General features: G+C 33.5%; 3 protein-coding genes and 3 long non-coding RNA genes across 7 annotated transcripts; all 6 read left to right on the top strand.

Annotated features, from left to right (window-relative positions):
* Nucleotides 1–50,154: 50,154 nt before the first annotated feature.
* LOC122520371 lies at nucleotides 50,155–51,681 on the top strand. The gene is made up of 2 exons (XR_006304518.1): nucleotides 50,155–50,292; nucleotides 51,597–51,681. It is a non-coding gene; the product is annotated as an uncharacterized LOC122520371 (long non-coding RNA).
* Nucleotides 51,682–55,578: 3,897 nt separating this feature from the next.
* LOC122520364 (hybrid PKS-NRPS synthetase pytA-like) lies at nucleotides 55,579–56,236 on the top strand. The gene is made up of 2 exons (XM_043640458.1): nucleotides 55,579–56,010; nucleotides 56,096–56,236. The coding sequence occupies exons 1-2, from the start codon at nucleotides 55,792–55,794 to the stop codon at nucleotides 56,234–56,236; spliced, it is 360 nt and encodes a 119-aa protein (XP_043496393.1). The 5' UTR covers nucleotides 55,579–55,791.
* Nucleotides 56,237–56,479: 243 nt separating this feature from the next.
* On the top strand, nucleotides 56,480–56,822 carry LOC122520370. Its single transcript, XR_006304517.1, has 2 exons — nucleotides 56,480–56,671; nucleotides 56,784–56,822. It is a non-coding gene; the product is annotated as an uncharacterized LOC122520370 (long non-coding RNA).
* Nucleotides 56,823–56,887: 65 nt separating this feature from the next.
* Nucleotides 56,888–57,682, top strand: LOC122520369 (fatty acid synthase-like). Its single transcript, XM_043640462.1, has 3 exons — nucleotides 56,888–56,943; nucleotides 57,025–57,342; nucleotides 57,614–57,682. The coding sequence occupies exons 2-3, from the start codon at nucleotides 57,073–57,075 to the stop codon at nucleotides 57,662–57,664; spliced, it is 321 nt and encodes a 106-aa protein (XP_043496397.1). The 5' UTR covers nucleotides 56,888–56,943; nucleotides 57,025–57,072; the 3' UTR covers nucleotides 57,665–57,682.
* A 1,802-nt stretch (nucleotides 57,683–59,484) lies between these two features.
* LOC122520363 (fatty acid synthase-like) lies at nucleotides 59,485–61,003 on the top strand. Its single transcript, XM_043640457.1, has 2 exons — nucleotides 59,485–60,552; nucleotides 60,632–61,003. Exons 1-2 carry the CDS (start codon nucleotides 59,599–59,601, stop codon nucleotides 61,001–61,003), a joined length of 1,326 nt encoding a protein of 441 aa, XP_043496392.1. The 5' UTR covers nucleotides 59,485–59,598.
* Nucleotides 61,004–63,749: 2,746 nt separating this feature from the next.
* On the top strand, nucleotides 63,750–64,415 carry LOC122520368. Of its 2 annotated transcripts, none has more exons than XR_006304515.1 (2): nucleotides 63,750–63,872; nucleotides 64,055–64,415. It is a non-coding gene; the product is annotated as an uncharacterized LOC122520368 (long non-coding RNA). The 2 variants fall into 2 exon arrangements; XR_006304516.1 differs by lacking the exon at nucleotides 63,750–63,872 and adding an exon at nucleotides 63,881–63,949.
* The last annotated feature ends 7,674 nt before the right edge of the window (nucleotides 64,416–72,089 follow it).

Genomic DNA, 72,089 nt, shown 5'->3' with positions numbered 1-72,089 from the left:
ATAGGAAAAGAAGAGAGATGATAGTGGGCTCAAAAGAAGCGGGAGCAAAAGATGAGATAGAGGAATAAGAGTGTAGAAATAAAACAGGCAGAAGAAAAGAAAAGAGAAAACTAAAAATCCGGGAAGAAATGAGGTTTGGTCAAGCGAACGTAGGAAATGGAAGGAACAAAGAACGGAAGCAGAAACAACGAGGTCGATAAGGTAGGGAACGACATAGACTATAAAACAGAAGAAAGGTTTGAAGTTAAGAAAACGAGGAGATAAAGACCAACTAACGCAGAAAGAACGATAAGGCAGGAGACAAGGAATGCAATAGAGCAGTATTTAAATATAGGGAAGAGAAAGGAAAATGCAAAGAATAAAGAGATAGAGCAAACGAAGGAGCAATTGCTGAGAGGACTCAGCGTATCGATTAGTCTGCTGACGGAGGAAGTTAGAAATTTTAGGCAGGCTGTGGAAAGGGTGAGTAAAAAAGCAAGAAAGGAATCAAAGAGCTCCAGAAGGCGTTACAGGAATGTGAAAGAAATCGGAAAAGGGAAAAAGAGGAGTGGAAGGTAAACTGGCGAGAAATCGAAGAAAGAATCAGTCAATTAAAGGAAAGAAGCAGAAGAGGAAACGAGCTAAATCTGCAACAAAAATTAAGAAAGATGGAAGAATAAATGGGTAAGTAACAGAGAAAGAATAGGAGCGGAGATAAGAAAAATGAAAAATTTAATCGACAAGCAAGTCAAGCTTGAAAATAGAAAAAACGTGGTAATATTAGATGCAAATGTAAGGAAAGAAGACTGGAAAAAACAGGTAGACCGGCTGTTAATAAGCAACCTTGGATTAGGAGAGAAGAGGAAAGTAAATGGGCAAGAGTAATAGAAGGAGAAAGAAAGATAATCCTGACAGTCCTAGATAACTGGGAGTCAAAGCAAGAAGTAATGAAAACAAAAGCAAAGTCAAAGGAAGCTCGATATACATAGATAACGACCTGATAAGAGAGGAAAGAGACATCCAAAGATACCTAGTAGAAACAGCAAAGGAGGAAGTGAGAAAAATGAGCAAGGTAAGAATAGGGTTTTAAAAAAAAGGGTAATCGATAAATAGATTTTCTGGCAGGAGAGTAAGGGAGAGTTCTCGGAGAAGCCGAATTTTCGGTAAAGAGCAGCGGAGCAGCAGTGAAAGATGAGTAAAAAAGGCAAACGAGAAGAAGCAGGGGGGAAGAGTTCTGTTCTGGAACGTAGCGGAAATAACGAATAAGGATAGAAATTTCTGAGAGTACGTACGGAACTTCGATGGGCTAGGTCTAATAGAAATGTTATTCGAGGAAGAGGGCTGAGAAAAAATCAAGAATAGGCTACCAAAGGAATAAAACTGGATTTGCTAATACGCGAAAAATGAGAAGAAAAGAGGAAGAGCTAAGGGGGTGATCATCACGGAAATAAGGAAAGAGTTAAACGTGAAAGAGAAGATATAAAGCTAAAAGGAGTAGTGAAAAGGAATATGAGAAAAGAGAATGACACATGGACCGTACTGACAGTATAAACAAAGAAGAGATGAAAGAAACAGAAGAAAAAATGAACAGAATGATATCAAAGGAAGAAGAAAGAGAAATACTATGAACGAAAGAAGAAATGCGACGGTAAACAGGAAGAAGGACGGAAATCAAAGGACAATACAAAAAACGCAGAAGGAGAGCATCTAATAAGATTAACGGAGGAAAGAAGATGGCATATAGCGAATGGTAAGGTAAAGGGCGATGAATAGGGAAGGAGAATGTACCTACGTGAGGGCTGACGGAGCTACGGTGATTGACTACGTCTTACTGAACACAGCAGGATGGAACAAGATAAAGAGATTTAGAGTCGAAGGAAGGACGGAATCGGACAACCTTCCCTTGAGTCTACAAATTGATATAGCTGAAAAAAAAGAAGGAAGAAAGAAGAGAAGTAACCACGACAATGATTATAAACTAGAGCAAAGAAAGATAACAAACATTAAGGAAAGTTCCAGAACCAAAGAATTCACCAAAGAAAGGTTAAAGAACAGCTGGAAAGAATTACAAGTAGGAATAAGAGAATGCACGGTAAGAGAATAATTTGACAAAGAAAAAGAGAATTAGGAGAGAAGATTTTAAAAGACAAAGAATGTACAAGAAAGAAAAGGAAGATGAAGAAACTGTATAAAATGTTGAAGAGATGTGTAATAGAGAGGAAGGAGTATTTGGAAGGAAAAGCAGAACAAAAGAAGTTATGCAAAGAGAAACAAGAAAGGAGGAAAACAAGAAATGGAATAAATAAGAAACGCGAAAACGGAAGGAAAGATTTAGAAGAATATTAATAAGGAGGAAAAGGAGAGTAACTATATGAGAGAGAAAAACGAATGAGGAATGGAGGGGACACTTATGTGAACTGTTAGGAGGAAAGGAAGAAAAGTCTGACAAGGGGACGTTAAACTGGGATACCCTCGATTTTAACGGCTTTTGTATATTAGTAGTATACTTTTAGGTTGTTATCGTGGTAAAGTATTTTGCCATAACGCTCAACATTTTTGGGAAAAAAGCTTCTGAAATTTTGGATTTTGTTACATACATGTTTATATTATCTTAAATTCGACCGTCTTTTAATGCGCGCTAGCGTATCTAGTAGCGTTCTCGCTTTTCGTGCCGCTAGTAAGTGTTCGATCATTCATGGGGACAATTTTTTTTAATAACTTTTTTCTGTCTGTTTTCAAATTTTTTTCATATTTTTTAATTTTTAAATATATACAGGAAAGAAAAAATTATTTAATACAAAAAATTAGAAATAATAATTTTTTTCAAATCTCGCGAAAATAATAGAAGAAAAGTTTATCCTTGAATAAAGTTAATATTTTATTTTTTCACAGGTATATGAAAAGATAAATGAAGATTTATCTCTCGTGAGATTGTATCAAGATACAATCAATAGTCCATCATCAATTGTCATCAAAAATTTTTCATAAAATGATTCGATATGCATGGTACGCTTTGAAATTATTAAAACCAAATGAAAGAAAAATATTTTTAAACGTTAATTAGGTTTGTTTTTCAACAAATCTTTTAAAAAGTATTTGTTCATGTAACAAGTAATCTTTTATTAATTGCGCTAGCTGTGAAAAAATTTATTGTTTTGAATGCTTTTACGAGAACTATCACTCTGGAACCTGCGTTTAATAAAATAATAAATGTACAATAAATGTTAGGACTCACAGATATAAAAAAATTATACATGAACTTTGTAATGATTAGAATATATACGATTGTTATTTGTTAGTACATTAAAAATTTATCTAAATATACCTGTTAAAAAATAAAATATTAACTGTAATTTAAAGATAAACTTTTCCTTTATTATTTTCGCAAAATGTGAACAAATTTATTATTTTAATTTTTTTGTAATAATTAATTTTTTCTTTCCTGTATATATTTAAAAATTTAAAAATATGAAAAATAGTTTGAAAACAGACAGAAAAAAATTATTAAAAATAAATTCTCCCATGAAGGATCGAACACTTACTAGCGGCTCGAAAAACGAGAACGCTACTAGATACGCTAGTGCGTCACTTGAAAGACGGTTGAATTTAAGATAATATAAATATGTATAAAAACAAAATCCGAAACTACAAAAGCTTTTTTCTCAAAAATGGTTGAGCGTTAGGGCAAAATACTTTACCACGATAACAACCTCAAATTATACTAATATATCAAAGCTCGTTAAAATCCGTGTCGGCCTCAGTGTAAGGTCCCCTTGTGGGAGAACAAAATGGGTACTTCTAGAAAAGAAAGGAGATGAGGAGGACCTAAAAGACGAAGAAATAGAGTGACAATTGGCGATGCTGAAGAGGAAGAAGGTAGTAGGACAAAACGGCATCCCGAGCGAAGCTTTGAAGTTCTGTGAAAGAACAACACGGAAAAAATTGAAAGAGATCCTGAAAAGAGTATGGACAATCGAAGGATTCCCAAGCGAGTGGAGAAATGGAATTACAGTGCTTATATTTAAAAAAAGAGATGTAGAAGATGTAAAAATTACAGAGGGATAACGCTACTGGAAACAGCGTACAAGGTATATGCAGCTTATTAAATAAAGAATAAAGGAGCAAATAGAAGAGCAAAGAATACTGCCGGATACACGAGCGGGATTTCGAAGAGGAATGGGTATGAACGACAACGTCTACGTGCTGCAGCACGTGGTGGAGAGGGAGCTTAACAAGAGAGCCGGAAAAGTTTACGCGCTCTTTATAGATCTGAAGGCAGCATTTGACAAGGTGAGAGGAAACAAGTTGTGGGAGGCAATGGAGGATAGAGGTGTAAGGAACGGTCTAATAGAGAGAACGAAAGAAATATATGAAGAGACGGTAAACGTATAAGAACAAATGAAGGAGAAACAGGAAGATTTGGACGGAGAAAGGAGTCAGACAGGGGTGTTCTCTGAGTCCTACGTTGCTTACTGTCTGCATAGCGGATCTGGAAGAAGTGCTGAGGATAAAGCAAGACGGAGTGCTGGTTGTAGGAATGGAAAAATTCTTGTCGCTGGCATATGCAGATTACATGGTATTGGTTGCGGACAAAAAAAGAGAAATGAATGCTATGGTAAAAAGATTAGAGAGGTATTTAGACAGGAAAGGGCTCTAGTTAAACGCAGAAAAGATGAAGATGCTCATCTTTGAGAAGGGCAGAAGAAAGAAGAAGAAAAAAGGCTGGGAATGTAAAGGAAAGGCAATAGAAAGGGTGAAAAGTTTATATATTTAGGAGTATGTTTACAAAGGAACGGGAGCATGACGAGCCATGTGAGAGAAAGAGAGAGAGAGAGAACGGAAAAAGCAAATGTAGTGGTAAGACAAGTCTGGGTCATCGGAGAAAAGAAGTTCAGACGAATTCAAATGAAGAATAAGGATGTCTGATAGCCTGGTTAAAGAAGTGATGCCCTTGAGAGTAGAGCTCTTCGATTGGACGGAAAGGACTGAACTGGAGAGAGTACAGCAGAAGTACATTCGCTGGTGTTTGGGATGGATTATTACAGGCCAGGATATATAATTCTCAAGAAACAAAGAGAGATAAGATTAGAATAGGAGCTGGACAACGTGCGTTAAGATTCGAAGATGGAGTATGAAAAGCGAAGGGTAGGACACTGGTCAAATAGAGTTTGAAGGAGAAAGAAAAAAATTAGTAATACCAAAACAGTAAGGAGATAGAGGATTTCCTCAAAAGAAAACGGGTACAGCTAGTTAGGAATAGAGCGGTTGAGACAGCAAGAGATAGACGTAAATGGGCTGTTGGAAGAGAGGAATAGAGAGAAAAGGGACAGATACAAAATAACAAAATAAAGGAAGCGTGATATAATCCGAGATATGCGCAGATAAGGACGGCTACGAAACCATAATATCTGACAAAAACGAGAGGAGGAAGTTATTAGCGAGGGCGAGGTGCGGAAATATAGAGGAGAACAACAGGTATTAGCTAGAACAAAGGGAAAAAGATGCTCACTGAGCAGCACAAAACTGGAACACTGAAACACCTCATAGAGAAATGCCAGAAAGTAAAGAGAACAGAATTGAAGGAAGAGAAGATACTAGAGGGTAAAAAGAACGAAAGGTTGGAGGGATAGCTAAGGAGTGTGACAAGCAATGGAAGGAGGCTAGTAAATAACAAAATCAAAGGGTATGAATTGGAAGAAGTAGGATAAGGGAAAGTGCAAGAAATACTAAGATAGAGATAAGGAGGAGTTTGTTATGTTTAGAATGTGTTAGATTAAGGAATAAATGTAAGTAAGGAACAAAATGTAAACCATTTCACTATACATATGTCACTCACATACATGCCATATCACTATATAGCATGTCACTATACTTGTAAAGCTGGGAAAATAAAGAAATTATTATGCTACCTAAATAATACTACAGTTAAAATTGAACCAGCTATAAAAAAAAATTGTTTATTGCTAAAGGTGCACAGAGAACGGTTACACTAAGAAGTATTTCAATCGCTAATATAAATGTGTTAAGGGTTCTGGTACCCATTATATTAAAGAATGCAAAAATTTGTTGATAAAAAAAAAAGTTGTCTCGTTCTTCTTCGAAGCAATTAAACAAACGATGTATAAAAAATGTGCTTTTCTTCTTCTTCTTCTTCCTGCGTCCAGATAGGCATATTGCCTGTTCTTCATCGCAACTCGCTTCTTGCAGGTATATCGTCCGCCCATCGTTTTCGTGGTCTTCCTGGGCTTCGTTTCCCTAGTGGTGATCTATCCCTAGCGATCTTCACAATTCGGTTCCCTGTCATTCGGGTTATGTGATCGTTCCACTGAATTTTCCTCCCCAATACCCAATCATTGATGTTGTCGATTTGGCATGTTTCCTTATCAATTTGTCTTACTGGTATTAATTCTTATTTCTTTCTTCTGGTTTCTAATGAATCTCCACATTTTTTTTGGAGACCGTAAAAGTCCTTCTCTAGTTGTTTTGAGAACTTTTCCCAGTGCATGTTCTTCATTCTTCTAACTAGCGTACCAGTTTCGTTCCTGATGTTTTTGTATGCATTGTAAGACTAGGCAGTTTTGTTAGATATTTAAGATAGGCTTGTTTTTTCTTCTTACATTGTTCTTTTATCTCTTCGCAGAACCATGGATTTTTTTTTCGACGCCTCGTTTATTACATTTCTTGGTTCCCAATGCCTCTATGGCCGCGCTTTTTATGTTTTTTTAGTTTCAGCCATATAGTGTTTACTTCGTCACGATTATCAGCTGGGTTCAGTTCGATTTTTCTCTTAAACGTCTTTTGTATAATTCTCGTGTTGTTGTATCCCAGAAGGTATCTATCTTTATTGTTTCTTCGTTTGTTACGTGACTTTGATCTTTTCTTTTGTGATGGCATTTGATTCTAAATTTACCAAGAAGTAGACTGTGGTCGCTTCCAATGTCGGCTGATTTAAGTGTTCTCAATCCAAGATTTCAGATGATAGTATATAACTATTGGTTAAGATAAAATCAATGGTTGAGCGTTAACCCGGTGTGTTGCCAAAAGTGTACTTGTTTGCTCTTTGAGGTTGAAAAATGTGTTTGTGATTCTAAATCCATTTAGGGAGCAGAAGTCTATCATGAGTTTTCCGTTCTCATTCAGTGTTTGCTCATTTAATCTCTGCATTATGCCGGGGATCGGTTGGTGACCAATGCGAGCGTTAAAGTCCCCTAATATTACTACGCGTTCCTTCGGGGGTAGTGATTCAATGATACGCTCAAGTTCTTTGTAGAAGTCTTCACGTTTCTGTTTCGCTTTATTCTCGTCTGGTGCATAAAGGGACAAGATATTTAGTAGGGACGAATCAGTCAGCAACTTGAGCAGTATAATTCGTGATGATATGTGTTTACAGCTTTCGATCTGGGATTATCTTTTATGTAAGGCAATGGCGACACCATCCTTAGCTCGTTCGCTCTTTTCTACGCCGCTGTATATCACAATATTCACCGTATATTCTTTGGCCCTTGCTTTTCTTCTTCGTTTCTTGGAGTGCAGCAATGTCTATTTCTGATTTTCAAGTTCTTTTAGAATTTCTTGTTTTTTTTATTAAGGGATTTTACATTCCAAGAGGCAATCCTGGTAATGTTTTTTCTTTCCAATTCGTTATCCGTTTTCTAGCATGGGTCGTCATCAGTGTATCCGTCCTATTCCGAGGCGCGTTGTGTTTCTTCGAGCTTGTGCTTTTTTCTACGTCAGGCAGGTAGCTAACCTAACCTAACAACCCTCCTCCTTTATCCGGGCTTTGGACCGGCAACATGACCCTTTACGATCATGTAGGCGAAGTTGTGCTTTTTTAAGACTTTAAAAATTATATTTTTAAAATGAGTAGTTTATTTTTTGAGCTTTTTTGCTTTCTGCTTAATTCCCAATCATAATTTTCTATATTTTTATTTTTACATTGAATACAGAGTGTTTATTGTAATTTTTCACGTGAAAACATCATTAGGATCGTTATGATTGAAATCCGATAAAACGCAGTCGATAAAACGAAAATGACGTACCGCAATAAAATTGACATACATATGAATCTATTGGATTTAGCCTGCGAAATAATGAGGTACATTAAAGTATACTGTGTTTCCTAATATCACGGTCTCTATTTTGTGCGGTGCATCGTAGCCTTCCTACTCTTTTTACTATGTGTTGTATATGTGTGCTTGTGCGTGCCTTCATATTGCCAAGCTGAAAAAAAAGAAAAGACATGTTATATAGAGTAATATTATTATTAGGTGGCGTTAGGAGCTTGATAGCTCATTGCCGTATATAAAAAATCCCGCTAGTTTTTCTTTTCCTAAGCGCAATCCCATTATTCGCGATAATCATATCCCATTTCCTTAATATCCTTCCTAGTATTGTCCTCCCATCTACCCCTTGATCTACCCAATGGTATTTTCCCACTGGGTATACTAGTAAGTATTTTATACGCGGGTCGTTTTTCACCCATACAGGCCATTCATAAATTTTATCACATACGACAGAATTTCCGATATTATTATAGGAAAATTTTTTCATTCTATCTGTGACTATATATTTGTTTTTTTCCACGCTTATTTGCAACCGTAGTTTTCTTGTTTTGTCCAGTTATGTTCTTGTGATATTAACTAATTTCTTCTTATTGTTCCCTAACAAAGAAATATTGTCCGCATTCGTTAGCAGTTGCATTGCCCTGTTCAGCTGCAGACCATCCTTAATTTTCTGCAATTCTTTGATAGCAGATTCTAGCACTAGATGAAACAGAAGTAGTGACAGCGTATTTCTGTGTCTTCTTCTGAAAGAAACAGATATTATAATTTTCTTGAAAATTCTCTTGAAAAATATTTAGTCAAAGCATTAGAAAACTTATTATCTCCGCATAGATGATCAATCATTTTACTGGAAGACAGAGTAAATTATTTTTAACAATAATAAGAAAAAGCCGACGATATTGAAATCATGAAAGATTTTTGAAGAAACCATTTTTTTTTATCACACTGGGAAGAAATAATCCGCATTAAACTATAATCTCTTGAAGCTTTTTGACCAGTATCAGTATACATTTATATTCTTGTTTCAGTTTTCGAGTTTTGTCTAAAACTAATGCATAGAAGTGTAATGCCTATTACTATCGTTATAACAATAGATTTTTAAAAAGTATCCATCACAATCAAACGCTGAAGGTTGTAAAGCTTATAGGCTGGGAAAAATAATTGTGTGTTCACATTCACATAAAATTTTTACGAAGGAGACATTAGTTTAAAGAAATTTTTATATCGTTATCCCATTGGAAAATGAAATTTATATGCAGAAATCTGCTGCTGAAATGAAGACTTTTATATAGATGTGTTACGGTTTTTGATTGGAACATAAAATGTAGAGCCGCATACATAAATAAACCTAATTTAGAAAGTAGCTTATGCAGGAAATAAAAAAATATAAAAAGAGAAGCAGAGCCCCATAAATTGAATTAAAAAATAATATTATACATAATTTTTACTCGGTAAAGTATTTTAACTGAACTATAAGTTATTCTACTTACTATCATTTGTTATAATATCAGGATAAAGAGAAAAATTTGTAATTAAACGGTATGCTTAGATTAAAATCAAAAAATTGTCATCATATGGTTAAGGTATAAAAAAAATCGTAAACATGTTATCCAGTTTATTCATTTTCAACCTAAATTGATGATCACTGTAGAAAAAAATGAAACGAATAAAACTAATAAATAATAATACAAACTTCAGTTTACCTCAAAAAACTAATAAATATTAATACATACCCAATTAACTTAAAAAAATCACTGTAATTACTAATATTACCAAATAATTAATTTTTTTGATAATATTTTTGAAGATAATTACAGTTATTTAATATTAATCATCACCGTATGTAATAATTGAAATAAAACGTTGTACGAATAGGACAAGTGTCTTTGGTAAATTGACCTAGCAGGGCGTTCTAAGCAACAGTTTGAAGAGTAGGGATGGACGATAAAAACATTCCGATACTATAAAAATTCTAATAATGATTAGCCACATATTTCGAATATATGCTAAGAATTTTTAGTCGTAACAAATGGTATGTAAATCGTTATAACGTTGAATACTACACGAATTCTGAAAAAAATCCTCGTCAGGCAACGCTCGTTATTTATTATTGAAAAAGAATTATAACTTCAAGAAAAAACAAAACATTCACATTGCACTATACGTTTCCAGTATTTTATATCACACTTCCGATATTATTATAATTAATTACAGATCAATTATCAAAATGATTACATATTATTATTATAATTATACTTCTTTTAGAGCGTTGGGGAAAATGTAATGGGAGTGATTTTTTTCCAAGCGTCTGTAAAAACGACAACATGAAGTTTGTCGGTATTTACAACGCGCGGCAAAGTGATTTCAAGTTTACGGCGTTCAGTTGTCTTCTCTTCTTCTTCCCCTTTTTTCCTCAAGCTGGTCTTCCATCCAAATACTAACCGTACTCAGCGCTGCTTTACTTAAATGATCGAGCGAGAACTAATACTGTAACTGCGCCATAGCTGTTGACGCATAAAGTAATTCGATATACCTCTCTTACATTTAATGTGGACTGATATCTATATTTTTATATTTTTTTATTTTTTTTATTCTTTCTTATATATAATATATTGATCGATTGAAAATATTTTTCCTTTCTATTTTGAAGTTATTTAGTTAACTTAATAAAAAGAATAATTAGTAGCTTATCTACTCATATTTTAAATCCTCCTCTATTTTACCTGGTCACGCTATAAATATATATATGTAGGATTCAATACAAAGATGAATAGAATGTTTCCATGTAAATACAATAATAGCTGTTTGCTGCTTAAAGGCTATACGATGACTAACTTACATAGCAACGTACTCACTCATACTATCTCATTTCCCTCACACCATCACAATAAAGGGCAATATTTCTTATGTCTTTTCACTTATTCGAATATTTAGTAACGATCGTTCTCGAACATTCATACTAACAACAACTTTTTTCTTACTCTAAAGGCGTATATATTTAGCAACGATCGTTCCCCAATATTCCTATCTTAACGTTTCTTCTTAAATTTTTCTATCCCTTCCTATCTGACAAACAACTTTGTTTTTCCTTGAAATACGGATATGTTTAGCAATGATCGTTCTCAAATATTCATATCTTAATTCATAGCCCCTTTGTCTAATTTCCCTTCCCACATATATATAATGTCTTATTTATTGTGCAGGTTATGGGTAGATAATAGGTAGAATTGTTTGTCTGTAATAACAAAGATTTTATTTTATTTTGAACAAAATAATAATGTAGCAACTTAGACTATTATTTATCCTACCTGTAATAACATAGAAACAACATTCAATGCTAATATCCACACCGTTGTTTCTTGATTAATTTTCTTACATATATCTTTTAATCTCTGTATCTTTTCACTTCTGCTTTCTTTGTAGCACTAACGCCACCTGTTTTATTCCCTAACCTCTTTACGCGCTAAATTCAATATAGCTAAAACTACTGTCCTTACATATATATATATTTATATAAAATTAAATAACTTCAATAAATAAATGAGAATAAAAATATATTAGAAAAAAAAATAATCTTCTTACATTAGAAAATATTATTGATTATCAAGCAGGGAAGAGGAACAGGTTTTTTTATCAACTATATTATATGTAAAAATAAAAATAATAATAATAATTTTAAGAATATAATAATAACATTATTTAAAAATAAACTAGGAATATAATAAGTAATAATGAAAATTAATAATGATAATAATAAAATATGTTATCATTGTGATAAGTAATCTGTAATTAATTATAAAAATATGGAGATGAAGCATAAAAGAATGCAAACGTATTGTGAAATGGAATTTATCGTAATTGTTTTGAAGTTATACTTCTTTTTTAATACTAAATATCGAGCTTAGCCTGACAAAGATTTCCTCCAAAATTCGTGAGGCACTCAACGTAATAACGATTTATGTACCATTTTAAAGATTATAGATTCTTAGCGTATATTCGAAATACGCGGCTCAATCATTTCGAAAATATTGAAAATAAGGAAATTTTCTTATCGTCCCTCCCCACTTTTTAAACCGTTGTTAAGCACGCCATGCAGGGCCTATTAAACATAGCACTTGTCCCATTCTTCCACTGGACGCCTACGACGACACATCTTAGATAAGCAGCAAAGAATTTCCAAAGAAAGCGACGAACAAAGCGATTTAATCTGAAGCGAAATATGAAAAGTATAAGTATTCCTTAATCTTCCATAAACGAGGTGAACCTTTTTGTTCAATCCGTATACAAGCGAAGCGAGCAAGAGGTGAGATTCGTGTTTAATCTTTTGATAAAACCGCAATTCCTTATTATATTTAATTTATCAACCAGAGCTTTTATGCTACAAGGCTTTTTTCTGGCGAGCAAATATAGTATTTTACATTGTATTGAATTAACCAAGTGTTTTTCTTTCTTCTTATTTGTTGTTTTATTTTATTAATTTTTTTAATAATTGTATTTTATTTATTTAAATTGTATTTAATTTCTTTATTTTATTAAAGTTTTTATTGAAGTTATATTTTATTTTATTTACAAATGTAGAGTATATAATGGCATTCGGAAAAATTGTAGTTATTTCATATTGAAAACAATGAAGATGGAGAAGTAAATTTTGTGTGCCTTAAGTTACCAGATTCTCTAAAAATTGGCCAGTAAATCGTACAGAAAGTTGCTGGTTACGTTTCGATTCAAATTAATAAAACAATAGTGCCGATCGGACGTAGAACTTCAATTATTTTCCTTAGCAACAATACAAAAATTGAGATTAAGCATTCAAATTTATCTATAGTTTAAACCTAATTATTTATTATTAATTATTGCAAATTTCTTTATTTTATTTTAATTATTTTAAATATTTCAATTATTTTAATTTTAAAGTTATTATTAACTTATACTCTCTTGCAGCTTTCTTATTGACCAGGATCAGTATACATTTATATTTTTGTTTAAGTTTCCGAGATGACTAAAACTAATGCAGAGAAATGTAAAGATTATAATCTTCGTAGAAAAAAAAATAAAGAAATAAAGGAAAATCATGAGGAAAATAAAGAACACATATTGGACGCTAATGCAAAATGTTTTAGAGTTCATTGGCTGTGAAGAAAAATAATTCCAAAAAGGTATGAATTGCGTGCGAATGAATTTTTATGAGCTCCGTCTACTTCTAATTTACTTTGCGAACAATCGGCTAAGCCTGTAATTACCGGTACACAATTAAATAATTTAAATATCACAGCAATAACTAATATTATTGCTAATTATTTATTTTATTTGTTTAGTCTTTATGTTTTGAAGTTATTTGAAATTATTTTAAGTTATTTGAAGTTATTAACATTTATTTCTTCAAGAAAAACAATTGTCTGTGAATAGAACTTTATGTACCCCCATCGACTTCGAATTTACTAGATATTTCTTAACCATCGGCTGAGCCTATGATTACTGGTACAAATTTATACAATTTTAAACTCACAGCAATATTTAATAGTACTGCTAATTATTATTTTTGAACTTATACTTCTTTTAGTACTTTTTGGAATTTGGTCTTTATTTTTTATGTATACTTCTTCAAGATGCATCGTTGTTTTCTGCAAAAGATGACTATCACAACTATATTACAGTGCAAGCTTATGTGCATATGAAAAATTCTTCTATGCCGTGTCATCATCGTATAACATCAAAAAACATTACATTAACAAACATGGAGCAAAGTACACGATCTCTAGCACAAATAATCATATTTAGCTGACGCTTCGAATATATATGTATTGTCTAATCAAGACATTGTACCGGATGAAGAATGCAATTCGTTAAACCAAGACACAATTTTTGATCAGGAATTACCTGAATCAGATGGATCCTTTTTTTATTCTAACTCTTCATACCATAAAGTAATTAATCATACTACTTGCGAGCAAATCGATATGGATTAAGATCCTACTTTACCATATAGCAATTATCATGAATTTAAACGAGCTCATAGGGAATTTAAAATAAAATTTTTGGACAATTCATTTTTACATCCATTCTCAGTAAGTGACAGATTGTGGTTTCAAAAAAAAATAATTTATACCTTATGTACCTATGGGAAATACTAAGCTTTGTAATACATGCATACAAGCTTTAAACAAGAAGAATATTCCTTTAATATCAAAATATAACTGCTTCAAATATCCAGATGTACCTCAGCATCTTCTACCACTTTTAGATTTAGTTTCTGAAAGAATAATTTCGCCTCGTATTACTTTTATGCAGATCAAACTTCTGAGACATGTTAATATTAAATGCGGCATTTATGGTCAAGTAATTATCGTGCCTGTTTCAGTTAATACAATGGTCAATGTTGAACGACCGACGCCTTGTATCGATACTCCGGTGTTTCTTGTCGTTGAAAATGCACTTATACGTGGATGAGGATGAATACGAAGATAAGGAATGAGGGTAGTTGAAAATAAATTAAAATATATTTTTTGAGCCCAGTCAGTACTTATAAGTACGATTTATTTGGCTCGTTGCAAGGGAAAAGCTTTTCGGAATAAAAACCCTGGTTGAAATACAGTTGTTGCTGATGTGTCGCTTGCTTGCCTATCGGCAGTTATCGCTGATGATGTTACTCCAAAGGCAGAATATAATTCTGACCACGTGGCCTTCTTCTCTTGTTCCTTTTTTCCGCTGATGTAATAGTAGCGCAGGAGTAAACTTCTCTTCGAAGTTATCGCTCGCAGGTCTCGTGGTAGAAATAGAATTTAAGCGTCAAAGCGCGCGGCTTTTATAGAAAAAGACGATGCAACGCGCGGGCTAATTACCGAAAAGCTAGATAACGTAGCTGTCGATGCATATGATTGGACTAATAGAAATGGTGGGAGAACGCGTGCTAGAAGAAAGAAAGCGCCTGCAAGGAGCTTGCTGCGCTCGTTTGTTACACTATAACTAAGATGTTTCTTTGTCGCTATATCTCGACACGCGTCGATACGTCTCGAAACGTCCAGATGATTCTCACTCACTCGCTTGCGTAGGATTACGCAACAGTTAAATCACTTCAAAGAAATATTCATGACGATTATTGTATAAATGTTCATATTACCCTCTTGCATTATTTTGACGGATCAGACTCGTGATGAAAGGCTAAACATGGATGTCACGAGTTGGGCTCGTTGTTTAGTTCCAGATCAAACATGAGTATCACGAGCTTGACTCGTACTAGATATTTTAGGCCAAACATGAATATCATGAGTCCTACTCGTTCTCGACATCTTGCGGTCGGTCGTAAAAATAGATTTCAAATTTCGGCAGACGAGCTCCGCCGCTCGCCTTTCACCGCGTTGATAGATACTGCCGCGTTTGGCCTTGCGTTTCCTGAGGTCCTGAATAGTTCAAGGGGTTAAAAGTATGAAAATTCAGCGATCTCGTTGCTTACATGGCATTGTTAAGAAGCGTACAATTAAAACTTAGCTAAAAATTTTAATACCTTCTACGTTGTATAGAATGTACGTTATTAAAATTGGTGATTTATTTTTTAATGATGATCAAATTCACGACAAAATTGAACAAAATGATGTCAGCAAACACATTTCTTTAGAAGAGAGTCTTACTGCGTTCCAACAGACATTATTGTGGGATGAAAAACAATATTTACGTATTGCACTTAGCGAAGAAAATTTATCTCAAAGTTTATTATTTTATGAATTGTTCTATTTCTTATTTCTTATTTTATTTCTTATTTTAATTAAAACCTTATTTTTTCTTATGTAGAAATAAATATGATTATACTTATTTTTTTCTAGATATTTTTGAGGTTTTTGATGCTATATTCGTTTTGATACGCCAGAGAAATATAACTTCTTACGTGCGTACATAATATACACACCCGTTTTTTTTCATTATTATTAATATTAGTGTTATTACAATTACCGTTATTAATTTTTCTTTTTATTTTTTTTTATTTTTAATTAATAATAATAATATTATTATTATTATTATTTTTATTTTTACGTTGAATATATTTTATAAAGAAACCTGTTTCTCCCTCCCTGCTTAATGATCGATAATATTCGCTAATGTAAGCTGATTAATTTTCTTTTTTTATTATATTATTATTCATTTATTTCTTTAATTTTATATAAATATATTTATATAACCTGACCTTGTAAAAAGGGGGAGAATTGGAAGTATAAGAAGATAATTTACTAATTTTATTATTATTTAATTATTTAACGAAAAAGAAGTATAACTTCAAAAAAATTAAAGGAATCATATTTTCAATCGATTGATATGTCATATATATAAGAAAGAATAAAAAAATATTAAAATGTATATGTAAAGAAATATTCTTTAATTAATTTACCGCGTTAGTCAAAATCGTCGGTACATACAACTGACATACAATTCAGCTGTTGTAAAAGAGAGGGGGAACAGATAAGAGTTGCGAGATCAGTCGCGAGCGTTTACTTGAGCAGTAGGGACGATACGGTTTATAACGAAACTAAATGTCGTTTCTTCTCGTTACAGGTAAGAAATGTAAATATTAGTCACATAAGTTTGTAAATAAATGTTTAAATCTTCTCGTTACAGAAACAAAATTTTGTTTTTAACTGTATTCGACCTACACCATAAATAGTCTTATATATATGTAGGATTCGTGAAAAAATTGGGCCGTTGGACTGACTGGACCGGGACTCGAACCCGGATCTTCCGCTTTCCGGGCGACTGCTCTTTAACCAATTGAGCTATCCAGGGCCCACCGTCCAATCTCCTCACGAATGCCTATTTAAGTGTTTGGCTTGGAGGTGCTCGCATCCCACATATATATAAGCCCACACTAAATATAGGGGAGATATATCGAATTACTTCATGCGTCAATGACCATGGCGCCGTAACAGCATTAGTTCCTGCTCGATCATTTAGTCAAGCAGCGCTGATGACGATTTGTACATGGATTGGTAACCGCTCGAGAAAAGAAGAGAGGAAGAAGAAGAGAGGACTTCATGCCGTAAAATGGAAATTTATCGTTAACATCGGTCAAATCATCAAGTGATAACAAAATTTTCAATCCCATACAACGTGCGCTAGCTGTCTGAAATTTCACATTCCCATTACACTTTTTGTAATTTAAGAGACTCGAAATGGCTATAATACAAAAATAAGGTTTATAATTTATATTTAACATGACTATCTTTCTTCAGGTACATCATCTTATATGTCATATTTTAATTTTTTTGCTTATGATTTTTTAACACTTTCATCACTTTCCGCTGTTTTCGGATTAAAAAAATTTAGTTTTTTAACGGTACACGACTTATGAGAATTACCAGATCTCCAAAATTCTTTACAACCTTTGCTACGATTCATAATAAAATAATCAAATAAGTTTCTGAACACAAATATAGTAATACTTACAAAGAACTATACAGTCAAGTAATTTGTTTTTTATTTTCAGTCAGCTATCGATGTGTTTTTTTGTTGTTTTTTTCCCAAGATTATTCATAAAATATTATAGGCTGGTCGAAAGCGTTTGCTAACTACTTTTGTCCGCTACTTATCAATTGTGGGAAATCTCGGAAACTATTTATCGGATAATTTTAAAATTTTCTGAGAATATTTTCTAAACATCGTACTTTAAGTAGTTGCAAAAATAAAAATATCAATTTTTTGAAAATCCTGACTGCATCTCATTTCTTAAACAATAGAACCTTTTATGTAAAAACTAGCTGTACTCTAACACGAGTTGCTGTTGCTCAGTCTGATTAAATTAATAGGAAAAAAACAAGAAAGCATAGGTTTGTACAATGTTACACCTCCCCAGACTCAGTTAAGTAATAGAAAAGAAGCGTAATTAGTTTTAAGTACAAACGTATGTCTCGCGTTTCTTTATTTATTTAATCGCGCTCTTCGTGTTGTTACGTCCGTTCGCTTCGACACCCTGTTAAGATCTCCTTGTGTCTTCACTCACACATTCACAGCATCGAGACGCCTGGAAAGGGCAATCAAGCTTTTAATTCAGGGCTACCCAGGCCGACTCGTAATATTGCCTTTGCTCCTAGAAGTTGTTGTCCTTAAAACTATTGTATTCCTCAAGAAGACAAAGTTCTTGCTCCAAGCTGCTCCCACGAAAAACCGAGGCACTACTGACATGGAGGGAAGAAGTTCTGCTATGATCTCCTTTACACAACTCACCGACCTGGTATTTACCCGGTACATAAAGTCGCTCCGCCTGAAGGAGAATCTAGGCCGTAAAAACTCCCATGTAGTCGTAGGTTCCAGTCGTCAAAACACTTCTCCCTTTAGCTCGCTTTTCCAGAATTAGACGCTTCCTAGGGCAGCGCGACTTCTTTAGTGAAAGTGCGTCTTCCTTCGGAACAGCACGTGTTTTCCCGGAGCCGAACGCTTTCCTCCAGGAAAGAAAATCTTCCTCTGAGACGAACTCGATTTCCGACCACTTGTCCAAGCGTGAGAACCTTACTCTTTCGCTAGATAAAAAGATGTAAAAATGGCATTTTTCCTATAGAAGATAACCTACTATTCCCTCTCGCCCATCAAAAAAAATTCAAAGCTATTCGAGTCCCCTCATTACCAAATTTACCTACCCAGAACACTAAGTCGTTAATTTTATTAAGGATCATGTGAGGTCCCTCCCATTCGCTCGTGAATTTTCTTACACTCCCTTTAATCTGTTGGTAATTGAAAAGCCATACTTCCTGCCCTTCTTCGAAGCCTTACATCCCGACCTTTTTGTCGTACCAAGCCTTTACTTTGCAGGTTTTCATTTCCAAATGCTCTCTCGTTATTGAATGAACGACCTTCATCTTTTTCCTAAATTCATCGCAATACGTTATAAGAGTATGCCTAATATGTTTAATTTGCATATGTTTCTAATAAGATTAATTTGAAAATACTTATGGGTACATGATCGAAAATTGCGCCTCTCAAATTAGATGACAGCACCTCTCGGATAGCATGATTAAGACGCCGTCTGTTATCATCGAGAAGAAGACATATCGATTGTTCTTATTGATCAAGAGATCACGCCACTTAACGTGTAAATAGATCATTGGTCCCTTGTGGCGTCATCCTCTGCGTGTTATTCTCCTATTGGTTTTGTTGTTCACGCTTCCTAGCGTGGAACGCGCTAATTGGTGTATCGTCCTTTTCTCTCTTCCTCTCTGTTCCTCTTCTCGAACCGAAAAGTGGCGTGGTCCAGGTAGAATCGTTTAATAAGTTAATCTGTGCGGACGTACTTTTCGATATCAAAAATAATTGCATCATCTCCTTAGACTACATCTCGCTTTCTTCTCATCTCTCACCGTTCCATCTCTCACCGTTCCATCTCTCATCGTTCCATCTCATCTAACTCTTTTCCTTTTTTTTTTCTCATCGAGGCCAGCCTTGTGTTGGGTGTTTCTCACTGATCATCTCTTTACAGTATCTTTCATTAACGACATATCAGGTAATCTATTAACCTCTGACCTCTTATTCTTGTATTACTCGTTTCATTAATTTCTATCCATTCTCATATTAAATTTATTATTACCTTTCTAACGACTTCTCGTACTACGTACTTCCGGCACACGTTGCGTGATATCCGGTACACGTGGCGTAGTCTATACATTACTACTTATTAAATCATATTAAAATTTTGTTATCTCTATTTCTTTTGTTCACAAATTTTTTATAAATCTCGTTACATACAAACTCTATCAGAAATTAACATAATACAGTCCACTTGCCTATCTCGTCAGTCTCTTATTCGTTTTCTTAGTACTCTCCGATCTTCTCTTCGCGCATCTCTATCTAAACTAGTAATTTCTCGAACAGTACACAATATTTCTAGTTTATTATTCTTTTTGCAGATATAGAGATTTTCTGTTTTGCCAGCTCTATAACACGTAACATATTTTTGTCCATGTGAGAAACAATCTGTGTGTAAAACTATACCGCACAATTTTAAAGACTGGACTTGAGCCTTGATTACTTCAAATGCTAATCAAATTGGGAATTGCAATCGCTTAAATTGAAATGGTATAATCGTTGAAATCATAAAGATGCGTGGAGAGTGGACATTTTCACTTTTAAAAAGTCCTGTCAAAATTCTTTCTTCTATAACGTTGCTTGTTGCTTAGTATTTTTACTGCAAGTCGCGTTCTATTGCAAATCTTTGGTTGATTTATATTCAGCAACATAATTGTTAGCACGCCTATTTTACATTATATACATTATATAATATATTACATATATACTTTTTATTGCAGTACATGCGATTGAATTCCTGGAAGATCGAGTGAATTAAAAAATTCTTAATTAAAAATTTTGTTAGATAATTTCGACGGACTATATGTGACTGCCTTGCTTTAAATTTTAAACTAAATATTATTGTTAAATTCGTAGACATCTATGTTCAAGGCGTCAAGAATAGCTCGTTTACTTGGCCAATCGTGATTCTGATAATTGGCTTGAATATTAGGAAATACATTTTTAATAATTCTTCTTTTAACGTCACTAAATTACAGAAGTTATAAGGCAATGTAATTTGTTTTTAAGAATTATAAACCGGCATCTTTCCGTTCCAAATTTTCAACAATTGATGTGAGAATATCTCAGTTAATGGATCTCTTTGCAGTTAGACATTCATATTTGTAGTTTATTTCTACGACTTTATGTGTTGCCACAAATTTAAATATTTCAGGCAAGCATTGATTTCTTTTGATTGATCAAGAGCTTTGAGCGATTTTGTGTGTGTCATTGTGCATTAATCCTTAACAATAAGTTTCCATTTCCGCAATACTTTTTCCATGTTAGATGTTTTGGAGATATTGCACATGGAAATTCTAATGACTTGTATATTCAATGAAATTTTAAAGTGGAATGAGCAGTTCTTCCACTTAGTAGCAATGTGGTAGCTATTTGGACAACGCAAGAGCTAAGTCAATGTCATTTTGAGATAAAATTGTTGTTAAAAAAAATTTAATTAGGAACGTATTACCAGTTTCTCCCAGCGCATCTAAGAAGATTTCTTTAACTTTAGTTGCTTGCAATATTTGATAATAAATGCCTTTTTAGCTTAAGCGTTAGCTTAGAAATATTTTATTGCACTTAAAACAAAAGATAATTTGTGTTGTAATAGTTTTCATAACATAATTCTGCATCGAACGCTGCAGCAGCTGGTCGATTCAGCGATGGCATTCCCAATTGATTGATAACTTTATTCACAATTTTCAAACATAAATCTTCAGTGATTATCAACACTTTGTTGTAGATTACTTCTGTTAGACCCATATTTAATTTGAATTTTTCTGACGAATTCGTCGAGAATATCTTCAGCTATGTGCGATTTATATTTCTCTCATAAATCTGTTAATAATAACGAGAGTAGAAAGTCAATATTATTGCGAACAATGCACGAATTTAATTACGATGTTATGTGTCACATATGTCATTAATGCATAAATCCCAAGGTCAGTCAGTTGTTAATAAAGTTAGAACTTGACATGCACTTTTGGAAGTGGAATGTGTAACAGTTTAAACAGTTCTCAGTCGCTCGAACAACGTTGAACCGGACACATTTACAAACAACAGGCAAAGAAAGAAGCACTCAACTTCGTTAGAATACACGGTGTATAGATTGATTATCGTAGATTTTCTGAATATTCCATGTTGCCTATCGACTTGTTCTCTTCATTTGCGTCGTTCAAAAAATTTTCTACTTCCATTCCATGTAAATTACGTAGGCACTTTGGTATACAACAGTGACCTCGCAAACGCGCTATTTTGACATAACTTGAAGACAGCTGTTAACGTTACAGCCAGTGGAAATAGGGCTATTTGTTAGACATTTGCATTAGTGAAATTAAAGCGTTGTGCATTTTTTAGATGTACAGCTGAATGAACAACAGCGGGTATTTGTTCATGTAAGAAAATGAAAAAATTCGCTATTCAGAATGATAATTACCTAAAAAAGATAATTACCCGTGCATTATAATACGTTGTTAGAGGATTACTTATTAGGATTTAGACGTTAAGAAAAAGGAATTATATTAATAACCTATAGAAATATAACGGAAAGTTCGAAAAATTATGTAATCATAAGAAAATAATCCATATCCAAACGTATGTTGTATAAGAATATTCTAGAAAAGATGATGCATCAGGAGTGCTTAGGCTTACTTGCGTCGTAAAGTGGGACAGGAGCCATCCTTTGAACAAATAGACCTCCCGTCAATATAAAAATTTGAATGGCATCACCCTCGGATCTGATTAGCTTGATTCATTCATTAGCTTCATTAACTAATTAGATTTTTCTGAAAGTGTTAAGCATTACTATTGTACATCAATGTTCTTACATCTTTTACTATTTAGTCTTTGATCTCGTAACTTAACATAAATTTGTGCTAACTGGTGAATGTTCAACCCGTCAACCAGCCTAAGCATTACTGGGAACAATCAATGACATGTAATTCAAAAAGCTTTGTATCTTTTTCTAATTTGTGAGTAATTGAGTTCATCATTACATATTTAGTGAATCATAGCTCCGGGAATCTTTAATCTTAATAACCTCGAATCATTTCCTTATTTTACCTTTATCTTCCTATCCTTTTACACAATTTGCTACCTTTTATTGCTATTTAATCCTTTAAAAACGAGCCTGCCTGTTTCGGCTAAATTTATTGAAAGCCGAGTGGATGAAACAAGCTAAAAACTACTACCTAATCGTATTCGTCGGTCGCGACGTAACGTGAGTATCAGATGGCATCATGTCAATTGCTATTTTTAACAAACGCACGAATTTTTTTTTTCGTGGAAATGCTCTTGCATTCAGGATACGATGGACCTTTTTATGTTGCTAGAAATTCTACAACGTGCATTTAACTTATCATTGCTATCACTGATGAAATACATTTGTACAAATTTATGTTGTTAACCGGAAACAGGGAGCCGACTTTATGATAAATTTGTCTTTTGACTTTGAAAGTTCGCATGAATTGATCGGTTTCAATTTTTTCGAAGAAAACGTCATTTTGAAAAATGAGTTGTATTTCCTGATGTTTCATAAGAAAAGTTCTGATTCAGCGATATATCTGTTGAGCAAAGTTTTCAATAGCTCTGTGAAAGTTCTTGAAGTTTAGGCAGTTTAATTTTTCTGGCTGTGTTACACATTTCATTCGTAGTTGTACTGAAAAATAAGAAAAAAAGGTAAAAATACGAAATAAAAAACATTGAAAAAAAAGAAAATATAATTATATTCTCGTAATAAACGCTTTGATAAATGCCAAAAAATTATTAAACTTAATTTCCACACAAAGTAACACAAAATTAAAAATTTAGATTAAAGGAAATAAAAATACATAGAATATTAAATTAAATGGAAACAAAAATTAAACATAAACATTAAAAAATCAGACTGAGCTAAAATATGACGTTTTCGTATGTATGAAGCTCGATTCGTAATTGTAAGAAATATTTTAAGGAGTAATATTTGTTTAGGATAGATATAGGATAATCTAATCTTTGTTTGTATAAGATACATAAAGAATCTATGGCACTATAAAATCCGTAAGATAGGGTCCTCTTAAGAAAAGGATATAATATTTATTTCTGAACAAATAACATCTGGTGATCTTGACTGTGGAGATTCCGAGAACGCTTTGTACGCACTCCACTCTAAGGTGTTACGTAGATTTGGAAGAAAGACGGTTGATGACCAATGATGTGTCGGAAAGGGACTAGGATCGCTTTGCGTCCCCTTTCCCTCTCCGTCGGCGGTAGGACCGATGCATAAGATAAGAAAAGAGTTAGTCTATTATTGCGCCTCGGAAAGTCTTATGATTGCGCCTCGAAAAGTCTTATGATTGCGCTTCGAAAAGTCTTATGATTGAGTTATAGGAAGTCTTATGGTATTATGCTGAGGTATTTATGTGGTTGTATTATATAAAAGTGTTATGTGGCCCTATTGAGTTTTTTGTCTTATGTCTTACGGTTTTTTATGTCTTATGTTTTCTTATGTTATGCTTGTGTAATTACGAAGACTTACGTTTAAGTTACTTTATGTGAAATTAAATATATGTGTATTCCGAACTTTAATCCTGACAAACTATTCATTTAATAATAACGCCCTTTAACCCTTGCATTAAGGCAAAAGGCTCGCTACATATTACATATGTTTAAGTGTTCAGCGCAAAATAGAAATATTGTCAGCAGATAGTACTTATTTACTTCTATCTAATGAGCGTATTTTTAAGCAGATAAAAAATTTTTACATAAATATTAAGTAATTATATTATCAATAAATTAACGTAATAAAAATATTACTGTATGCAAATTCAAGGTTGTGTCGACGTTTTGTTACGCAAAGAAGTATAACCTCTTACATGCGTACATGAGTACGTACACCAGTTTTTTACCTTTTCCAACTTCCCTGTGATACATTTATTTATAAGTTTATTTAAAGACGTAATAAACAACTAGTTTTTTAGATTTATATACTAATAAATATTGTTATTATAGGATTCGTGAAAAAATTGGGCCGTTGGACAGACTGGACCGGGACTCGAACCCGGATCTTTCGCTTTCCGGGCGACTGCTCTTTAACCAATTGAGCTATCCAGGGCCCACCGTCCAATCTCCTCACGAATGCCTATTTAAGTGTTTTGCTTGAAGGTGCTCGCATCCCACAATATTAGTAGCTATATTTCGTTACCTGTAGTAATTATTGAAACTTGCTGCTGTCTTATAGTTAAGACACACATGCGTATTAGAGTGAGCGAGACATAGAAAGATTTGGGAATGCTGATAATGGGACAGGATAAATAGAAACTTTTAGAAGTTCCATAACAGAATTCGTTAAGCAGAGTTCGAATTGCGAAACCAGTAATAAGACAATTAAACGAGAGTGAAATATTAGCTGTAAATGTTGTTTCTTTATTTGCAGGTAATGTAAACTAATGTAAATAGTGTAGTTTTAAGGGTAATTTTATTTATTTTTTTTTTATTTATTAATATTTTATTGACCCTAGAGCCTAGGCTCCCTAAAGGCCATTAATTACAGTAAAGTACAATGTAATGTATAGATAAAACAAAACAAAAATTAAAATTATGTAATTATTATTAATCTTATCATTATATTAGTAGTAAATCACAGTAAGTAGATAAATGTAAAAAGAAAATAGTAAATAATAAATAAAAGTATAATAGTTCTATAATAGTAGTATAGCAGTATTGGTCAAAGCAATAAACATATGGTTTAAAAAAAAAATTAAATTAAATTAAATCGTAAGTAACAAAACACGCTCAATATCTCTATTAATAAAGTAGGTATAACATCTTAATCTGAATTCTTTATAGTAACTTAGAGCTACGATATCTTCCGGTAGTTGATTCCACATACGAACAACAGTAACCAAAAATGATTTGTCATAAGTCCTGGTTCTTGCATAAGGTAAACATAATACATCCAATTGTCTGACAGCACAACCACGAACAGAAGTAAGAATACTAAAGTTCGTTCTTAATATTTTGTTCTGCTGAAGACGCAACATTTTATATACTATGCAGGCCATTAAGAAGTCACGTAGAACTTGTAAAGTAAGCCATCCTAAAGCTCTTCTAAACGGAGTAATATGCTGATATCGTTGCAAACGAAAGATAAAGCGAATACAAGCGTTAAACTTTCTTTGTAATTTAGTTTGTAATGTTCCTGAGATGTTTGTATAAGCTGCTAAACAATAATCAAAGATTGGTAATATTAAGGTGGCAACTAATCTTTTACGCATAGTCATATTAAACAAATGATTGTTCATTTTCAACCGGGACAATCAATTCATTGCTTGTTACTAATAAACAAGACTTGTTGATGCCAAGACAAAATATCATCCAAAATAACTCCTGAGTATTTAATTGATCGGACGTAATCAATAACTATTGATCTACTTTGATTTTCGGAGCATTAATACATTCAGAGTTGTTAACATTTGAAGACTTCCAAAAATTATAGCCTTTGTTTTATAAGCATTTAGTTTAAGGGAATTCCTCATATACCAATTTATTATTAACGTAATTATTTCGTTAAGCTCATTCACAGCTCTCTCTATATCTGAAAGGCAACAAGTCAAATAAATAATAAGATCATCTGCGAAGAAGAGATGTTTGCAGCTAATTAGACTTCCCAAGTCTGAAACAAAAAGAGCAAATAATAGTGGACCAAGAACACTGCCTTGCGGAAAACCACAACGACGATATTTCCAAGCAGATATTTTGTCCTTTAGCTTCACAGCTTGACGTCTCTCAGTTAGATAGGAACAAAACCATTTGATGACATCAGATGAACAATTTAAATCCTTAAGTTTTCGTAAGAGTAATAAATGATCCAAACAATCGAAAGCCTTGGTAAAATAAAATGATACTGCAATCGTAATTAATTTATCATCAATTCCCAGTCGAATATCATCACAAAGACGAATAATGGCAGTTTAATTGCCCATTCCTTCCTGGAAGCCTGACTAAAACGGATCTAATAGATTATTAAAATTAATATGCCTAATGAGTTGATCGTAGACAAACGCTCCAAATCTTTAGATAATGTGCACAAAATAGATATTGGTCCTAAATCATTGAATGACTGTGGAGATTTAATTTTTGGCAAAGGCACAATTATTGATTGCTTCCACTGTTGAGGAAATTGACATAACAATATTGAATTATTGAATAAGTCCACAATTGAGGGCACATAATAATTAAGTAAAAGCTTGTATATTTAATAGATAAACCATCTGGACCCCAGCAGTAGTAATAATCCTTTTAAGTTCCAGCCTTATTTATTTCACCAGTTTATATATATATTCGTCCTGTGACGTCCTAGAAGAGGACTGCCAGGGAGTAAAAACAATTTTTAGAATTCTCCGATCCGATAGCGACTGTAGAGCCAGTACATTACCCGGGATCTGGGCCGGAAGTGGAACTTAACTGTTGTAATGACTAAGAGATGATAGGTATACGGAATCAGGTGTGGAAAGGAGCTTAGTTGGTGATCGACGTGCGATCACGTACTCTGCCCGCATGTATCACGTGATCGGCGTGTTCTCTTTTATTTTCTTATATTACTCTTATAATTTATATGTGTTATATATGTTACAATGAGAGTTGAGAACACCTACATATCACGCGTTCGACGCGCGATCACGTGCTCTGCATGCTTGGGGTCGTGATCGACGTGTTTACGACTACGTACGCAACGGAATGGATCACGTGATCGGCGTGTTTACGAGTACATAGCGCGAAAGGAATGGATCACGTGATCGGCGTGTTCTCTTTTATTTTCTTATATTAGTCTTAAAATATATATATATGTTTTATATTGTTATAATGAAAGTTGAGAACACTTGCATATCGAACAAACGTCGTTGTTAAGACGTAATAAAGGTTTATTCACGAACGACTATCGCCTAATTCCTACTTTATTAAAATTTATTTTTTACAATTATTAACACATTATATAATACTAATTTTTATATATTAATTATATTTTAATTAATATATATTATGCTTTATATTATTAAAACGATGGTTGTTCATGGAATGCTTATAAAGTAACAAATCGGGTAAAAGTCGTCACTAGGACGTGATACCTCCCCCTTAGAGAGAAGCAGGGAATTTGTTTTTGTTAATTATCGGAAAACATCTTTGTTTATTCCCGTAATTGTTGGCTAATTAATTCAGTGTAAAGAAATATTTTTATAAATTTGTCTAAATTTTCTTATAATGTATAGTTCTCTCCTTTCGGTTATTCGAAAAGTTTGTGACGAGAAAAAAAAATTTATAAAATAAACATTCTTATGTTTCGACATCAATATGTCAAGTATATATTTAAATTAGTACGAACTTCTCGATTTATTGATCCAAGTAATCCCTCGAATTGCTAATAGACGCATTTCTTTTATATATTATTATTCAATATTATTATATAATGAAATAATCTTATACGATATATAACTATTATTTAAAGATATTTATGTATTATGTAAGTTAAAAACATGTCCACACACACACATTTATATATAAGAAATTATTATAAAAATTAACAAAAGCAAAATGTACTGATATATTAGTCGATTATAAATATATGCTAGAACTTATGTAATAAAGTATAATTATAGAATTATACAAAGTAAACGAAAAACTCAAAATTATTGTTCTATTATCAATAGAAAATTTTAAACGAATATATATCGCATATGATTCACAATGAAGTAGTATAGCATTTATAATAAATACTACTTTCCAATTTCATTATAAGCATGATTTGCTACGAAAAGTGCAGCACCGCCGGCAGCACCTGTGACACATCCCGCGTACTTGCCAAGTGTCGTTTTCGCTGTTGGCCTTAGTCCTCTTGATAAGTTCTTCCTGTCCAGCTGTTACTTGATCTGTTTTGCCTGCCCAAGCGCGAAGAACGGAGGCCTGAAGAGCACGACTGTACACTAAAGTTCAATGCCCCAAGGTTTCTCATCTAAGAACTTGTTGACAACGAGCAAGATCGTGATAACCATCGGGAAGGATTTCGGCTCAGCAATCGGTACGATTCTTGCGCTCTTAGAAATTGAAGCGTAACGAGCGAAAAAATTTGCGTTTTCTAAAATAGCGAGCTTGCCAGGCGTATCATTTGTAATTTTAAGAACGCATCTCCCCTTTGCGAGATGACAACCATCCTTTTGTATTGGATGCAACGTGCTTGGAGGTCGTCTAATCCCTGAGTCGTACATTCATCGTTTGTAGCAAGAGTGGCACGACACCCTTATCAACCTTGATGCCAGGAATGATGTTACGTTGTTTCAAAAGCTCCACGAATGGCGTAGCGTCATTAGCCTTCTGAATAGAGAGATTTTTATTTATAGAATGTAAAGCATAGCGGATAATGTAGTTTTTAATGTAAAAAATATTTAAAAAAAAAATTGACTTTTATTTCTGCAGAAACTCAATGCAGTTATATTTAATAGAATATAATCCTTAAGAACCATATAAAAATATTAACTATATATATCTATATATTACCTTCAAAGCCGGAAATCCGCATTGGTAGCAGTTCCTAGACACAGCAACAATGCAAAGCGCCTTTAGACAAAGTCGGAAACCTGAGAATTCTTACTTTTCCTCAGCATTGAACATAATATTTTGGTATCCTATATATATCAAATTACTATTTAAGCAACGTTGACAGAATGCTTATCGGTTACAGGCACAGCAACATACGGAAAAAAACAACCAATTACTCGCACCCATACACACACACCACAGAAGCGATCGGCTGATAAAGCGAGTCGTAAGGAAGTTATTATAAAGGGAGCTACTTCTATTGATTTTTGGCTTGGTAAGCAAGTCCAAAAGGTCCAAATTTCTGAATCCTTATAAGAACCATAATGAAAAATATAACTTATATATATATATATATAATGACCTTCAAAGCCGGAAATCCGCCATTGTGGTAGCAGTTCCTGAGACAACAGCCAACAAAGCAAAGCGCCTTTAGACAAAGTCGGAACCTGAGAATTCTTACTTACAGCTTTTTCCTCAGCATTGAACATAATATTTTGGTATCCTATATAATATCAAACATTACTATTAAGCAACGTTGAAAAGAATGCATTATCGGTTACAGGCACAGCAACATACGGAAAAAAACAACCAATTACTCGCACCCATACACACAACCCCAGAAGCGATGGCTGATAAAGCGAGTCGTAAGGAAGTATTATAAAGGGAGCTACTTCTATTGATTTTTTGGCTTGTAAGCAAGTCCAAAAAGGTCCAAATTTCTGAATTTTACGTAAGAACTCGAAAATTTAATCTAAGGGTAAATAGACGACGCTTAACCGAACGGTGCTAATTCTTTTGCAATAAAATGTGCCGTTTCTGAAAAAATGGTAAAAAAGGGTAAAAATGGCCTATTTCTTAGAATCTAAGAATTTAATCGAAAAAAAATTCAAACAAAAGTTGTAAGAATTAACATATACATAAAAAATGTTCTGAAGGTTATCTTCGTATCTGCAAAAATAAGCGAGAAATATTAAAAAAAATAATTGTAGAGTGGGCGCCAAGTCCCGCCTTTCTGATGACTTTTACACGCGAGCGGGCTAGTGTGCGTGCGAGCGTCCGTGTGAACTAACCACAAACGATGGATCTTCAGTAATCTTCGGGTCTTTCGGCCTTAAATGCAAGTGCGACTGAAAGAAGAAACCGATATTTCTCCCATTCTATCTGTTTAGGCGATAGCGAGTATTTTTGTCTTGGCCGTCGTCTGTTGAGCGTTCTGTATACGAGTGCGAGTGAGACAAAATACCAATATTTCTCTCTTTTTATTTTTTTATTCTCTGTAGAGGATTTTACGTTGTGGCCATCGAGTGTAGAGTGTTCTATATATCTATATATATCGGCGTATAAGCGTGGCGTTTTTAAATCGAATCTTAATGCTTATAGCACGCCGTTTCTTTATTTATTGTCAAAAATAATGAACCTTGAATAAAAGAAACAATAATTTATTTTAACAGAAACTACTATTATTTAGTCAAGTAAGAATAATGAATTAATTTGTGTCTCGACACATAAAATTAAATAAAATAACTATTTCTTATAAATATTTTGCCTCACAAAAATTAATTTGTATATCAAAATAAATACGTATTTTTTTTAAGACGGAATTTAAAATTTAAATTTTTTTCCTTATAAATTATGTATTTTATAAAATTTTAAATTACTGATTTTTTGTTTTGTAAAAATTTATTTGTGTATTAAATTGATTACATATTTTAAAAACAAGAATTTTATATCTACACATAAATTAATTCAATATATACAGGAAAAGATATTCTAAAAACATGGAATTTTTTTTTGGGCTAGACATTTTTATTTTCAAATCATTTTTTTGTTCTAAGAAAACAGTAATGCATTCTTACTCATCTTCAAAGTCTTAAGAATTGTACGAAAAACATTGGATACTCGTCCAGTGGTGCACTAGCGTTAGTTGTATCGTCCTTGATTCTCATGCGGTTATTATCGTTCGATTCTTCGTAAAGGAGTTATTTTTTGTATAAATTTTTCTATCCTTAACAAGGAGACGGTCAGTGGGTCCTACCTCAGATTTTTTTTAAATTTTGTGCTAACGATATAAATTTTATTAAGAAATCAACAATATTACGCGAGTAATAAAATTACTAATTAGACATTAAATAATATCCAATAAATAACAAAAATTAATTTTTAACGTGCCGAAACGATACATTTTTTAGGATGATATTTACAGAATGATTTGTAATTTAAGTAATAAATCTTCCTTTATTTGTGCAAGATGTGAAAAAATTTATTGCTTTTAATTTTTTTGTAATAACTTAAAATTTTTTTCTGTATATAATTGGAAATTAGGAAATGTAAAAATTATTAATATAACCTAAGGATAGAAAAAACTTATAAAAAAAATAACTCCCCTACGAAGAATCGAACGTTAATAACTGGCACGAGAATCCAGGAAGATACAACTTACGTTAGCGTACCACTTGACGAGTATTCAATTTTTTTCGTACAATTCTTATAACTTAGAAGCTGAATAAATATGCATTACTGTTTTCATAGAACATACTAAAAATGAATTAAAATTAAATATGTCTAGCCAAAAAAAAAAATTCTATGTTTTTAAAATACTCTTTACTGTATATTTTGAATTCATTATATGTGTAGATGTAAGATTCTTTCTTTTTAAATATGTATTCAATATGATAAACTTATAAATTTTTACGAAACTAAAAATCAGTAATTTAAAATTTATATAGGAATAATTTAATAGGAAAAATATTTAAATTTTAAATTTCGTTTTAAAGACAATACATATTTAATTTGATATACAAATAAATTTTTGTGAGGCAAAAAATTTATATTAATAAATTCTAATCAATTTTATTTATTATTATTATTTATTTTTTTTAAAGTTATACTTCTTTTGGCGCGTTAGAGAAAATGTAATAGGGATTGATTTGGTTCCGAGCGTCTGGAAAAACGACACCATGAAGTTTGTCGGTATTTACGACGCGCGGCAAAACGATTTCAAGTTTACGGCATGAAGTTGTCTCTCTTCTTCTTCCCCTTTTTTTCTCAAGCGGGTCACCCATCCAAATACTAATCGTACTCAGCGCTGCTTTTCTTAAATGATCGAGCGAGAACTAATGCTGTAACCGCGCCATGGTCGTTGACGCATAAATTAATTCGATATATCTCCCTTACATTTAATGTGGACTGATATCTATATTTTTCTATTTTTGAAGTTATTCTTTTTATTCTTTCTTATATATATATGTAAGATTTATGTATAGAGATATATGTATTTATAATGATAATAGTAAAGTAGTATTTATTAAAAATAAATAACAAGGTATAATGTTTGTAAAAAGAAAATAAAATGGTAAGTATCTATAATCTGATAATCTAATGCTAACAATAAGTGTAACTCCCCACGTCCGAAAACAACCACAAGGAACACCCGAATCCGACTCGTCGTCGCCTATCGTAATCCTTCGCCGTTCCCCGTTGTCTTTCGTACCTCCCGTTACACTTATCACTCCTCAATTATTATTCAACTCTCAGAAAAACGCAACGCACGCAGCGCGCCCAGTCCTTCCCGGCGCCTACTTATATTCTACATCCCCTCCATCGTCTCCCGTTGTTTCTCGTCATCTTCCTGGAAACTTCCCGATCATTCCAAGCCACGCGCAAAGGCTTTTCCGCTATTTCACATTATCGAGAACGTTCGGGAGACTTCGATGTAGCTATACAAAAGCGACAAGTCCAGATGATGTAACCTTAAACCTAAACTAACATTCCTATCTAACGCTCTTCCTTTGTCTCGACCGGATGCATTCTTTCATTTCTTTCAATCACTCTCAAACTCATACCATTCACAATTCATATCTATACTTTTAAATAACTCAAACCCCACATATATAAGACTATTTATGGTCTAGGTCGAGTACAGTTAAAAACATAATTGTGTTTCTGTAACGAGAAGATTTAACCTTTTATTTTTAAACTTATGTGACAAATATTTACATTTCTTACCTGTAACGAGAAGAAACGACATTTAGTGTTCGTTATAAGCCGTATCGTTCCTACTGCCCAAGTAAACGCTCGCGACTGCTCTCGCAACTCTTACCTTATCTATTCCCCCTCTTTTTTACATCAGCTGACCTGTATGTCAGGTACATACCAACGATTTCGACTAACGCGGTAAATCAATTGAAGAATATTTCTTTACATATATAATATATCAATCGATTGAAAATATTTTTCTTTTCTTTTTCGAAGTTATTTAGTTAAATTAATAGAAACGAATAATTAGTAGCTTATCTACTCATATTTTAAATCCTCCTCCTTTTTACCTGGTCACGCTATAAATATATATATATATATAAGACGATTTCTTTGTCTTGGTAGTGATGGTAACTACGGTTTGAATAATTAGTACAACGGTTGATGCTAAGTTGAAACTGAATCAACAAAAATGTACAGCTTTCTTTTATTATGATTAAAACGAATATAACTTAAATAAATAACAAACGATATATAATATTTAATAAACTTAAAATATTAAACCTAAATAATAAATGAATGTAACAAAAATATCTCTACGAGTTTACTTCTCGTCTCACGTAGTTACGACTCTCAATTGCCGCGGCCAGGCGACTTGAGCTTGGTCTGAGAGTCAAGCAGCTCCATCTAGCGAGTCGCATTACAGTTTGGATTTATCCCCAAACTTACATATATATATTTATATAAAAAATTAAATAACTTCAATAAATAAATGAGAATAGAAATATAATAGTAAAATAAAAATAATCTTCTTTCATTAGAAAATATTATCGATCATCAAGCAGGGAAGATTAACAGGTTTCTTTATCAACTATATTCTATGTAAAAATAAAATTAATAATAATAATACTAACAATGTAATAATAATAACATTAATTAAAAAATAAACTAGGAAAATTAAAAAGTATTAGGTGTACAAATAAGTTTCCGCTGTTTTTTTATCAAAAATTAAGTATTTATTCTAGAAGAATGGTAATTTTAAGGTTATTTAAAATACTGTCCATACCTTGCAATGACTTTATCCAATCTCTCAGGCAACATTCGAAATCCCACCTCGGAAGAACTCCTTTTCTTTTGAGGCTATCAACGAATCAACCCAATTTTTGGTATCTTCATATGATTTGAACCGCTGCTCCGACAGAGCATGTGCCATGGACCGAAATAGGTGATAATCGGACGGTGCAATATCTGGTGAATACGGCGGGTGGGGTAACACTTCCCAAACAAGTGTTTCCAAGTACTTTTTCACGAAAGCCGCTACATGTGGACGAGTATTGTCATGCAGGAGAATAATTTTTTCGTGTCTAGAATAGTATTGAGGGCGTTTTTTCTTCAGAGCTCGGCTCAATTTCATTAATTGTGTTCGATAGAGGGCTCCGGTGATTGTATCGCTCGGATTAAGCAACTCATAATACACTACCTCCAGCTGATCCCACCAAATACACAGCATAAGTTTTTTTCCGTGAATATTCGGTTTTGCTGTTGATGTTTACGAATGGCTTGGAAATCACCATGATTTTGTTCTTTTTGGATTATCACAATGTATCCATTTCTCGTCACTAGTGATGATACGATGTAAAAAACCCTTTTTTTTTATGTCTAGCAAGCAGTATTTCACTTAAGCATAATCGGCGTTCAATATCTCTCAGCTTTAATTCGTACGGAATCCAATTTCCTTGTTTATTAATCATTCCTAATGATTTTAAACGATGTGAGACTGCTTGCTGAGTGACTTAAAATGTTACAGCAAGTTCTTTTTGTGTTTAAGATGAATCTTCCTTCAATAATTCCTCCAATTCTGCATCCTCGTAAATTTTTGGCCTTCCACTGCGATCTTTGTCTTCTACGTCGAAATCACCGTTTTTAAACTTTTGAAACCACTCACGACACGTTCTCTCACTCAAAGCAGTCTCACCATATGCTTCTACGAGCAATCGATGCGCCTCAGCAGCAGATTTCTTTATATAAAAGAAGTAAACTAATATTTCCCGCAAATGACGCTTATTTGGCTCAAATTTGGACATTTTCAACTAAAAAAAATTATATTTTACCAATATAATATCAATAATATTAAAAGGTTATGTTGTTCTTAAATGTTAAAACTAATTTTTAAGCAGGATATCATCTGCGAAAGTTAACGGAAACTCCGCGCCGCGCTATCTACATTAAAACGGCGGAAACTTATTTGTTCACCTAATAACAATGAAAATTAATAATGATAATAATAATAATAATATGTTATCATTGTGATAGGTAATCTGTAATTAATTATAAAAATTTGGAGAATTTAGCATGAAAGAATGGAAACGTATTGTGCAACATGAATTTTTTTTTATTGTTCCGAAGTTATAAATCTTTTTCAATACTAAATAACGAGCGTAGCCTGACGAGGATTTCCTTCAGAATTCGTGAGACACTCAACGTAATTACAATTTATGTACTATTTATAAAGATTATAGATTTCTAGCGTATATTCGAAATACGCGGCTCAATCATTTCGAAAATATTGAAAATAAGGAAATTTTCTTAACGTCCCTCCCCACTTTTTAAACCGTTGCTAAGCACGCCCTGCAGGGCCTATTAAACAAAGCACTCGTCCTATTCTTCCACTGGACGCCTACGAAGACACGTCTGAGATAAGCAGCAAAGAATTTACAAAGAAAGCGACGGACAAAGCGATTTAAGCTAGAAGCGAAATAAGAAAATATAAGTATTCCTTATACTTCCATAAACGAGGTGAACCTTTTTGTTGAATCCGTATACAAGCGAAGCGAGCAAGAGGTGAGATACGTGTTTAATTTTTTGGTAAAACCGCAATTCCTTATTATATTTAATTTATCAACCAGAGCTTTTATGCTACAATACTTTTTGCTTGACGAGCCAATATAGTATTAAACTTTATATTGATTTAACAAAGAGTTTTTCTTTCTTCTTATTTGTTGTTTTATCTTATTAATTTTTTTAATAACTGTATTTTATTTAAATTGTATTTAATATCTTTATTTTGTTGAAGTTTTAATTGAAGTTATATTTTATGTTATTTACAAATGTAGAGTATATATTGGCATTCGAGAAAATTGTAGTTATTTCATTTGAATACAATGAAGATGTAGAAGTAAATGTTGTGTGGCTTAAGTTTCCAGTTTCACTAAAGATTTGCAAAAAATCGTACAGAAAGTTGCTTGACACGTTGCGATTTAAATTAATAAAACAATAGTGCCGATCGGACGTAGATCTTCAACTATTCTCCTTAGCAACAATACAAAAATTAAGATTAGGCGTTCACATTTGTATATATTTTAAATTTAATTATTTATTATTAATATTAAAATTAATTTCTTTTATTTTAATTATTTTAATTATTTTAATTTTTAAGTTATTATTAAACTATAATCTCTTGCAGCTTTTTATTGACCAGGATCAGTATACATTTAAATTTCTGTTTTATTTTCAATATGCCTAAAACTAATGCAGAGAAATGTAGAGATTATCGTCTTCGTAGGAAAAGAAACAAGGAAAATAAGGAAAATAAGGAAAACATAATGCACGCTAATACAAAACGTTGTAGGGTTCTTGGCTGCGAAGAAAAATGATTCAAAAAGGTTATGAATTGCCTGCGAATGAAATTTTATGTACTCCGTCAACTTCTAATTTACTTTGCGAACCATCGGCTAAGCCTGTGATTACCGGTACAAATTTAAATAATTTAAATGTCCCAGCAATAATATTATTGCTAATTATTTATTTTTTTTGTTTGGTTTTTATTTTTTGAAGTTATTTGAAGTTACTTACATTTATTTTATTTAACATTTATTTTACATTTATTTCTTCAAGAAATCCAATTGTCTGCGAATGGAACTTTATGTGCCCCATCGACTTCGAATTTACTAGTGACTTCTGAACCATTGGCTCAGCCTATGATTAACGGTACAAATTTATACAATTTAAAATTCACAGCAATAACTAATAGTACTGCTAATTATTATTTTTGAACTTATACTTCTTTTTGGTACGTTTGGGAATTTGATCTATATTTTTAAACTTATTTCTTCAAGATGCACCGTTGTCTACTGCAAAAGATGACTATCACAACTATATTACTGTGCAAGCTGATGTGCATATGGAATATTCTTCTATGCCGTGTCATCATCGTATAACATCAAAAAACATTACATTAAAAACATGGAGCAAAGTTCACGATCTCAACACGAAATAATCAATATTTAGCTGATGCTTCGATTATACATGTATTGTCTCATCAAGACATTGTACCGGATGAAGAATGCAATTCGTTAAACCAAGACACAATTTTTGATCAGGAATTACCTGAATCAGATGGATCCTTTTTATTCTAACTCTTCATACAATAAAGTAATTAATCATTCCACTGGCGAGCAAATTGATATGGATTTAGATCCTTCTTTACCATATAGCAATTATCATCAATTTAAACGAGTTCATAAGGAATTTAAAATAAATTCTTGGGCAATTCATTTGAACATTCATGCTTAGTATGTGACAGATTGTGGTTTAAAAAGGATTTAAAAGAGCCATCTAATGAACATAAGAATATTCTAATGCAATTTATACCTAATTTACCTATAGAAAATACTGAGCTTGTAATACATGCATACAAGCTTTAAACAAGAAGAATATTCCTCTAATATCAACATATAACGGCTTCAAATATCCAGATGTACCTTAGCATTTACCACTTTTATATTTAGTTTTTGAAAGATTAATTTCGCCACGTATTTCTTTTATGAAGTTTAGACGTCTGAGATGTGAATGGTATATACGCCAGTTATGGTCAATTAATTAACCTACCTTTTTCAGTTGATACAATGGTCAAATTTCTTCAAAGAAATATCGATGACGATTATTGTATAAATGTACATAGTAAACGTAAGAAAATTGACTGATCTAGTTACTTACATGTTATTGTAAACAAGCGTACAATTAAAGCTTGGATTCAATTTTTAATACCGTCTGCATTGTATAGAATGTACAAAATTAAATTTAATGATTAATATTTTAACGATAATCAAATTCACGACAAAGTTGGACAAAATGATGTCAGCGAACACATTCCTGTAGAAGAGAGTCTTTCGGCGCACCAACCGACATTAATGTGGGATGAAGAACAATATTTACGTATTGCACCTGGCGAAGAAAATTTACCTCAAAGTTTATAATTTGATGAATTTTTTTATTTCTTATTTCTTATTTAATTTTTTATTTCTTATTTTATTTCCTATTTATTTTAATTAAACCCTTCTTCTTCTTCATGTATAAATAAATAAGATTTTACTTATTTTTTTTGCAGTTATTTTTGAGGTTGTTGATGCTATATTAATTTTGGTATTCCAAAGAAGAATATCTTCTGACGTGCGTACATAAGTACACACACCTGTTTTTTTAAATTTATATCAATTAATACTAATTAATTATATGGCGAGACACAAAATTAATTCATTATTTTTACTCCTAACTAAATAATATTAGTTTCTGTTAAAATGAATAATTGTTTTTCTTTTATTCAAATTTCATAATTTTTGACAAAAAATAAAAAAACGCCGAGCTTATACGCCGATATATATAAATATACAAAACGCACGACACTCGATTGCCAAAACGAAAAATTCTCGCTATCGAAAGAAAAAATATAAAAAGAGAAATATCGGTTTCTTCTTTCAGTCGCACTTGCATTTAAGGCCGAAAGAACCGAAGATTACCGAAGATCCTTCGTTTGTGTATTAGTACACACGGACGCTCGCACGCACACTAGCCCGCTCGCGTGTAAAAGCCGACTGAGAGGCAGAACTTGCTTCCCCTTTCTAACAATTATTTTAACCTTTTTTTTCCAATATTTCTCGCTTATTTGTGCAAATACAAAGATAAACCATATAACCATTTTATGTATTTTTTAATTCTCTGCAACTTTCGTTTGAAACTTTTTTTGATTAAATGCATAGATTCTAAGAAAAGGCTTTTTTTACCAATTTTTAACCTTTTTTACCCTTTTTTTTAAAGCTTACACATCAAGTTAGAGAAAAAATTGTACCATTCAAATAAGCGTCGTCAAGTTTCCCTTAGATCAAATTCGCAGGCTGATAAGAAATTTTGAAGTTTGGCTCTTTTTGACTGGCTTAAAAGGGAACTTCTATTATTAATTTTTGGGCTTCCTCTAAAAGATAAGGAGAAACAGAAAGCAGGCTAAGGGTATTGGTATCGGAGTCTACGTATCATACATATATTCTATTCGTTTTTCACATTATTTCACATAATTTGTATTCAGTATAAAGTAATTACTTTTTTTCTCTATCAGTAAATCAATCATACAAAAATAGCATCAGATTCTTATTATCCAAATTATCACTAGATTGTGGTTTAACTTGCTGCGAATTCGTGTGTATTATTACTTAAATAAAGTGTCTAGAATAAATACTGCGACTTCGCACAGTTATCTCATGCAACTATAGTACGAAAGATGGTCCCGATAGGGCTATTACATAAAAAAACGTTCATTCCTCCAAAATATAAATTTTATTCTGAAAAAATAATGAAAGTTTTTAAAAACGAATCGGAGATGTATTTCTTACCTTATCGATTTCTCATTTGTCCTTCGACAGAAGTTTAATTTTATGGAGAATTCACTTCTAGCGCGTGTGAACTGCACGCATGAATTTTTTTTGGATTTATTATCGTTACTTCGAAGTAGGAAAGCGGTTACGTAAAGCCGTAACGAAAGGAATGGATCGAATCGAACAGCGTATTTTTTGACACCGTTCGGACAGTGAGAATAAAACTCGAAGATGCAGAGAAAAGACTTACTCAAAACTAATAACTTTATATTAAATTTAAAAATAAACATATGATAAAAAATTTGTCTTCTATGAATAAAATCAAATATCCTCATTATACCCAAATTATCGATAAAAGCAACTTGAGTATCTCTTGAGTTATTTTTTAAAATACTTAATTATTAATTTAATGTGTTTATTTTTCAGTCTATTTGTGATATTGTATACTTTATTGCTAAGAATACGAATACCGATATCCTTAATAAGAACTTGAAACTCATAGTTTTTAAAAATTATGTTTTATTTGTACCGTTAATTATTACAATTATTTTATTGGAAAAATAGTATCGAAAATAATAAATATTATCGCTTGTTAAATCTCAAGAATTTAGTTTCAGTTGGTTGCGAAGTTATTCTGACTTTTATGTTAACATTTTCAACTGATACGGGATCGTTTATTCGAACAGTAATTTTCTCAATAAACTAGCAGCGATTGCTTTCATTTGGGCCATGTCAAATATTTGACCTAAAAAAGTAAGAATAAATAAACATGTACTTTGCTGATAAATTTTTTAGAATACTATTTCAAGAATGCATAAAGATGCGCTTTTACCTATGCATCCTCTTTATCCCAAGCTTAACGGGATGAAACATTTCGGGTTATAATTTCCCAGCAAGAACCGATCCGGGTAAAATCTTGAAGGATCATTCCAATATTTATCTTTTCGATGAAGTGAAAATATTGCAACAACTACATGACAATATTTTGGTATTATCACATTGTCGTTCACTTAATGAAATAAATAAATACATATTATTCTAACATAAGACAGTAATGTCAATGGAAAAAAAATATACCAAAAATATTTATTATATGTAAATATACCTTTTGTATACCTATATAGTTTGCGTGCAATAAATGGAGCTGGAGGAAAAAGACGTAATGTTTCCTTGATGACTCGATCCAAATATTTCATTTTCTTAATATCTTCATTGTAATAGGAACATCTTTCGGATCGCTTAAGCCGTACAAATCGTACAACTCTTCGTATACTAGATTCTGCAATCGAAAAAGCTGAATACATGATACAAGTTTTGTATGAAATATATTGATTTTTAAAAGATAATGAAAAATAAGATACTGCTTAAGTGCAATCTGTGCGTACTTGAATGTCTGAAAACGTGGCTAACATTAAAAATAAAAATGAAAGTGTATTAGCTTCAGTATCGCTTCCCTAAAAAATAATACAAAATATTTTTTACTTTTAATGGATAAAAAGAAATTTTATGTAATTTTAAATCAATTTTTGATAAAAAATAAAAAGAAACAAAAAATTATATAAAAAAAAGGGGATTAAAAGAAAATTTTATACGGGCAAATCGTTTATAAAGTGCAGTAAATTTGATAAATCTTACCTCAATACTTTCAGGATCATCGAAGATTAGGACTAATTTAGGGCCTAGCCACAATAGCCACGGCGAAGAATAGTATGCGAATAATTTCATTATGTTATGAGTTATATGTAATTGTAAGAGAAATTCTTTCAATAGAGCTTGCATAAATATAGACATTATAAAAGTAAAATAAAATTGTACCTTTTAAATCACCAAGGAAATATTCAGGTTTCCAATCAAAAGGTAAGTTTAGGTCCTGAAAAATTTTTTTCCATGTTATACTTACGAAATTTATTATTATATATTTAAGACCATAGAATCACATTATTATTATTGCTGTTGAAGTACTAACTTTATTTATATACACCATGTTTAGTTAAACAAATGCAAAACTATAAAACAAGCTAAAATAGTTTTAAAATATTGCTGGGTCCTATCTTGTAAGCCAGGAAGTGATATTAAGTTAACACTTCGCAGCGACTTCTTGTATCTTTCGTGATTTAACAGAAACTAGGAAAGAATCATCAGACGGGGAACCTATTTAAGCAAGATCGAGATCATACTTCATCCAGTTGTCAAAGATACTTTCAACACGTGTGGACAAAATTAGACAAAAATCTGTATGTTATCTATTCATTTTTGTGCGTAATATTATTATATTGCATAGTCGCAATCTATATAGTTTTTTAAATTAGAAAAAGTTAATCGATATTATTAACATAGTTTCTTTTTAAAGAAATCTTGTTTTTATCCCTTTCCACTATTTGACTTTGTTTATGTTAATAAATAATTACTAGATAAACGGGATACATTAAATGAAAAGCAAGAAGTTTTTCGATTACAGGTCAGATTGAAATGACTTTATTTTGCATTATTATATAAGCGTTTCGATAAGTTTTAATTATTCAAGATGAAATACAATTTTTTCTTATCTTATTGAAATAGTAAATTATTGTGCTTGTTCGGTGAAATTAGGGCATTTGACCGATTTGTATTGCGCGCCGAATAGGTTAGATTGAGATATTAGATTAGTTAGGATTACATCCTAAATAGGGTCGGTCACGATTGCCTTAGTTGAGTTATGAGATACATGTAGGACCACCTTAGCATGATAGGTACATGCGAGTGCGTCTTGCGGTATGTTGGAGGGGAGATTTGTGCGTGGAGCCTTGTCTCGAGGGCGCACACGGCAGACCAGATCTGGATAGCGAGAGTAAGTTTTCGTTTCTGGAAAAGAAAGTGACGCCATATTGGCCGTTTATAAGTGAGAGCTGTGTTGTTCTTTGTGGTGTGCTTCCGAGCTACCGACGTGTAACTTTGAAGGGGTAGTGCATGGTCACAACCTCGCTATTTACTAAGTTTGAAGGTGTTGTGCATGGACACAACCGCGCTTTTACTAAGTTTGAAGGGGTTGTGCAAGAACACAACAGTGCTATTTACTAAGATTAAAAGGGTTATCCACGGACAAAACCATTCTTTTTACCGCGAGTGGCGGTTTCTCTTTACAGTGCTTGCCGGTCTACCAATACAGGATAGAGTTACAGCGGTACGGGCTACACCCAAGTTGAGGTTGTTGGCAACGAGGATAACGCGCCTTTGTAAGACTGATAACGTGTCTAAGTAGATTGTGGGGTATCATGAATAGTTGCGGTGGAAACAAAGGTAAGAGAGATCTCTAGCGTAAAGAAAAAAAGAGGTCCCTTTGCAACGAAATTAGTTCTTGTATTCTTTCTTTAACTTGTCTACAGGGTACTATTTACATTGTACTATTTGTTTGAATAAAGCCTTTGCTTGCCCTGGCTTTTCTCTCAACTCCGTGAGAGTTTTTATGCCTAGGCAAGTGTTTTACATCGCGTAAAATTGTGTTGATTGATTTATCTATCCTTTCCTATCTCACTCATTCGTACATTAAATTAACCGAACTCACGACATTAATTTCAAATTGTTTAAGTCTTATATTCTACAAACAGTGTTAGACAAATTTTTTGATCGCACGTGTTTCTCGTAGGATTTATATGTTATATATTTCTTTTGTGGAAATAAAAAGAAAAGTGAGATGGACGCCGAGCACTTTACAATAAGCAGGTTTAATTTTAAATATTTCCGTTACAAACAGGTGATTATCACGTGTAACCGTAAGTGAGAAAGCTTAAGAGAAGTTCTGGATGTATTAATCTCCTGAGTAAGGCTTTAAGAGACTGTATTAATCACTTGAGTGGTAAAACAAATGGTATAAGATCGACAATGAGCAAACTGAGATTTCTTTCAGTGTCCACGTTGTACGCGTAAAAAAACTTCGATTGCAATGGCTGCCGCAGGACCCGGCGTTACGGCGAGTCTTCAATAGTCGCTGGGGAACGAGGCGTGTCTTCATCGCGCGAAAACTGTCGGGTGTCGCCGTCCATTGGGAACTCTTATTCCCAAACAATTTCTATTACTTCTTTTATTACACTATCTTGTCTGATTATGATTCAATAGAAATTCATTAGAAAATTATTGTTACATAAAATTGTAATAGTCTGAGAGGGAGTGGTCAGCAAATTGCACGTTATTTACTAAAATCCAAATTTCATTAAGTCAATCTCTCATACCTGGTATACATTAGAGGGAAACTAATTAAGTTTGGCGACAGTCCATATATAGTCACATAGGTAACATAGGTACAAAATTTAGACCAACGTTATTGAGCGTTTTACCACGGCTGTCGTCTGGATATTTTATTATTTACTATTATTATTATAAAAAAAATAATTGCAGACAATTGTGACGGTTTTGAGGTTATGGCATTCACTATAGAAAGTGCCAAGAAAAATAACATTTGGAGAATAGCATTTTCTTATTATTTAAAAAATGCATTCCAGACTAGAGTTGCGCGAGAGGGAAAGCCACGCCACGGCGGTGTTAGGTGGTGGTAGGTGCAATCGTCGACAGCAAGAAACTGTCATGAGCTTGGGGTAAGTGACCTTGCCTCAGCTCTGGTAAATGCTACAGGCAATAGATCGTAGGTAGGCAACCTTGCCTGCGATGTAACAAATGCGACAGGAAGAGAAGAACGTCACCTGAAGAAGTGGCAGAGGGTTGCCAGGGCCGCAGAGAGAGTCAAGCTCTGCGGCTCGGCTTCACCAATTTTGGGGAGGTTGTTTAAGTGGGCAAGGCCCTTAACCTATTCCTCAGAGGGAGAGGTTGTTGAGTTAACGAGCCCGGAGAAACAAGGCTTGAGAAGACTCCTGCATGGGCATGGAAACAAGCAGTCTACTCGAACGGGCTAGGGAATATACGCTGGTTGCCAAGTCCGAAAGAAGCGATCGGCTAATCTCAAAAGGGACATCTCAGGACGTATGAAGCGTTATCACCTCGAGGTTCTCGAGTGATGAAAGTCCTGTACGAGCTCCTAGGGCTAGAGGTTTCGGGGACGCTAGAGTACGGAGGCTATAGCCCAGCTTCAGGCCGAAAATAGAAGCATCGAAGGGGACAATAAAGAGCCTTTTAAAAGAGATTGCGCTTCTCAGAAAGGAGATATGAAAGAGAGGGAGAAACCCTCCTCCCCCAATACCACTACTTCTACACCTTTCACGGCTAGGAAGATTTCAGAAAGCCAGGCAAGGTTGTGGATTGAGCAGCGACTAGCGCTAGCTACGTGTGACGAAGAGTAGGACCTGAGGCAGCTTGCTGAAAATGTGCGGGTCCTGACAAAAGCGGTGGTGAATCCTGTTAGACATTTAGAAGACAGTTACAAAATCGCGAACAAAACGCCTTAAAAGTTTTAGGTATTTTATCAAAAGATTAATTGCGGTAAACACTCCCAGGACAGGAATTTCAGGGTACATTGGTGGTCACGCGATGTCGCGATGTTGAAGGCTACGGCTACCGCGGCTTGAAGGCTCTATCTTAGAGCTAGGTTCAATGGGAAACAACCAAGGATCGACCTATAACTTGAGGCTCTGCGGGAGGCCTAGAGGACTTTGGTCAAGACATTCGAATCCGTGTTGGTCGTTCGACGGTAAGCGCTTATGTGATAGTGAAGAACTATATACTAGAGTGCGCAGAGAGGCGTCGTGCTGATGTCCTGGTTTCGCTGGACATCAGTTACGCATTCAATTTGAACAATTTGCTGATTTTAATCTAAGAATAAAGATGAATTACAATCGTTCTATTTATCCTGATATTGTAACATGCATTAGTAAGTAGGATAGCGATATTTTTTTTAGTTAAAATACTTTACCGAGTAAAATGTATGTAGTATTATTATTAAGTGGCGTTGGGAACTCGAAAGCTCGTTGCCGCATATACTAAATCCCGCCAATGTTTTCGTCCCTGTGCGCGATCCCTCAAATCACGATCCTTATATCTCATTTCACTAATATCCCTTCTAGTATTGTCCTCCCATCTACGCTTTGGTCTACCTAATGGTCTTTTTCTATTGGGTATACCAGTAAGTATTTTAATATATGTATTGTATTGTTTTTAATTCAATTTAACACATACTCTTCTTCCCTTTTTATATTTTGTATATTTCATATATAAACTACTTTCTTAAATAGTTTTATCTAAGTATGCAGCTCTACATTTTGAATTTCATTCAAAGACCGTAGCACATCCAAGGAAAAGACTTCATTCCAGCATCGGATCTATGCATGTAAATTTAATTTCCCAATGATTACCGATATAAAGATTTCTCTTAACTAATGTATTCTTCGTAGAGTTCCAATTTGAATTATTATGCTAATAGAATCCAACTGTTGTTACAACTAATAAGCAAGACATGAATCTGTAAAAAGGTAAAAATAATAATCTTGCTTCTAAGAGATACAAATATTATAATTCCTTGAAAAATATTTATTCAAAGCATTAAAAAGCTTATTCTCTCCGCATAGGTTATCAATCATTTTATTGGAAGAGGGAGCGCATTATTTTCAATAACGATAAGAAGAAGCCGACGACATTAAAATCATGAAAGACTTTAGAAGACATTGTCTTCTTTTTATTCACACATGGAAAGAACCATGTGCATTGATATTCTATCAAAAGAAATAAAAAAAAGAATGCATCTTAGTTATTTATAAATTATTTTCTACAATAATTCTTATTAAATTATAATCTCTTGCAACTTTTTGTCCAGTATCAGTATGCATGTAAATTTCTGTTTTAGTTTTGGAGATCTCAAAAACTAATGTAGGGAAGTGTAATGTCTATTACTATCGTTACAAAAATGTATCTAAAAGAAAGTTTATCATAAACAAACACAGAACGTTCTGAAGCGTATAGGCTGAGAAAAAAAATATTTCGTTAGGCAAAAGAAATATAACTTCTTACGTGCGTACATAAGTCTACACACGAATTTTTTTACATTAATTTGCTCATTTTTAGTCTATTTTTCATTACTCTCTTATTTTCTCTTACCTTTTTCAAATACAGGTCATTGAACATTATGTTACCAACTTCATTAAAGTATACCTTTTCTAATTCTTTTATTATTGTGATCCAAACTGTTTTTTCTTGGAGTCTTTGATTGAATGTTGTTTTTAATTGATTTTAATATCTCTGTTTTCATTAATTCTGCATATTCATTTGCAAACATCATGTGTTGTGGTAGTAATGCTTATTCTTCATTCTTCTCTTTTCTAATTCAGGTTATAGCGATTACGTTCGTTTTTCTACCCTTTGGTGATGCCGCAAATTTTAATGCTTGCTTCAATATTTTCGTCATAGTAAAAATAATTGTCGTTTTTTAAGACAATTATAATTATTATGTTGATAAATAAGCCGAAAAGTGTTTCTCTGTAAATAAAGTTATAAATTTAATTAACTGTACATGTACGGGTTATCTTCAGTATAATATATATGATATTACCCCTGTAAACAAAGAAACGTCAATTGAAGTTATATTGTTCTTGCACACATGTGCCTTTTTAAGTAATAATTCTATTCTCTCTTTCTCTCTCTCTTCCGGTAATCCTAACTACAACGTTGGCGCATGCAAAGCGTGGCACATTGGAGCTAAAGAATTTTAAATTTTTTTACATATATGTAATAAATACGTCAACGCCCATGGCGCGGTGACAGCACTAGTTCCTGCTTCGATCATTAAGTCAAGCAGCGCTGAGTACGATTACTACTTGGATTGGTGACCCGCTTGAGAAAAAAGAAAAAAAGAGGAAGAAAAGAAGAGAAAAACGACTTCATGCCATAAAATTGAAATCGCTTGCCGCGCATCGTAAATACCGACAAACTTCGTGGTGTCGGTTTTTACCATGTCGCTCGTAAAAATCTCAATCTCATCACATTTTTCCAAACGCTCCAAAAGAAGTATATCTTCGAAAAGCTATTATAACGAAACAAAGTCCTAATAAAAAGAGGAAGCAGAAGAATATAATAAATACATTAGCATAATATTAAAAAAAGAAAAAATATATAAATTCATTTAATACCAATACGTGTATACAATTTAATACATTTGTAAGACTTGCTGTTGGAACATTAAATCTTAGTTATCTGTTTCATAAGAAAACTGTTCAAATTATATTAAAATTAATCTATCTATTTGTTCTCTATATTTGCATATACATTTTTATCTTACTAAAATTTTTAACGACTTTAGCTGTAAAATCATTTTTGGATTAGTCAGTTTTTGCAATCGATCAAGTGACCATAAGAATGTAGATTACTTTCGCCTAACTAATGTACACGTTAACATTTCCTAGACTTTGGAATGTTACGATGGCGGCGAATTACCATTGAACGCTAACACGTGATCACTGTTAGAAGTGCGGACGTGAGATCTTCCTTCCACTCTTTTCTGCCAGAACGAAGCTTACATAAGACTCTTACAGGTGACGAACTATGAAGCCACGCGTGGAAATCCGTATTGTATAAAAATAATGCAAACAATTTTTTATTGCAGAATGAACTCGCATGTATAAACCGTATTCAATGAGTGTCAAACATATTTACTAGACACATACTTGGTAACGAGCTATGACGCTATTAAAGCTGGATTATTATTGTTCAAATCTTTGGTACATTTTACTATTTTTCGGGTAAACTCTTTTAGAAAATATATTAAAATATCCAAGAAGTGCTTTCGAAAACGAAACAAAGATACGTTTTCTATAGTCGTTTAGATTTTAAATATTAAAATAAAAAAATTTATTATTTTTTTTTCGACAAAGTCCAATTAAAAGTCTTTACTTACAAATATCGGTTTATTAGTTATGAAAAACTGACGCTTTTCATTTGAAACGGAATCTTACTGTATGAATATGTAATGCCGTATAAATAATTGAAAGAAACGTTATTACTCGATCGTATATTCATTTATAATAGCTTTACAAGTGAAGATACCTTCATTATATCAAATATAGAAACGCAATAAGCATTTAAAACATTGCAAATATCAAAATGTAAGTTTAATACAGTGATTTATTTTCAAAAGCTGACATTTTTCACTTACCTGACGTTTTTAAAAGCTTAGAAACAATTATATTACTAATTACGTCTTACAAGGGGACCTTACACTGGGATACTCACGGATTTTAACGAGCTTTAGTATATTAGTAGTATACTTATAAGGTGTTATCGTTGTAAAGGATTTTTTCAAAATGCCCAGCCAATTTTGAGAAAAAAGGTTTTAAAATTTTGATTTTTGTTGTATACATGTTTATATTATCCTAATTTCGACTGTCTATCAAGTAGCGCGCTAGCGTCAATAGTAGCGTTCTTGCTTCTTGTGCCGCTCGTCAGTGTTCAATCCTTCATGGGGGAAGTTTTTATTGATAATTTTTTTCTATCTGTTTTCAAATTTTTTTTCATATTTCTTAATTTTTAAATATATATAGGGAAGAGAAAATTATTTATTACAAAAAAATTAGAAACAATAAATTTTTTCGCATCTCGCGCAATTAATAAAATTATATAAACAACAATTTTTTAAAGGATCTGTAAAAAACAAACTTCATAACCGTTTAAAAATATTTCTCTATCATTTGGTTTTAATAATATCGAAGCGTACTATGCATATCGAGTCGTTTCATGAAAAATTTTTGATGACAATTGATGATGGATTATTGAATGCTTTTACGATAACTATCATTTTGGAATCTGCGTTTAATAAATATTAATAAATGTAGAATAAATGTTAAAACTCATGGATATACAATAATTATATATGAAATTGTTAATAATTAGAATATATACGATTGTTATATTTGTTAGTATATTAAAGATTTATCTATTTTATATACCTGTTAAAAAATAAAATGTCAACTGTAATTCAAGTAATCAATTTTTCTTTATTATTTGCGCAAAATGATAAAAAATTTATTATTTCTAATTTTTTTGTAATAAATAATTTTTTCTTTCCTGTATATATTTAAAAATTAAAAAAACTGGTGTGAGTACTTATGTACGCACGTAAGAAGTTATACTTCTTTGGCGTACCAAAACGAATATAACCTCAATAACATTTAAAAAAACTTCAAAAAAAAACTTCAACGAAAAAAAATAACTTAAAAGAAAAAAATAATTACTATTACATATATATAAGAAAGAATAAAAAAGTAAAAAAATATAAAAATATAGATATCAGTCCACAGTAAATGTAAATGAGATATATCGAATTACTTTATGCGTCAACAGCCATGGCGCGGTTACAGCATTAGTTCTCGCTCGAACATTTAAGTATAGCAGCGCTGAGTACGATTTGTATTTGGATGGGTGACCGCTTGAGAATAAAAGGGGAAGAAAAAAAAAAAGACAACTTCATGACGTATACTTGAAATCGCTTTGCCGCGCGTCGTTAAAACCGACAAACTTCATGGTGTCGTTTCTCCAGACGCTCCGAACAAAAACACTCAAAACTACATTTTTCCCAACGCGCCAAAAGACGTATAACTTCAAAAAAAATATTATACGTAAGTGTATTGCTATTTACATCTTTTCTACGGATTTATAAGGTCTTGAAAAAATGTTGAAATCATGGAAGTATTACATGTTCTTAAATTTAAAAGAATTAAGTATTTCGAATCGTTTATCTTGTAGTTCAAATGGAAATTTATTTCTTATATAATAAAAAATTAGAAATCAAAAGTAATCGGAAACACCGGAATAGATATCTTTTAAATAAAAGTACAATGAAAATGCTTCATAAGTAAAAGCATTTTTTTCTAATTTAATGCATAAATAAATCTTTAAGTATAATTAAACAGTGCGGTTAAACCAAGAAAATTTTAAATAAAAATTTTTTCGAGTCACAAAGAGTACTTGTGTTTAAATAGTTTTATCTTGTTCATTTTATGAGATTTCCATTAACCAATAGTTATTCTTACTCTTTGAAAATCTCATACGTATCCTGAATCGTTCTAATGCAACCTTCTCCTTACAATCTAATTAATTATTGTTAAGATCTTAAATAATCTTCAAGTCAAGCTAGTCATAAATGTTCTTTAGAATATAATGGAATAGGTATCCGAAATCGTTTATCCTATAGTTCAAACGGAAATATATTTCTTATATAAAAAACAATTAGAAGCCAAAGGTCATCGAATTCCGTGGGAAAGATTTCTTTAAATGAAAGTACAATGACAATGTTCCATACGTAAAAGCATTTATTTGCTAATTCAATGGCATAAATTAACATTTAAGCACAATTTAAAAGTGCAGTTAAACCAAGAAAATTTTAAATAAAAATCTCTCGAGTTACAAAGAGTACTTGTTTTGAAATTGTTTTATCTTGTTCTTTTTATGAGATTTCCATTAACCAATTGTTATTCTTACTTTTTGAAAATCTCATACGTATCATGAATCGTTCTAATGCAACCTTCTCCTTACAATCTAATTAATTATTGTTAAGATCTTGAAAAAATCTTCAAGTCAAGCTAGTAATAAATGTTATTTAGAATATAATGAAATAGGTATCTGAAATCGTTTATCCTATAGTTCAAACGGAAATATATTTCTTATAAAAGAATCAATTAGAAGTCAAACGTCATCGGATTCCGTGGAAAAGATATCTTTTATACAATACAGCATTGACAATGCAGCATAATGCATAGTAAACAAATTTAAATTTCATAACTAAATCGCATAATTAACAATTTAAATGAGACTTATTCGATTGCTATATAAACAGCGATTCCAATGAATAGCTTTATTTGTCATACGAATAAGTGGTTGATTGTGTTGCTCGTGCTAAAACATTTTGCAAATATGAATTTAGAAGGCTTGGACGATAGTGCAGTGGTCATCTCTGGAATATCGGGAAAATTTCCAAAGAGTAACAATATCAATGATTTAAGGGAAAATCTAATAAATGGAGAAGATTGCGTATCATCGGATCATACAAGATTTAAATTAGGTAAGAATATGCTTAATTTGTTTTTGTACAGAAATAAAATGTAATAATGTGCGTTATTTTTGATTCATTAAATTATTATTTATTAGGTCATTCGTGTAATGTATCATCGCGTCTAGGGCTCATCTCTAATTTAACGAAATTTGTTAAAGTTTTTTTTGGAATTAATGCAATTCAAGCAAAATATCTGACGCCAGAAGTAAGAATGGCATTAGAAGTTACGTTTGAAGCGATCATTGATGCTGGAATAAATCCTGTAGAATTACGGAACTCCGCCTGCATGATCGCAGATCAGCGATCATGTTGCCGGTCCTAAGCCCGGGAAAAGAGGAAGGTTGTTGGATCAGGTTAGCTCCCTACCCAACGTAAAAAAAAGACTATGGCTCATAGAACTGAAACTCTGCTTCGGAATAGGACTGATATACAGATGACGACACATGCAAGGAAAAGGACAACGAAATGGAAAAAAGAACATATAATGCGTCTGGCTACCTGGAACATCAAATCATTTAATAATAAATATCAAGAAACCCTGAAAGAACTGAAAGATAATAACATCGATATATGCGCTTAAAGAAACCAAAAAGAAAGGCAAAGGACAAATACAGTACGAAGACTACTTAGTGATCTATAGTGGTGTAGAAAAACAAATCAGGGCAAAAGAAGGGGTAGCCATCGCAGTATCCAAGAAATACAAAAACAACATACAAGAGTGTAACTACATATCTTCACGAATATTGGTGGTAAAAATGAAAGCGGAAGACCAAAAATTAAATATAGTGTCAATTTATGCACCAGAAGATAATAAACCGAAAGAAGAAAGAGAAGCCTTCTACGACCAACTACAAAATTTAGTCGGATCATTACCAAGTAACCAACAAATGATAATCCTTGGAGATTTTAACGCCCGCATCGGAAACGAAATAATACCTGGAATAAAACAAAGGTTCAACGAAAACGTGTTAAATGACAATGGAGAACTAATGACACAGCTACGCACATTTAACGAGCTAAGGATTAATAATACATTTTACAATCATAAGAACACTATAAATTTACATACAGCAACACCAGAGGCTTCAGGTCTACAATTGATTACATTGTTACCAACAGATACGTCCAACCAAACCAAATATTAGATATCAGGACGTTAAATTCCGCGAATGTAGGAAGTGATCATAGCCTGCTATTAGCAAAGATAAGAATGAAGTTTAAACCCCAAAGAAATCTTGCACGAGCAACTCAAGAATTGAAAATAAACATCGAGTCACTATGGAACTTACCAACCAAACAACTATACGAGAACAGGTTGAAAGAAAAAAAAAAAACCCAATAAAAGAAGAAGATAACATAAACATAGCCTGGAAGAAACTAAGAACCAACATTTTAGAAGCTGCATATGAAGCCCTGGGAACACGAACTGTAAAAAACCGGGCTAGAATGATCAAAACTCCTTGGTTCCGCCCAGAGATTAAGGAAATATGCAAAAAAAAGAAAATGGCATACCTTAACTATAGGACATTAAGAACACCTGAATCATACGAAACGTATAGACGAATCCGGAATCAAACAGCGACATTAGTAAGGCAAACAAAGCAAAATTATTGGGAGATTTTTTCGAAAAGAATGGAGAGTGACTTCTATGGACTCCAAAAACAAATCTGGCGATTTAGAAATCAAAGAAAGGAGGTCAAGAAATGATAGAAACAAACCAGATCACAAAAGAAAATTGGATTAACTATCTAACAGAGCTCTATAAATCAGAAGAACCTCAAACGGAACTAAATACGCCAGAAATAATAACCAGAAGCGACATACAAATTGAGTCCAGTGATGTAGAAACAGCTATTCGAAGACTAAAGAATAGGAAGAGCTCAGGGCAAGATGGCATCCAAAACGAGTTAATAAAAATGGTGGCCAACGTCTCACAAACAATTAACATTCCTAATCCAAAAAATACTATGCCAACACAAAATACCTGACGAATGGCGAATAGTACAACTATAGTTATGTTTAAAAAAGGAGACAAAAAGCTGCCTACAAACTACAGGGGAATAAATCTTTTAAACACTTCATTAAAACTAACAACAAGATTATAACGAATAAAATTAACAGCTTAACGAATCTAGAAGACGAACAACAGGGATTCAGATCAGGCAGATCGTGCACAGACGCGGTTTTCATCATAAGACAGATAACAGAAAAATCAATTGAATACAACAGACCAGCATATATGTGTTTCATTGATTTGGAAAAGGCATTCGACCGAGTGCAGTTAAAGGATGTTATACACCTCCTCTATAACCGGCAAATTCCGAATAATCTTATCAAGACCATAGAGGACATCTATAGAAACAATAAGATCCAAGCAAAGATAAATGGCGCCTTGACTGAACCGATTGATGCAGGTCGTGGTATCCGACAAGGGGATTCCTAAGTCCCCTGCTTTTTAACATCATTATGGACGAAATAATAAGAAACGTAAGACTGCTAAAAGGATATAAAATGGGCAGTGAAGAAATAACCATCCTATGCTATGCTGATGACGCTGTATTAGTGGCCGAAAATGAGGATGATCTACAACGTCTACTACACCGATTTAACTGCATAGCCAAATCATTCAACATGAAAATATCGGCCCAGAAAACTAAATGCATGACAACATCAAAGACACCGTTAAGATGCAAACTGGAAATTGAAGGGAAGGTTATTCAGCAGGAAATGAGATTTAAGTACCTAGGAATAGAAATCTCAGGATATGGTGATGTTGAAGCAGAGGTAAGAGAACAGACAATGAAGGCATCCAGAATAGCGGGTTGTTGAATGACACAATATGGCGAAACAAAAACATGGACATAGAGACCAAAGCAAGAATTTACAAGGCAATGGTAAGACCTATTATGTCACATACCGCAGAAACTCGACCAGACACGGCGAAAACGAAACAGTTACTAGAGACAACCGAAATGAGAGTTCTTCGCAGAATAGCTGGAAAAACACTACTGGATCGAGAAGAAGTGAAGATATAAGAAGAACATGCAAAGTGGAAAACATTAACGAATGGATACTAAAAAGAAAAAAAGAACGAAGACATTAACAGAATGGACAACGGAAGAATTGTCAGAATTGCACGGATAAGTCACCGGTAGGCCGCAGAAGCACGGGGCGCCCACGAAAACGATGGTGCGACAATTTAACAGTGCAATAGGCAGAAAAACGTCGTTACGAAACAGGCAATTTGCCTAAACTAAAGAAAGAAGAAGAAGAAGAAGAAGAATTACGGAACAAGAAAACCAATGTTTACGGAGTATTGAGTTTATATGAGTCAGATTGTTATTCAATGAAAGATAAAACTAAGGTAAGTAAATAAAATGATTTAATGGATTTAATATAAAGGTAAAATCATTCTATGTGCAATTGTTTTTATTCTTTTTATTTTCATTATAGTTGGAAGGATATAATCTACAGGGGATTTGCCGTGGTTTGCTAGCAAACCGGATCTCGTTTTGTATGGGTTTAACTGGCTCAAGCTGCACTATCGATTCAACCAACACATCAGGTTCATTAGCGATTCAAAAAGCGTACGATGCTATAAAAGCTGGAGATTGCGATTACGCTATTGTTAGATGAGGAATCTTAAGCTTACTTCCCCAAAAATCTTACCAACTGTATGATTTAGGTAAAATAAGACTATACTAGGTATAATTAATTCCAATTCTTGCGTGTAAAGACAAAAAGGCAATTTTTTTTATATTTTTTTCTTTCAATGATAATTAAAGGTCTTAGAACAGCAAGTTAAATATTTTCGTATTTTATAAATAATTTTCTGTTTTATGCATTCTATTATTTAGGTTTATTGTCAACAGACGGGGTAAATAGATCTTTTGATAAGAAAGCGTCTGGATTCACGAGAAGCGACTCGATAGGAACAATTTTTCTTCAAAGAGCCGAAAATGCAAAGCGATTTTATGCCGAGGTCGTTAATCTTTCTGTTAAGTACACTGAAGCAATTCCAAGAAACACGTGTCTATTTCCCACAGCCGAATTTCAGGCTCAAATAATGAAACAGACATTGAAACACTGCGGTCTAAAACCAAGCGACGTAACTTACATCGAGGCTGATGGTACAGCAATCAAATCAATGGATCTCGAAGAATTAAAGGCAATAGATCTTGTTTATTGTCAAGATCGAAGTCTTTCTAATCCTCTTTTAATAGGATCTGTTAAGTCAAACATTGGTAACGCTTATAATAATAATGCAATAAATTCGATAATCAAGGTAAATTTACTGAAAAGACAAAATTAAATATAAAACAACGCTAATTTGGTTTAATATTTCACATTTGTTTATTTTATATTTCTAGGTACTAATTGCTATGGAGACTGAAGTTATACCTCCGAATCTTCATTATTCTGAGCCTCCAGAAGAGGCCCAATGCCTTCAGGATGGACGCGTAAAAGTAATTACAGAACCAAACCTTGGATGGGTTGTTACGCTGCAGTAACACAGCCGCTTTAAACGGTCCTTCTCTCACATTATCCTAAAACGTCATTCAAAAAAGAATCAAAGAAGAAAACTTTCACCATATAATATGCCACGACTTTTTGTAGCTTCTTGTCGAACTCAGGAAATGATATCGTCGATCTTTGATATTGTAAGATATTTAATTTACGACCGAACTGATTAGGCAAAATGATCGTGAACTATATTCTATTTGTGTTTAGTTAAATTCGAAAAAATGATGAATTGGCTCAATTAATTACTGATATTACTGAGAAACCATTTTCCAATTCTCTGTATTCTGGGTATACAGTAATTCCAGATTTTGAAGCAGCTGATTCAGAGCAATCGATAGAAATGGTTCAACCTAATATGTCAGTTCAATCTCGAGAGATCTGGTTCGTTTTTTCGGGGATGGGATCACAATGGATCGGAATGGGTACTACGAATTTTATATTTAAATAATTAAAAAAATGTTACATCTCTCTCTCACTCTCTCTCTCTCTCTCTCTCTCTCTCTCGTATATATTAAATGTAAAATTCTCTTTTAGGTGAATCACTAATGAAAATACCAATCTTTGCCGAAGCAATAAAAAAATGTGATGTAGTTTTAAGACCTCGAGGTTACGATATTGAGCATATATATGCGATAAAAATCCAACAATATACGATAATATTATAAATTGCTTTCTGGGAATAGCAGCAATACAAGTAATAATATATCTAATGTTTCTCCTTCAGCAGTGTTTATTTTTTTTTTTTAAATGAATAATTTCGGATAATGTTACGTAGATTGGTCTGGTAGATACTCTATATGCTGTTGGTGTGAAACCGAATTACATGATCGGGCATTCTGTTGGTGAGCTGGGTTGTTCTTACGCAGATGGTTGCTTTACTGCTGAGGAAATGATTTTAAGCGCTCTTTCTCGTGGTTTGGCTTCAGTAGAAAGTGATTTGATACACGGAACGATGGCCGCAGTTGGTCTCGGTTACAAACAGTTGCGGCATTTCTGTCCTGAAGACATTGATATGGCTTGTCATAATGGACCCGACAGTTCTACCATAAGTGGACCTACCGAGTCCATAAAAGCTTTTGTAAAAGAATTACAGGTAATGCTTAGGAGATATTTTTTGATAGACATTAAAAATATTAAAATTTTGAAACTATACTTATTTTTTCTTTAGGGTAAAGGAATATTTGCTAAAACCGTGCCGACTAGTAATATTGCTTTTATAGTCGGTACATTTCTCCAGCTGGTCCAAAGTTGTTAGAATATTTAAAAAAAGTCATCTCTCAACCAAAAAATCGCAGTAACGTTGGCTATGCACGTCTACTCCGAAAAATGAGTGGCATTTAATGAAAGCTCACCTTTTTCACCAGAATATCATACGAATAATCTCCTTTCTCCTGTCTTATTCGAAGAAATATTAACAATGTTACCAAAAAACGCTATAATGATTGAAATTTCTCCCCATGGACTTTTACAGGTTTATTTATTGAAATAAATATTTTAATACAGTTTTTTAAATTAAATATTTGAAATAATGTAAATTTTCAGGATCAGGAAAATTTGAAGTAAAAACTAAAGATGAAATTATGATAGCTTCTGGAACTATTCGCTTAGCACAAACACAGAAGGAAGATATTCCAGAAATCATTTTACTAAAAGAAGAAACGAAAATTTTAGACGAAGAAAATATTTACTCTAATCTACTTTTACATGGTTACCAGTATGAAGAATCTTACAAAATTATTAGCGGACTTTCTACATCGTGTTCCAATGGAACGCTTAAATGGAGCAGAGACTGGAGGTTATTACTAGAATGATTAGTTCAAGTTCATATTATCAGCAGTAGGAATAAAAATATGTTGGTACCGAGTAGGATACAGAAACTCGTCATCGACATGGAAAAATTAACAGAAAAAATCAAAGGAAACTATGGTAAGAATTTGAAACCTAATATTAACTTACTCGTGATTATTAAGATACAATATACCAAAAGTTCAAAAACTCTTCTAATTCTTAACCACGTAAATAAAAACTGAAATAAATGTGAAGAATCTTAAGAGCATTTTTGGACTATAAATAAATAAATTTTAATTTTCTTTATTTACAATCAAAGAATAAAAAAATAAAATTAATATTATTTATTAAATTATGCTTTGATAATACATTATTTATGACTGTTCCTTAACAATAATAATCTGCAGCAATTTTTTAACGTATAAGTACTAACATTTACAATTAGGAAATGTTACAATAGACAATTTGTTAAAACAAAAATGTCTAGTAGACAAGAAGTTAATACGTATATTTTTTTTAAACGACATAAAAATAGTTTTTACACCAAATATGCTCGTACATCAAACTTGTTATATTACTAAAAAACATTTTTCTGATCACTTATTTAAATATCGTGTTTATAAATGTTTCGACAAAAAATAATGTAATGTATCATAGTTTAACAAACTATATGAACTATACTGATTTTTTTTCGTAGCTTTACCGATGAAGTTTAAAAAAACGTAATTGCTTGCCCCGGAATTGCAATGAGTGGAATCCAATTTAAATAATATTTAAAAACAGGAATTGGAAAATTGTCGCGGATGAACTTCGGTTTATCCAGAATATCAATAAAACAAAGATGATATCGACGACGTGTTAAACGCAGTACTAGGATTAATTTCCAAAAATATTAGCATGAACAGTGAAGAAAAGATATTGTTAACGAATGAGTCAAAAAAGAAAAATGAGAATATTTTGGATTTTCTCGAGAATATCATAAAAAGGACGAGGAAAAATTTCAATATAAAATTAATTGCTAGAGAGTTGCTTATAAGACAATTCATGAAAATTATATTTTAACGATTATAAATAACGCGCATTATACCGATGTAAGAAGACTTATTAGTACTCTGGTAAAGAACCATTTTTATTGACAATCATTGAAAAAAAGAGGAAGATAATGCGATTTCTGTATTAACAAATGTGGGATTAAACATCGTCCTGAAAATAAAAATTGCTCTCTGTCGTACAGCTCTTCTTTTACATAAAGAAACAAATTTAGGAAAAACTGTTGTCGTTAAGAACCACGAAAACTGTTTAGATAGGTTAAAAATCTGCTTACAAGACACAAATATGACAATGTTATATTTGTGGTTAACACTATTATCGATAATGATATATTTGAGATACTTCGAGATATAAAAGGAGAACTGGCGTATTAAAAACTTCAAATTTTGATCTACAAGATGCTAAGTCACCGAAATTCTCACTTTAAAATGAATTCTATGAATCACAAATAAAACTTAATCTTCGTGAAAAGTTATTAGCCCCAAACGGGGTATGAGGCACATACAGATGGATGCCATTGCGAGTAAAGTCTACTTCTTCTATGCGTTGGCAAGCGAAAATTAATAAATCAGGCTCATTAGTATGGATTGAAAAATTATCATTGATTAAAGAAAAAAATAATAGGATGGTGAAAGTAAAATGTTCTGCATTTGACTTAGGTGCATACGAATATTGGTTAAAAAATGATGTCAGCCTAGAATCACAGATATCTATTACAGAATATTCAGGGACAGATGAGAAAGGTCGTAGAGTAATGGGACTAGTTGATAATTTTACTATAAGTAATGAAATTTCAGCCGATCCAGATTTTACTTGGATTATTCCAGACACTATGAGCTTCGAAGATGCTTCAACAATTCCCCAAGCATATTTGGCAGCTTTCTGCATTTTGCATTCGGATACTTGGAGGTTTAAAAAAATTAAATCTGTGCTAGTACATTATGGTGCTAGTGACGTAGGACAGGCTCTCATAAATTTATCCTTATCTTATAATTTTGATGTTTACACTACTTACGAAACGGATGCAGAAAAACGGGTGATCGAGTCGTTGCGACCAAGTTTACCAAAGTCTAATATTATCAAAGTTGAACACTATACAATTAATATTATGAATATTACAAAAGGCAAAGGTTTTGATTTTGTAGTTGCAAACTATTCCATCTTAGACGATATGGAAAGTTGTTTGGACATTGTTAAAAATATAAAACATTTGGTAATGATTTACGATTTTAAAGGGCCTAATTACAATCCATTACCACTATCTAATTTAATACGGTTCATAAGTGTATATAGTTACTGTTTACAAGACCTTATTAAGTTACCACAAAAAAGAAAGAGAGAATTAGCGGAATTGATGAGAAAAGCTCTACAAACGGGTTTAATAAAACCAATTATATCACGAAGAATTATGATTCAGGGAGCAACAGAAGAAAGAAAAATTAAGGCTTGTGAACGTTACGGAAAGGTAATTAATTATGTATAAACTTTATGAAATAATACGTTCGATTTGTTGACAATTATGATACGAATGTATTTTTTTACAGGTTTTAGTCAACTTGCAAGAAGAAAAAAAATTCTCTAACTTAATTCCTCAACTTTTCTTTCATAGCGATAAATGCTACCTCGTTATCGACGGTTTTAATATCTTTGGAAAAGTACTGATCGAATGGATGATCGAACAAGGAGCTAGAAAATTTATCATTGTTTCTAATATGTCAAAACAAAGTAACGAAAATTTGGTCCTTAAATGGCGCGAATATGGAGCAACGATCATTGTTCGACAAGAGGTTGACTTAAACAATGCCACAAGCTTTGACAAAATATTTAAAGAAGCTTTAACTATAGGTCAACTCGATGGTATATTCGATTTACAGAGAACGAAGATGGATTCGTCAATCTTCGTTAAAGTATTTTAAAGTTACTGAAATACTCGATAAATATAGCAGAAAGCACTGTAATCACACGTAAAATTCTTCATTTTCTCCTCGCTCGACTTAGACGAAGATAGCTTAGGAGACACAAATGTGGAAAAATTATGCAAAAAAAGAAAAGAATCTTCCCTGCATGGTTTATTTATATTATTGCCTAATTTTGTGGGAAATACACTAGCTGAGACCAAATTCAAAAATTTATATAACACAAAGATGTCATGGTTCTTAAACGACTAAATGCTATACTTTGCACAGACTCTTCAGTAATCGCTGCTCGCCAAATATTAAAGATAATTCCCAAATGACAACGAGAAAAATATCTTCGTTGGGAGATCGACAACGAGGTAATTAATTTTATTTTTATGTCAATAATGACATTATCTATTTTTTGTTTCGATCAAATCTCTTAGATAGTATAATTATTTTAATTTTCACTGGTATTATAATTATAATTATTATTATATATTACTATTTTTTTATATGCAAGTTTTATATCTCATTAATTATGACTGTGTTTAAAATTTTTTAGCAACGAATTGATGACGGGAATCCACAAGAAAAGGAAAAACGGCAATTCGAACAATATCTTTATAACTATGATTAACAATTCTGTAAAATTATACAAGAGTTATGTAAGTTTCGTTGAGTATACGCTTACCTAATTTTAATAAGTCTCTTCTCTTTCACGTTGTTTCTTCTTTCTATATGCAAATTTTGTAACTTAGTTTGGAAAAAGATAATAATGATATCGTATATGAAACAAAATATGAAATGAAATGTATCGAATATGAAACGTTAAAATGTACTTTTAAGAATAAAATTAGTATTAGTATATAGTAAAATTACATTGTTTCTCGACGTTTGTGGTTCTTTTCGCCTCTTTTTGACTTAAGTTATTCACTTGTTTTACGAAACACATTTTCCACTAACGTATACGTATATACACATAGTTTTGTCCAAAAACACAAGAGTTTTCAGCGACTGGATTACTCTCGAAATGCAGAAGGGATAATTTAGTCATGCGACATAAGGCTATGAAGGAATGTCCTTAAATAATAATCTAAAACAGCTAGACATAGCGATAAGGAAGCATCGCAGTACAGTGATAAAAACAAAGGAGCACAGCGATTCTTTTGTAAGGGCGCCTTCGTTCTTCTAACGCGCGTTCTCCCACCACTTCTATTAGGCCAATCATATGCATCGACAGCTACGGTATTTGTCTTTTCGGCAATTGGCCCGCACTTTGCATCGCCTTTTTCTATAAAAGCTTTGTGTTCTCGCGCTTCGTCATATTCTACCACGATAACTGCGAGCGATCACTTCGAAGAGAGCTACACTTCTGCGCAACGAAGATATCAGCGAAGCACTACAAGCCACAAAGGAAGAAGGCACACGTGGTCAGAATTCTATTCTGCCTTTGATATATCATCACCTTTGATAGCTGCTGATAATCAAGCTAACTCTACATTCATCGACATCTGTATACTTTAACCAGGGTTTTTATGCCGAAAGGCTTTTCCCTGACGGGCCAAATAAAGTATACTTTTCAGTACTGACTGGGCTCAAAAATATATTTTATTTATTTCACCTATCCTCATTCCTAACGAATAAACTATTTCCAACATTCACCTTTGAAGGCATTTTTTTACGACAAGAAAAACCATTGGAGTACCGATTCAAGGCGTCGGTCGATCAACAAGGTTATTTGATCATTCTCAAACTTTCTTAAAACTTTAATATTGTTTCGTCCAAAGTCATTTTTTTTATCCTCTACGCTCGATATTTTCCTCTTCAAATAGTCACGTAATCAAGGAAAGGTTTATTATTACCACAAAAGAACCAAATAAAAAAACACAGATGTATGCATTTATGTACGCACGGAAGAAGTTATACTCCTATGGCATACCAAAACATAATATCAAATAATTATATTTAAAAAAATTTAAAAACATCTGTATTTTCAATGTTAATATAAATAGTGTAGAAAATTAAAGGTTTTAATAAAGCAGATAGCAGACATATTTAAAATGAAAAATACTCATATTAAAAATATAATTTTATAAATCGTTAAAAACAGCACGTGTTTTTAATTCTCATGTCTAAATACGCACTTGTTTTAAATTAAAATTTTTCTTAGGTTACTAATATTTTTCTTAGGTTTAGAAATCCGCCTAGTTAATAACTAGCTGGTCAAAAGCCCAGACTAAAAAGGAGGATTGAGCGTGATGCTAGAAACCTACCCTCGGTAAAAAAAATAAAGCGCTCTTAGAAGAATTAAAAATGTAGTCTCGTATAGGACAGAAAATAATAATGACGACATAGCAAGGAGAAATAGGAATACGAAAGAAATGGTAAATAAAAACGTTTAAAATAGGATGCTGAAATGTAACTTCCATAGACATTAAAGACCAGGAAGTACTAGGGGAAATAGAAAAACACAGACTAGATATCTGTGCTTTTCCCAATACCAAAAAAAAAGGCAAGTGAAACATCAAATATGGAAAGTACATCTTGTTTAATAGCAAAAAGAAACAAAAATGAAAGAGCCACCTCAAGAGTGAGCCTACTGGTACACGAGAAAGTCGAAAATAACGTATTAGAGTCTGTTTGGGAACGAGCGTTCCCAACGGAAGGCGCCACCCGACAGTTATCGCGCGATGAAGACACTCCTCGTTCCCTAGCGACTATTGAAGACTCGCCGTAACGCTGGCTTCTCCGGCAGCCATTACAATCGAAGTTTTCTTACGCGTACAACGTGCACACCTGAAAGAAATCTCAGTTTGCTCATTGTCGATCTTATACCATTTGTTTGACCACTCAAGTGATTAATACAGTCTCTCAAAGCCTTGCTCAGGTGATAAATACAATCCAGAACCTCTCTTTAGCCGTCTCACTCTATTAAAAACCGACTTCTCACCCGTCTCACTTAGGGTAACACGTGATAACCACCTGTTTGTAACTGAAATATTTAAAATTAAACCTGTCTATTGTAAAGTGCTCGGCGTCCATCTAACTTTTTTTTATTTTCCTCAACAGAGTCCAAATATATCAGCGACAGGATACTACAGGTAACGCTACAGTTCCAAAAGAAGATACCGACAAACATAATTAGTGCATATGCTCCAGATGTTACCAAAACACAAAAAAAGAAAGAGGAATTCCATGAACCGATGCAAGCGCACCTAGACAACATACCTAGGCATAACGTGACTGTAATACTTGGTGACTTCAATGCAAGGATCGGTAATATGATAGTCAATGGGATAAAAAACTGTTTTAATGAGAATACCACCAATTGCAATGGGGACAGGCTAACTAACTTCTGTGTCATGAACGAACTACCCATTTACAACACGTTCTACCCCCATAAACTGCAACACAAATTAACCTACAAAAACACGAGAGGACAGAAATTGATATAGACTACATATTAACCCTTTAGGAGCCAGTGTTACTTTTAGGTGACATGATAATTTTTCGGCTTTCTTCCAAATAATTTTAGTTTTTTTTAACGAGATGGCATATAAATCTTAATTCTATAATGTTTCCGAGACAACTAATACCAATATTAATGATTGTTGCTAATACCATCAACCTGAAATAACAAAATAAATATTGTATACGCTGTCTGCAATAGAAGCAAGCTAAATCTTTTTTTGTTGTAGAGACATTTCTTTTTATTTAGGATAAAGCTTGTGTGTTCGGTCAAATGTCAGAACAAGTTGAGGAATTTGTTGCAGCGAACAATTTCTTACCAAGTTTATCAATTTTATTGCGGAAGAGCTATAAAGATACAAGAGGGATAGATTTTTACGGAAAAAAAGCCCCAGAAATCAATATAAATCGTTGACATTTAAAACTAATATTGCATTTTATTTATGTCAAGAGCACAATGGAATCCATAAGAAAAGACAGTTTTCTGTTTTTATCAATGTAGATAAACAATTACATAAAAATATAAAAAGAAGACCAAATACAGTACATCCAATACAAAACGTGCGAAAAGATGAAGTAGTATATTGGTCAATTTTTTACGGACAACAGAAGACGCTGTATCACAAACACATTTTTTAAACACAAAGAGCAACACAAGTACACTTTTAGCAACACACGGGGTCAACGCTCAACCATTGATTATATCTTAACCAATAGTTATATACCATCATCTGAAATCTTGGATGTGAGAACACTTAAATCAGCCGACATTGGAAGCGACCACAGTCTACTTCTTGGTAAATTTAGAATCAAATGCCATCACAAAAGAAAAGATCAAAGTCACGTAACAAACGAAGAAACAATAAAGATAGATACCTTCTGGGATACAACAAACGAGAATTATACAAAAGACGTTTAAGAGAAAAAATCGAACTGAACCCAGCTGATAATCGTGACGAAGTAAACACTATATGGCTGAAACTAAAAACAAACATAAAAAGCGCGGCCATAGAGGCATTGGGAACCAAGAAATGTAAAAAACGAGGCCTCGCAAAAAATAATACTCCATTGTTCTGCGAAGAGATAAAAGAACAATGTAAGAAGAAAAAACAAGCCTACCTTAAATATTAACAAGTAGAACTGCCGAGTCTTACAACGCATACAAAACATTAGAAAAGAAACTGGTACGCTAGTTAGAAGAATGAAGGACATGCACTGGGAAAAGTTCTCAAAACAACTAGAGAAGGACTTTACGGTCTTCAAAAACAAATGTGGAGATTCATTAAAACCAGAAAAAAAATTACGGAATTAATACCAGTAAGACTAATTGATAAGGAAACATGGACCGCATATCTAAAAGACCTATACAAGGATGACCAACCTAACACAACACAAGGTGTCCCAGATATCATGATAAATAATAACATCTCTATCGACGAAGCTGACATGAGAAAAGCACTATATGGATTGAAAAACAGGAAGAGCTCTTGTCAAGACGGCATCGCAAATGAACTCCTTAAATACGGTGGAGAAAGATTGGTTCAGGAGTTGACTATTCTCACACAAAGGATCCTCGAACAACAAAAAATTCAGAACAAGCATAATGATTTTACTCTTTAAAAAAGGAGATAAAAAACAGCCCGGGAACTATAGAGGAATAAATCTGCTATGCACTACCTTGAAATTAGTCACCAAAGTAATCTCAAATCTTATCAGTGAAAGGATAACACTAGCTGACGAACAACAAGGGTTCAGACCTGGACGATCATGTACAATGCAGCATTCGTCGTCAGACAAATAACGGAAAAGTCGATAGAATATAATAAACCGGCGTTCTTCAGCTTATAGACCTAAAAATAGCGTTCGATAGGATACGACTAACTGATGTCGTTCATCTCCTCTATAACAGACAAATACCAAACAACATCATAAAAACAATAGAAGATATATACCAGAACAACAACATACAGGCAAATATAGATAACGAACTAACAGAACCCATAACACTGGAAGAGGCATTAGACAGGGAGACTCACTGAGCCCGCTACTATTCAATATTATCATGGATGAAATTATAAAAAAAGTCTGTATACAGAGAGGTTATAGGATGGGAGATAGAGAACTGAAAATCATATGCTATGCAGACGACGCAGTTTTAATAGCGGAGAATGAAGACGATCTGCAGAGACTTCTACATGAGTTCAACACAATGGCTCAATCTCTTGGGATTGTAATATCTACATCAAAAACTAAGTGCATGACCACATCCAAGATACCCTTTAGATGTAAATTGGTGGTTGATGGGAGCATTATACAAAAAGTGATGAAGTTTGACTACTAAGGCATAGAAATTTCCAGCTTTGGTGAAATAGAAACGGAAGTAAGAACACAAGTGGTTAAGGCAACAAGAGCTGCGGCACAACTCAATGACACCATATTCCGCAACAATCATCTCAGAATAGACACAAAAAGCCGTATTTACAAGGCTACTATAAGACCCATACTAACATATGCGGCGGAAACAAGACCCGAGACATCTAAAACCCGCCAGATGATAGAGGCAGCGGAAATGAAAATAATCCGGAGAATAACCGGAAAATCTCTATGGGATAGACAAAGAAGTTAGGCCCTCAGAAGAACATGCTAAATCGAAAACATCAATGATTGGGTATTGGGGAGGAAAATTCAGTGGAACGATCACAGAACCCGAAAGACAGGGGACCAAATTGTGAAGATCGCTAGGGATAGATCACCACCAGGGAAACGAAGCCCAGGAAGACCACGAAAACGATGGGCGGACGATATACCTACAAGAAGCGAGTTGCGATGAAGTACAGGCAATATGCCTATTTGGACGCTGGAGAAAGAAGAAGAAGCAGAAGAAGACGCTGCAAAAATCCTGAGTTTAAAAGAATTCTGAAATTGAAATGATTAAATGAAATGTACATTTACGTTTAACGACAGGTGAAAAATACTTCGTAGAATTTCAAGTTTATATTTTTCTACGCAGAATAAGCTATTCAAAAAAAAACCAAACTTCCATGTTTTTTAGTGGAGTCCTGATTCTTTAATCTATGGGAAACAGACCGTTATCTAATTCCACATTTGCATGATTTCGCGCATAGTTTAAATAGTTGCACGATATTTACAGTTATCGATTTAGAACGCGCATATCATCAGATTCCAATAGATTCGGAGGATCACCAAAACACAGCCGTAATCACGCCGTTTGGCCTTTTCGAATTTAACGTCATACTCTTCGGACTCCGGAACGCAGAACAGACTTTCCAGCGTTTTATGGAGAGCGCGTTGAGAGGATTGGATTTTTGCTACTGCTATATTGACGATATCTTGGTAGCGTCGTCAACGCCAGGGAAGCACACAAGGCATCTTCGCGCGTTATTCGAGAGGTTACGCGATTTCAGCCTCTCTATCAACGTATCCAGATGCACCTTCGGTGCAAGCGAGGTCGAGTACCTCGGCTACAAAATCAACGCGCAAGGTACACGTCCAGTGGAGGAGCGCGTGGATTCCATCCAACAGTATCCAAGACCCGAGGACATCAGCGACCTATGAAGATTCTTGGGAACTGTTTACTTTTATCGTCGTTTTATTCCGCACGCCGCATCGGAGCAGGAACCACTGCACGTCTATCTGGTAGGCGCCAGGAAGAAGGACCGGCGATTTATCGAATGGGCTCCGGACGCAGAGCGCGCGTTCGATACGTGCAAACGACAACTCGGTGAAGCATCACTACTTGCACATCCTTGTGCAGATGCACCGCTGAACCTGCAGACGGACGCCTCCGACAACGCTATAGGAGCAGTCTTGCAGCAACATGGTGGGGATTAATTTCAACCTTAAGGTTTCTTCTCGAAAAAGCTCTCGCAAACGCAGACAAGATATTCGACTTACGAAAGAGAGCTACAGGCAATTTAAGCAGCTTTAAATTCTTCCGATTCTTGGTCAAAGGACGACACCTAATAATAAAGACTGAACATTAACCATTAACTTTCGCATCCCGAGAGAAGGCGAGCAAGACGTCACCACGACAACCACGACATTTGGACTATATTGGGCAGTTAACCACCAATATCATCCATGTCGCAGGCGACGAGAATACAGTCGCGGACGCGCTCTCCAGGGTAGAGGAAATTAGCATGCCTGTCGTTGTCCACACACAGAACTTGGCAGAACATCAAGCGAGAGACGAGGAACTCGCTGCCCTGATCGATGCTGGAGCAACAACGTCTCTCGTTCTACGAAAGTAACGCGTCGATACACCGAGACAGTCATTTACTGCGACGTTTCTGGAACGGATGTCCGACCATACGTTCCGCAGACGCTGCGAAAACGCATCTTTGATACTTCGCACAACCTGGCACATTTCGACGCACGTTCTACTAAGAGGTAAATAGCGCAACGGTTCGTCTTGCCCGGCATGAACAGCGACATTATCCGTTGGGTACGCACCTGTCTGCTGTGCCAACGCAGCAAGATTCAACGACACACGAAGACCGCTCCAGAACGAATTGCAATACCAGACACACGTTTCCATCATGTCTATATTGATATCGTTGGACAACTGCCATTATCGAGAGGTTACCGCTACTGCCTTACGATGATTGATCGGTTCACCAGGTGGCGGGAAGCAATCCCCATAGCCGATATGTCAGCCGATAGCGTCACGAAGGCATTCTTTAGCGGTTGGGTCGCTCGCTTCAGAGCACCCGCCATCGTAACTACAGACCAAAGTTCGCAGTTCGAATCTACCTTTTTTCAAGCTTTGATGAAACTTTTAGTTTGTCAACGTACTCGGACAGCCGCGTATAATCCTGCCTTCAATGGGATGATATAGTGATAACACCGTTCGCTTAAAGCTGCAATCATGTGCCATGGTACACAAGACAGGGTCGACGTTCTTCCCGTCGTCTTGCTAGGCCTACGCACTAGCTTCAAGGAAGACCTTCGAGCAACAGCAGCAGAGCTCGTTTACGGGACGACGCTAAGCTTCCTGGCGAATACTTCTTCAGTGATGAACTTGCAAACGATCCGCAGATATTCCTCGAGCCTCTTCAGGAGAAAATGCGTCGAGTTCGGTCAGCACCAGCTGCGCGTCACTCCAAGGATAGGGCGTTTGCGCATAAGACTCTGCATTCCTGCACCTACGTGTTTGTCAGGGTCGGTGGTTCTTCAGGACGGCTTTGTCAACCCTACGAGGGCCCGTTCGAAGTGTTGGAAAGGATATCGGATAGCGTTTTCCGCGTCAACGTTAATGGAAAACAGTCGACGATCTCGACAGAGAGACTCAAACCAGCTTTCTTCGAGGCCACTGAGCAAACGGACATCACCCCGACCATGGAGGGCAACAACGACAGCCAATCTCCGATCTCGAATTAACATAAAACGTACTTTTCTAGGTAAAGATACGTTTCACGACTTAGGTTAGCCTTAGTCGCTCGTTGGATAGTACTGTAACGGCCTGCTGTCGATATGCAGATTTCTACTTTATCCTATACGACGATTAGCACCGCTATCCTTACCGCTCATTCTTTGGCCAAGCTACTTTAGCGCTGGCACTCTATCACAGCTAACAACGTTTCTATGGGAACGTTAATGCTTCCATAGTTACAAAGACTTTCTTCTTCCGTTATGATAAATGAAGAAATGAATTAAAAAGTTACTCGGGCTCGATCAACAACGAGTTCTCGTTATCTGCTCTTTAGTTCTGTAATAGTTTATGAATAAAATAAATGTTACATATAAATAGTCGTTACTATAAGAACTAATAGAATTTAAGTTTCTGGTTCCTTCCGCTACATCGTTGTTGCCGTCACGCCAAAGCTTGGCGCAACCGGCACTCTCACCGTCACGCCTCTAGTGACGAAACCAAAGAATTAAGAAAACACCAAGTATATGAATAATCACTGCTACTCGCTCTCTTCCGTTACAACCATCGAGCGAGACACACGCGTTTTACTAGCAGCGACAAAAGACTGAACTCTAGACACTACTTCCGTTTTCTCTTTATTACATTTTGTTAAGTTTATAATATATTTTTGTAAATCCTTTTTGATAAGTTAAAAATATAAAAATATTCTATAATAATATTCCTTAGTGAAATAATTATTATTGCATACCTACGAACACACTACAAGCACGATCGTATCAGAGCGAGTGAGATGGCACTATCCTCGCTTTGCACGAACGCGAGAAAGTCTTCCGCTAAGGACGCGCACGAGATAGAGAGAGACGGCAATATACCTCGCGGGGCACGAACGTGAGCGAGGAAGAGAGACGGCACTACACGCACTTCACACTATTTCGTATAATTGGCAATTGTAAGAATGCCTAATCCGGCTCGAAGGACCAAATGTTGAGGAAATAAATTAAAAAATAAAATGAGAAGAACACCGAGCACCTTACAAGTTGCCGTGGTCAGATTTTAAATAATTACGTTACAAAATAGTTGCTGGTCACGTGTTACCGTAGTGAGTTTTTATGAGAAGTCTGTTGTAGATTGAGAAGGCTTGAGACGTTTGGATTATATTAATCCTTTGAGAAGACTTTTAAAGATTATATTAATCTCTTGAGTGTTCTGAGTAACGGAACGAGCTCGATGATGAGAAACTGAGATGACCTTTTGAGCACGTCGTAACCGTATGAGAATTTTGAATGTACTGTGATGGCTGCCGGAAACGCCGGCGTTACGATGATTCTTCTAGAGAATGCTGGGAAAAGAGGCGTGTCTTCTTCACGCCACAACTTTCACGTGGCGTCGTTCGATTTGAATGCTTATTCCCAAACAGTAATAATATAGTATTAATTTTATTTATTAATTTATTTTTATTCTTATTTATTTATTAGAGTTATTTAATTTTATTTAAATATATATAAATTTACTTATAGCGTGACCAGGTCAAAAGAGGGAGAATTTAAAGTATGAGAATAAAAGCTTCTAATTATTATTATTTATTTATTTAACAAAAAAATAAAAAAATAAACTGTGTGTACTTATGTACGCACGTCAGAAGTTATACTTCTTTGTTGTACCAAAATGAATATAGCATCAACAACCTCAAAAATAACTGCAAAAAAAATAAGTAAAATCTTATTTATTTATACATAAAGAAGAAGAAAAGTTTATATAAAATAAGAATTAAAATAAGAAATAATAAATTCAATAAGAAATAAGAAATAAAAAAATTCATCAAATAATAAACTTTGAAATAAATTTTCTTCGCCAGGTACAATACGTAAATATTGTTCTTCATCCCACATTAATGTCGCTTGGTGCGCCGTAAGACTCTCTTCTACAGGAATGTGTTCGCTGACATCATTTTGTCCAACTTTGTCGTGAATTTAATTATCGTTAAAATATTAATCATTAAATTTAATATCGTACATTCTATACAATGCAGACGGTATTAAAAATTGAATCCAAGCTTTAATTGTACGCTTGTTAACAATAACATGTAAGTAACTAGATCAGTCAATTTTCTTACGTTTAATATGTAAATTTATAGAATAATCGTTTTCGATATTTCTTTGAAGAGATTTGACCATTGTATTAACTGAAACAGGAAGGTTAATTAATTGTCCATAACTAGCGTATTTACCATTCACATGTCTCAGA

Source organism: Polistes fuscatus, unplaced genomic scaffold (genome assembly GCF_010416935.1).
Source record: "Polistes fuscatus isolate 324 unplaced genomic scaffold, CU_Pfus_HIC Scaffold31, whole genome shotgun sequence".
NCBI lineage: Eukaryota > Metazoa > Arthropoda > Insecta > Hymenoptera > Vespidae > Polistes > Polistes fuscatus.
Note: the sequence above shows the minus strand (reverse complement) of the source record. Positions and strands in the feature narration are given on the sequence as shown.

Coding starts and splice junctions, on each gene's coding strand:
- LOC122520364 (XM_043640458.1), top strand. CDS start 55,792: ATGAAACAGACATTGAAACACTGCGGTCTAAAACCAAGCGACGTAACT. Junction 56,011..56,095: donor CAATAAATTCGATAATCAAG/GTAAATTTACTG, acceptor TTATATTTCTAG/GTACTAATTGCTATGGAGAC.
- LOC122520363 (XM_043640457.1), top strand. CDS start 59,599: ATGCCATTGCGAGTAAAGTCTACTTCTTCTATGCGTTGGCAAGCGAAA. Junction 60,553..60,631: donor CTTGTGAACGTTACGGAAAG/GTAATTAATTAT, acceptor ATTTTTTTACAG/GTTTTAGTCAACTTGCAAGA.
- LOC122520369 (XM_043640462.1), top strand. CDS start 57,073: ATGATCGGGCATTCTGTTGGTGAGCTGGGTTGTTCTTACGCAGATGGT. Junction 57,343..57,613: donor CTTTTGTAAAAGAATTACAG/GTAATGCTTAGG, acceptor CTTTTTCACCAG/AATATCATACGAATAATCTC.